The sequence below is a fragment of the Anguilla rostrata genome, chromosome 5, assembly GCF_018555375.3.
Source record: "Anguilla rostrata isolate EN2019 chromosome 5, ASM1855537v3, whole genome shotgun sequence".
In the NCBI taxonomy this organism is placed as follows: Eukaryota; Metazoa; Chordata; class Actinopteri; order Anguilliformes; family Anguillidae; genus Anguilla; species Anguilla rostrata.
Window position 1 is genome coordinate 26,232,464 of NC_057937.1, and position 72,089 is coordinate 26,304,552.

General features: G+C 38.9%; 1 protein-coding gene and 1 long non-coding RNA gene across 4 annotated transcripts; one reads left to right on the forward strand and one right to left on the reverse strand.

Moving 5' to 3' along the window:
* Positions 1 to 2,182: 2,182 nt before the first annotated feature.
* On the reverse strand, positions 2,183 to 2,410 carry LOC135255006 (uncharacterized). The gene is made up of 2 exons (XR_010330031.1): positions 2,343 to 2,410; positions 2,183 to 2,305 (listed from the first exon to the last, which is right to left on the reverse strand). It is a non-coding gene; the product is annotated as an uncharacterized LOC135255006 (long non-coding RNA).
* A 7,113-nt stretch (positions 2,411 to 9,523) lies between these two features.
* LOC135255007 (tryptophan 5-hydroxylase 1) lies at positions 9,524 to 58,123 on the forward strand. Of its 3 annotated transcripts, none has more exons than XM_064335680.1 (11): positions 9,524 to 9,651; positions 42,753 to 42,890; positions 43,366 to 43,549; positions 43,681 to 43,781; positions 43,989 to 44,056; positions 50,331 to 50,527; positions 51,302 to 51,437; positions 52,435 to 52,561; positions 52,678 to 52,773; positions 55,721 to 55,854; positions 56,255 to 58,123. In XM_064335680.1, exons 1-11 carry the CDS (start codon positions 9,562 to 9,564, stop codon positions 56,427 to 56,429), a joined length of 1,446 nt encoding a protein of 481 aa, XP_064191750.1. In that variant the 5' UTR covers positions 9,524 to 9,561; the 3' UTR covers positions 56,430 to 58,123. The 3 variants fall into 3 exon arrangements, with proteins under 3 accessions (XP_064191750.1, XP_064191751.1, XP_064191752.1); XM_064335681.1 differs by lacking the exon at positions 9,524 to 9,651 and adding an exon at positions 9,689 to 11,078; XM_064335682.1 differs by lacking the exon at positions 9,524 to 9,651 and adding an exon at positions 9,692 to 10,931.
* Positions 58,124 to 72,089: the final 13,966 nt, after the last annotated feature.

Here is a 72,089-nt window from a genome sequence, read left to right on the forward strand (position 1 = left end):
AAACACGCGAAAACACGCTGGTATAATAAAACAATGACGGTAAATATATAGCCTATATATATATAGTCCACTTCGTTCCGTTGCTACCATAATATAACAAACTTTCTTGTGTCTACAGCAGTTTATCGTTGCAATTAGGCTACTATTGAATATTGAATATAAACAAAAGACGCAATTTATGCTGTAGTCTGCCAATGTCGAAATAAATAATAAGGTAGGCTCCTCTGCGCGCAGCTCGCAGGTAGCAGGGATGGCGAGTTGATTTTTCGTTTTTTGTTTCTTATATGTGTCTGACGTAGTGTTGCACGGTATTCCGAAACTTCAGCACTTTTTCGGTACTTGAAAAAAAAAGAAACGGTTCGGTATTAGAATTTTCCGACGTTCGGTAGTTTTGTGTCAAATGTAAAAGCCAGGGAAATGTGTCTCCCACGTTACTGATTGAGAGGATGAAAAGTGTAATTTGTCAGAATCTTCGCTAGATGGCAGTAGCAGCTAAGGTTTTCAAGTGAGGTGACGTTGTGCTTGTGAACTCACTCGTTGATACAACGTAAACTTCGACTCAGTTCACTTCAGTAGCAATAGGTGTTCTAATTTGGAAATATTTTATTATAGGAAGATGCTGTATTGTTATTAAAATATGCTGTTTTTAGATCTATTTAAAAGTGAAAAACCTGTTTAAAGATTATTTAGTTTACAACTGTTTAATTTTTGAAATATATTTTTCTATTGTTTAGTGTTGTAACACTGTAGGCCTATGCTTATTAATATGTTGAACAGGCTTCAACTTAAAGGTTTTAATAAACCAGGTTTTTAATAAACCGTGAATTCGAAAATGAGGTCATCCCTTGTGGACATTACGTTTCTGATCTATTAAGGTAATTTCAGTATCGTTAGGTACCGAGTATTGAATCAGTATCGTTTCAGTATCAATTATCATGATACTAAACCTGGTATTGGTATCAAAGTCAAAATTTTGGTATTGTGACAACACTAGTGTGACACCTTTTTTAGTTGCGGCATGGAAGCGCTGCAGCTGTACATACACACCGGGCCATCTAAGTGTTACGACATGCCATCTAAGTGTTACAACATAGTAAAGGCCTTCACGGGAAGCGGCTAGGACACATCCATGGCGACGCAACTAAGTCATCCGCCAGCGTCTCTTAGCACAAAATTGACCATAAGTCATCAATATTTTATACAATCATCATGATATTCAGTAGATATGTTTGGGTGAAGGTATATGGTCATGAGGACAAAGCCATTTTAAAATTGCTCCATATGGGGCGCGATAGTGCCAATGCTTGGACCCCTCCCAACGCCGCTTGAGGCTTTAATTTTATTTATTTTCCTATTTATTTATTTTTTATATAAATTTTTATTTTGAGTATTCTCATTCTTTATTACAGTTTTTCTCAAATGTTTACACACTAAAACTGGAACTATGCACACGATGGTGAAAACTTGAAGCTCATGTGTCAACAACAAAGAATATTTCTGCAAAACTCAGTTCCTTTGTTTTCACACAAATAGCAATTCTATATCACATTTTTGCACAACTCTACACACAAAATCTCATCATTTAGCACAATTTTCATAATCAAGCCTTGTTTGTTCACACGGAAAACACTGGCCTTCAAATGCCAAACTCTAAGTACCAACTGGTCTCACTCACGTCACACCTGCTCAAACTCAATTGGCTAAACTTTTCAATTATCTGTCAGAGCATAAAAGAGACCTCAGGTGACCTCTATTGTGTTGGAAAACAATGGAGCAACATGCAGCACAGAGAGGCAGAGGTAGAGGAGGAGGACGTGTACGTGTACGAGGTGCACAAGGTGGACAAAGAAGAGGGAGACGAGCTAATATTCCAAATGAAATATGTGCAACTTTGGTTGATCACGTATTTGTTTTTTGTTTTTTACAGCAGGCCTACAAACTACGATTTTTATTTTTGCAGTCTGTTGAACAAATATTTATTTTACAGTAACAAATAAAGATTTGCTTTGTTACTTTTTTGAAATTGTTCATTGATTTCATATATAATAACAGATCATTACATCCATTGTGCAGACTGACACAGTCTAAGCATGTTCTAGTTTTGAGAAGACACAAATGTTATCTATTTTGGCAAAACTCATAATTGCACTGATAAGGAAAATGAAAAAACACTTCTAACAGCTGTAAGAGGGGAGTCAAACTGGGACCCAGAAAAGGCTAGCATTTGAACGAGCCTGCACGCTGGGACTCATCCTGTACTTCAAAGGACCCGAGAGCCTTGTGATAAAACAATAGGTTACTCGGACTTCCTCTGGATGAGCATGCCATTTGGCTCTCTGGACTGTTACCCTCTGGACAAGACTGAGATAAGGGGAACTGGACTGGTTGTTTATGGTTGTGTGAGCAAGCCGTTGGCTCTCTGGAATGTTGCCATCTGGACACAATTAAATTATAATTTCATTTGGAGTCAGATTATTACGAGGGTAAAACCTAGTAACTGTTACGCTTACTTGCTGTGGTCATGCATATATTTGCTGTGTTGTTCCGCTCATTTGTGAGTATTCTGATGCTCCCATTGGGATATTGACGGTCCGGCGACAGATCAGATATATATCTGATGACAGCATAGCCCCGTTTGCGAACGGAGAGTAACAAGAATGTTACTGGTCCGTTTCAGGCCCGTCTTACCCGTGGCGACGGAACCAGTGCATTCTTAAGTATAATTGTGCCCTGTTCTTATGAACAGAGGAAAAATAACTAACATCTCCGGTTTTGAATCACACCAGCCAAGGGAAAACACGCGGTGCCTTCCCCTCCAGTTACAAACCCTCATTGGTCTAGCTGTGAGGTGTTTACACAATGTTCAGTATGACTCATGATGGAACCTGGGTTGTGAGTGCAGCCCAGCTGGACCTCATTGGCAGGATAATACAGTAAATGTGCATTGTATCATATACAATAACAACAACAATCAAAGTGATGACAGTTCAGACACTTTGCTCTACTGTACTGAATTAGAATTAGGTTTACCTAGCAAGTGCACTATTTATATGATGATATATTTACTGTATTGTATCATGGCAACAGTCTTTATATTTACTATAAAATTGCAGCCTATTTTGGGACCCCTTGAAAAGAAAACTAAAACTTCAAAAAAGGATAAAAAATAAGCTATTTTTACACAATTTTATACACTTGAAATGTAACATGACCTCATGAGGCTAGAACATATATACAGTATTTTGATGGTTGTGTTTTTAAATTTATCGCACCAGTGTGAAATCAATGCTAATAAGACCTATTCATATGAGGCCTGTGTGAATCATTTTGATGGAAAAAGTCAGTTTTGAGAAGAGAGAACATGGATTTGAATGCATGAATGCATTTTGCAAGAGATTTGTGTAGTTTTGGCAAAAGGTTAACTGTTGCTGTGCTTTGTGTGTAGAGTTTTGAGAAACTGAGCTACAGTTTCAGAAAACGTGTTTAAACAATTGAGAAAAACTGTAAAGTTCTTATTCATTTTTAATATTATTCTTAATTCCTTATTATTTTTTCTGGACTGTTATTTTTTGTTTGTTAATCTTGCCATGGGCTGCCTTTATTTCTTGTATTTTAAACTTGGATTGTGTGCTTGGTGAAAATATTTTACTGTGGTCTGCTATAGGACTAAACCATTTTATAAATGTTAATCAGAATAATAAAACTCTTCTAGGACTAGAGTTACATACTCCTGATATAGTATAGAAACATATAATAAATATATTATTTCCCAAAAGCCACCCTATGCATCACTATTCCATACTATTTGAAGTTAAATATTGTACTCCAGATTAAGTTCCATGGAATGTGTCCCCTTATCTGTATACACATTGCAGGATCAGAACTAGCTACAACAAATAAATCAATAAACTGCTGCCCAGTAGGAAAGCCTCGGCCCAATTAGCAGAAGTGGTTGCGACTTCAGCAGTGCAGCCAGCCCTTCTGGATAAGTACCTTCAAGGACAATAAAACAAAGGCATGATTGGTGAGCCCTTTCATTGTTTTTCCAGAGTTAAAATTAGTTTACATGGGGAAAAAAGTAGAACCAACATCTACATCATTTTATTTATGCTATGTTACACAGTAGTAGGCAATATATATGGTGGTAGTATATTTACACAAATTTGCACAAGTAAGGCTAGTTCACATTGAATTGTAACTATTATTGTTTACAGTTTTTCTCATTTGCTTGAACACATTTGTCCATTCAGAAGTTACATTTTCAAAACAGTTCACACACAGGCCTAAACTGAAAGTCGCTGGCCAAAATGACACATTTTGTTTGCAAAATGCTCTAACACTCACAAAACATTAAAAACATGCAACAAAAGCAAATATTTCCATCAAACAACACAACTTGTGGTCAAATTAATATATTCTTTCAAGCAATCATTACACATTGGACAACAAAATACAAAATACAGCTATCAATATGAACCGGTTCAACCTCAATTTGTATTTACAGTTTTTCTCAATTGTTTAAACACGTTTTCTGAAACTACAGCTCAATTTCTCAAAACTCTACACAAAATTGTGTAAAAATAGCTTATTTTTTATCCTTTTTTGAAGTTTTAGTTTTCTTTTCAAGGGGTCCCAAAATAGGCAGCAATTTTACAGTAAATATAAAGACTGTTGCCATGATACACTACAGTAAATGTATCATCATATAAATAGTGCACTTGCTAGGTAAACCTAATTCTAATTCAGTAGAGTACAGCAAAGTGTGTGAACTGTTATCAGTTTGAGTGTTGTTGTTATTGTGTATGATACAATGCACATTTACTGTATTGTCCTGCCAATGAGGTACAGTTGGGCTGCACTCACAACCCAGGTTCCATCATGAGTCATACTGAACATTGTTAGAAGTGTTTTTTCATTTTCCTTATCAGTGCAATTATGAGTTTTGCCAAAATAGATAACATTTGTGCCTTCTCAAAACTAGAACATACTTAGACTGATCAATGGATGTAATAATCTGTTATCATTTATGAAGTTAATGAATAAATTCAAAAAGTAACAAAGCAAATCTTTATTTGTTACTGTAAAATAAATCTTTGTTCAGCAGACTGCAAAAATAAAAATTGTAGTTCATAGGCCTGCTGTAAAAAAAAACAAAACACAAATACATTATCAACCAAAGTTGCACGTATTTCATTTGAAATATTAGCTCGTCTCCCTCTTCTTCGTCCACCTCGTACACATACACCTCCTCCTCTACCTCTACCTCTCTGTGCTGCGTGTTGCTCCATTTTTTTCCAACACAATAGAGGTCACCTGAGGTCTCTTTTATGCTCTGACAGATAATTGAAAAGTTTAGCCAATTGAGTTTGAGCAGGTGTGACGTGAGTGAGACCAGTTGGTACTCAGAGTTTGGCATTTGAAGGCAAGTGTTTTCCATGTGAACAAACAAGGCTTGATTATGAAAATTGTGCTAAATGATGAGATTTTGTGTGTAGAGTTGTGCAAAAATGTGATATAGAATTACTATTTGAGTGAAAACAAAGGAATTGTGCTTAGAGTTTTGTAGAAATAGTCTTTGTTGTTGACACATGAGCTTCAAGTTTTCACCATCGTGTGCATAGTTCCAGTTTTAGTGTGTAAACATTTGAGAAAAACTGTATATGCCTGTGCCATTTGTTGATACTTATACTTATACTTATACATAGTTATAGTATTTGCCAAAATGATTTTACTATAGATAACAAACCCTGCTGCACTCTGCACTTTTGACATGCCCTGTTGAAATTCTGTAAAAAAAGAGACATTTTCTAAGAAGGTTTTCTTCATTCATTTTATTCTTGTGTGCAGGTCTTTCTGTGCCCATGAACTGTCGTTGACATGCAAGACCTACAGACTAGTCAAATCCGGACATTCATTATGGTACAGCTTTTGTACTGCATTCTTTCTTCACCAAAGAACCAATAAAGAATTTCACCCAAACTCAGAAATACTCAAAAACAAATTTTTTTATTGTACTGCATCAGATTTTTCCATGTCATTCTACCCTCTAGTGTTTCATACACGGTCCAGCCATATACTAGGTTTTGACCTAGTCTTGTTTCCATACTTTTCAAACTCAGAAACGTATGCAAACTCCTCTTCTTCGGGCCCCTCTGCCATGGCCTCTTACTCTCCCTATGTTCATTTGGCCTCTTCGATCCATGCTTGCAAATAGCAACACAGAGGTGGCATCTTTTATAGATGGATAAGGACTGATTGCTGATTGAAGAGTTTCACACAGGTGCATTAGGGATTCATAATTATGCAAGTAATTTCTATCAGCTGTGAATAGATGTTTTCCTTTTATTTAACACAGTTAATCCAATAGAGTTTTGGGTCTTTCTATGAGATCTGTGTTAAATGTGTGAAACCAATGAGAAGAGAAGACTTCAGCTGTGCTAAGAAGGTGATGATGAAGATCAAGGGGATCCCAGTTTCATTAAGTGTGTCTTAGCAATCAAGAAAAACTGTAAATTAGAGGTTCACAATTTTAATCCCAGATGGCTGCAGTGTCTATATGAAGTGAGCTCCATGATGTTTGGGACAAATACTTTGTTTTCTTTATTTGGCTCTGTACCCCACAATTTTGGATTTGTAACACTCACATGTGGTTAAAATGCACATTCTCAGATTTTATTTAAGGGTATTTTGGTTTCACCATGTACAAATTACAGCACTTTTACCCATGGTCCCCCCATTTCAGGGCATCATGAAGGTATAAGACAGCTTTCCATATCTAGTTTTCATTCTAGCCTTTTGATTGCCTTTGGAGTCTGTTATTGGCATTTGTCAATATGAGGACCAGAGTTTGCCAATGAAAATCAAAGAAGCCATTATGAGGCTGAGATATAAGAAAAAACAGTCAGAAACATAGACCAAACCTTAAACTTATCAAAATCAACTGTTTGGAACATCATTAAGCAGAACAACAGCACTGATAAGCTCAGAAATCAGAAAGGACCTGGTAGGCCAAGGAAAACCTCTAACAATTCTCACCATAATGAAGAAAAACCCCAAACAACTGTCCGACAGATCAGAAACACCTTTCAGGAGACAGGCATATATGTGTAACTGCCTGCTGTCAACAGAAGACTTCACAAACAGAACTGCAGGGGATATACGGCAAGATGAAGACCAATAAAAAAACAGAATGGCCAGATTTCAGTTTGCTAAGAAGCACCTAAAAGAACCCACAAAGTTCTGGAAAAGGGTCTTGTGCACAGATGAGCCCAAGATTCACTTGTGTGACAGTGGTGGCAAAAGCAACATGTGTAGTCCAAAAGGATCTGCCCAAGGTCCAAAATGACAAATTTCACTCTTCTGTTCCCATACTTTTAGATGACAGTGTATACATATATCACAAAAAATTGTAATGGTTTACTTTTGGTTGTATTTTGATTGCATACTGGTTACCTAGACAGGTCTATGTTTATGAACCCAAGAATACAAAGTACCTTCATTCCATGTCACATCCACGTTAAATCTCATCATAGGCTTTCCAATCAATATAAATTTAATTAAACTCTTCCCGGAATATTAATGCATTATTAAAACAAACTGTTGTGCATTGTAAGACATGATCCAGGTGTACTTGTTTAGCCTGTTTTCATGCATAACAAATACCCTATAAGCCTAGACAAAGTAAACATCAGATGTGATATACAAAGGATGAAGCACAATTGAACTATCATCTGGGGTATGCAGGGTAATACAGTAAGTTCCAATGAAATTAGTTGAATCACTTGAAAAGTATAATATATTGCATTTTATACTGACATAATGTTTTCCACTTATAATGGATACTTTGCCTGCCCTTCAACTGTGCTTTAATTGGAATCCAAGCCTTTGTGTTTTTTTAAAGGAAACAGTCGAGCATCATACAAAATGACAGGTGCTGACAGGCAAATGGAAAGAACACTGCTAAATTATACACAGGGATCATTGTTTTGTATGTTCCTCTTTTGTTGATTATGACACAGAGTTCGTAACATGCGGCACATGAATGTTGCAAATTCAGAGGCAGCAGTAGGTATATGTTTAGTAGCCTACATGTGAAATGCCTTTAAATAACTGCATACATTATATATATATATATATATATATATATATATATATATATATATATATATATATATATAATATATATATATGTATGTGTGTGTGTGTGTGTGTAAACTGAAGATGTTCAGTGTTAAATCAAATCTTACAGAGTACATATGGTCCAAATTGGACTCATATGCACTCCATTTGAGCTGAATCAACACTAGCCGTTTTACTGTGTAAATAGATAGTACTTGCTGGCACAAATTATGGAAACAGAGCATTTATAAACACAGGTTTTTCCACTATTAATGCAGTATTTTACAACAATTTCTCCTTTTGGCATAATAGACATTACATGTAATAAATGTAATATCAACATATAATAAAGATGAAGAAATAATTTGCATTTGTATTAGACCAGTAATAATTATTACACCCTCCTATATGTACACAGTCCAGTCCCAATTCAGTTCTTAACAGATAATGTTGGTACCTGGAATGTGGTACCAAATGTTATCTATTAAGAGTTGATTTAACACTACACATTTTACAGTGTATTAGTTCAAACTTACATAATTGAGCAGTCTAATGTACCTTATTATTTAAAATTATATAATCAGCTTGAATATATATTTCTTTGTCCGGTATTTTTCTATGTAAAATAATTATATTTATGTTAAAAATAAAAAAAAATAAAAATCCATAATTACTATTTGTCGTTAGAAGATAACTGTATACATTTTTACAGATAAAAATGGCTCTGGCAAACAACTGCTGAAGAAAAGTTCAAGAAAAGGAAGGAGTATTTTTGTTTTACACGGCAGGGGATTATTTCTGTTTTTCAGAAAATAAAAATGCTTTATTTGTATAAACTACTTGTTAGTGAATTCTGTAGTGTTCCCCTACAGTCCCCAAAAAGTAACGCAAAAAACAAAGGACAATGCACGCTACTTTATACTTTATACACGCAACTTTATACAAATGCAAACTATTTTTTAAATAGTGGGCCTGCTCCAAGTAACGAGAAATACAAGCGTTGGCCTATATCCTATCTTACTATCATGAACACAAATGTGTAGATACTCATAATCTCAGAAACATAGGCTACGCACGAGTAAATCAGTCATCATGGATCATTGCGTTCCTGTACGAAACGGAATATCGTCACGTCGGTATTTTATTGTTCCGAAGTCTTTTTATTTCAACCAGCTGTAATGAAAACCCGAGTCTTGTAGGCTATTATTCCGCTATGACGTGGATGTTCATATTTTTCCGTTTGCCCTCTTGGGTGAAATGATGAATTGTTAATGGTCTACCGGTCTCCCCCTGCCCTTCCCACTCAACCATCCCCAACCCCACCCCCTTCCTATTACCTGCGCTTCATAAATACTGAATCGAGTTGCCGTACTGTAGAATTTAGCGAACTACAGCTGAAGAGTAACAGTTAAAGTACACGAGTTACTATTTAAAGACTCTGATATGTATTCTAACAAGACTGGAGGGCCACGCAGAGGAAGATCTTTTGACTCTATGAACACGTGTTTGGAGGAGAAGCTACTAAACAATGAGGTAAAAAAATATGTAACCTGCCCTTCGCCTTTATTCGTGTTCCCATATCTAAGCAAAAAAAAAAAAAAAAAAAAATTGGAGGGGTGCGTGGGGGAGCGTTTGGGGGTATTTGATTTTATCAGTCACTGAGCAGCACTGGCTATTGTAGCAAATAGTCTACTCTGACAATGGTTTATATGTGCTCAGATACAACTGGTAAAATCGTCGATATTCAGTGTTAAACTATGATAGAGTACACTATATTGCATTCTGCTAGAGTACCTACTTTTTGCCCCATCTTTGACTGCCATAAACTCAGAACATTTTACTGTGTGCGTGTGTTTTTACAGTTTGAATGCTTTCTTCTGTATGGATATTACTGTCTGACACCAAACATGATAAAACGTTTAGACTGCCAGGTTAGGGGAAGATTTCTTGAAGTTGGACAAAAGTATAAATATTAAAATATTGCGGTTATATTTTAGATTGTTTTCAATGGGTATTGTGGTGTGACAGCACCTTTTACTATTATCTATGCGAAGGTCATGAACCATGGATATCCATATGTTTAAAATGTTTATTTTACTTCTTTAACTCACGAGCAGTTTTCTGCAGTCTTGCCTGTAGGCTACTTTGTCCAGGCATAATAGTCTTGCTTCAGTTCGACTGCGTCAAGCTTAAAGACGGTCAGGGGTAAAGAAACAAACACTTTATATAGGCTACATATAGAAAAACGGTTGTTTATACCTCTCTTAAACAGAAAGATAAATGTATGTGATTAGTCTATTGTATCATTTAGTGAACAACTTGTCATTTTCATGGATGTAAACAACGTAAAACAATGTAGGCTGTCGTAGGTTTTTACTCATGGACCTATCCAGGCAGTTACAAATGCAGTATGTCAGGTAGATCGACGTTTGTGTCGGATTGCGCGCGTCAGTTATGGGAGGCTAATTACCGTTAATACGAAGAGACGTGCCCTTTGTGACTGAACAACCGCTCGTGCTACTAGGGCAGAGATTTAATTAAGCGCGCTTCTGCTTTTTAGAACACTCCGAAGAAAAGTAATTGGATCGCATACCTGAGGAACAAAGGTGCGCGGCAACATTGGCCGTTTGTAGCGGCATCAGGGCTCCAAATTGTTAATTTTTGCAGTCTGGAAAAAATAATCCCTGTTTAGATTAAGATAAGAAGACACTAATAATAGGTCTTACTGTTCTTCAAGTGGGATTTCTTTAAGGGTTTGTCAGGACGCAGGGATAAGACCAGTTTGTCTCACCCGAGGAATCGCTCTGAACAAGGTATTTAATTGACTGCGACGAGTTGACCCATCCTGCTGAGCTTCGGTCTAAGCACCCATGCTGTCGGGAATCCTGCTCGTGGGGAGAGCCAGCCAGCGGCAACTGGTTTCCCATGGTGTATCTCTCTTGCTCGCAGGGCAGAACATGGTTGGTGATTACCTGTGAAACATGAATTAATATTCCTCCTACTTGTCTTTACAGATTATTAGGCCTAACTAACTGAATTTAATGAGGGGATGCATTTATCTTTCCTGAATTAGCATTGTTTCGCTATTGCTTTTTAATTTTGTTCATTGAAAAACATTCTGAATATTCACAAGTCAGTGCACTGAGTTTTGTTAATCTGGGCCCATCTAGTCACTGACAACTAGCTGCCGTTGTCCTATTTAGTCCCTAATTGAAATTGCATTTCACTTAATACTTAATGCCAGTTGCTAGGCTACAGGATCCATGTGTCAAATAAATTAGTATCCAGCTCAAACCTACAGCCCAAAGTCACTCATGCTGTTGCATTAACAAATCTATTCAATTTGACCTATTATATTTATCTAATGCGGACATCTTATATGTGCACACCTCAGTTTGCCAGATAAGAATACATAATTCTACTGAATTTAATGTACCAACAAACAAATCTCAAGTTTACTTCCATATGTTATTCCATAAAATAAAACAGATTTAAAAAATAGGTCACCCTAGTATAGTTTTCATTCAGTTTAAACAGTTTGGCATTTTACGGTATTAGTGTCTTTCTGCTGATTCTTTCATTTTTCGTGAGTGTTCCAGTTGTTGGTGTGCGACGTGGTGGGGCAAGGGGGAATGTATCATGAAGTTGTTTGTACCTCCCTCACTGTATTATTCACACCAATCTGATGTGGCACATGCAGTGAGCTAAACCCAGGATTAAGATTTCCGTAGAATATGAGGAGAGCTTTGTATGTTAAACGGTTTTTATTTTTATTTTTTTTTACCATACTGTAATTGCATACTTGTAGTAAACCACACTGCAATGTCATGTCATGTCATATATGTGTACCAATGTAACCCATGCTATTCTTTATTATACTCTGCTGTCATTTATACACATTTGACCTGTATAATATGGCAAGGAGCATTGGAGGGATTACAAGGTATATTGGGATTTCTCCTTTGAAAAACACTGCAGTGCCACAGTGCTTTATTATCACTGTGAAGTAAGCTGAATCATGATTTGTTATATGTTTATATACTCTGATATATGGTAGACAAATTGGTTTTGCAGAAAATGAAATAATTTTTACACTGCATATTGTGAATGTGGTAAACCTGTGACACAGAAGTGCTTGCAAAACTGTCTAAATTAATAGTGCAATATTAAAAAAACAATCATTTTCTCTTGTTATTGACATATAGATTCTTAAAGAAACTGGAGAGAATGTCAAACATTTGACTTCTGATGGTAAATTTGTTTATATAAATCATACTGTTGAAATAACAAATATTTCTTATGATGAATGTCAATAATAATGAAAATGACAACAGAAAATCGATGGCTAATTTAATCTTTTAAATAAACACAGCAGTACCAGCAAAATGTGTGTATGGGTCTTCAACCACTCCGATAACTTAAAGTCGGACTGAAATTTGAAATACTGTATCATTATTTATATTCTATACCGTTGCAAAATTGTTTCTAAATGGTTTTAAAATGTTTTTTTGAATAATAATAAAAATTTATACTTTTGGACATATCACAAAAATGTTATTATCATGTTACTATGGCGGTCGGATACTGCGTGGGCGGGGTCGAGGGCGTACCCCTTGCGTTCTGAGTGACAGCTAGTGGGCGGACCATCTGAAAATGTTGACTGTGACAGCCATCAAGATAAAATAATAGGGTGACAGGCTACATTTCAGTAGATAGGTAAAGCTAAATGAGTTGTCATATTGCACAAAGTCAACAAATCTCCATAGCTAGTTAGATAAATAATATTCGGCCTTCCTGAATTGTTTCTTTATATTTCGTGTGATAATTATTACATTACATTACAGGCATTTGGCAGACGATTATGTTATGTTGATGCTAAGATTGCTTTTCAGCTATGCCAGCTAACGTTGGCGAATGTAGCTGTTAGCCATCTTCCTAGTAAGCCGGGCGAAGGTAATTCATACACTCAGTAATTATACATCCAAAATATAATAATATAAGAAACTTACTTTGTGGTTATCCTCCGTACTGTGCTTGATCGAATTGTGGGGACTGCTCAGCGTATTTTTAAGTTGCATTGTCGTGCATTTTTTATTATACTAGCTATTTATTTGCTAAAGTTGCTATATGGTGCTAGTCAACTACAGCGTTGGCCAAAGTGATAATACCATGCCATTCTCAGAATAATATATATTTTCTTTTATTTTGTACCGCATAGGAAAAGTACATGTGCTTTACATAAATACATTAATGACGTTTTGGATATTTTTACAGACGCAGTTGCGAGCGAGCCTGTTACCAACAATATCCGTTTATTGCGCCATTGAGAGCGAAGTTGCGAGCGAACCTGTTTCCAACAATATTTTTATCGCTCTGTACAGCAATAAGTGCAGATCCCGCGCAGCAGTTGTCGTGTCATCTTTACAAGGAAACACAACTCAGAGACAACCCCGCTACAGCTGGACAGTGGGGACTGCTCCAGGGTTCAGTCGCAGTTCTTCGCAAAATCCACTCTGTTTTTGCGCCCAATTCAAAAAGTCGTCTGGTTTAAAATGCAGACTACAGACTCTTGTGTTGTTTTATGGAGTTACTTTTGTGTCTTTATTATGCAATCAAACAGAATAGATTTGAGAGCAAAACATTCCACACTGCAATCAAAAAATAGATTTGAGAGCAAAACTATCGACACTGCAATCAAAAAATGTTTTATTGCAAGTTAAATAAATTTGTGATTAAAAAGGTATTAATACGAATCAAAAACTTTTGTTTGCAAATAAAAAAGTTTTCTTTGCAAATCCAAAAGTTTTGAATGCTGTTTTTTGCGAATCCAAAAGTTTTCGTGGGCGGGACCTACGCTGAAAGATGTAAGACACGTCTCTATTGGCCAGTCTCGATCGGAGTGACAGCTTGGCAACATCCACAGTGTTGGTAAACGAGAGAGGGAGTTTTTAAGTCCATGGAGCGGAGCGGAGAAGACAGAACATCAATGCGCAGGTGTGTTTACACATAACTTCCGTCTTAGTAATAGCAAGAATGTTATGTTTGAACTGGTGCATGTAGACTGTAGACCCGGACACAACCGTAGTAATGTGTTAACATGGCGGCACAATTATATCGAGAAAGAATTGTTAAACAAAAGTAATCTACTTGCACCAGTTCAAACATATCATTCTTGCTATTAAGATGGAAGTTATGTGTAAACATACATGCGCATTGATTTTCTGTCTTCTCCATGCAGGCCCGGTGCCAGGATGAAGTGGCTGAGGGGGCAGTTAAAAATGGCAAGGGGGCAAATCTTTATATATAGTAAAACAGTAGGTTATAACAGAAAATAATAATAAATGTGATTTTATCCACGAAAATGGCTATACAAAAAGGCAAAATAAATGTTGTGGTCGCGATCGCCGTCGTAGATTTTTAAATATTTAAAAAGTTTGCTCTCTTTGCAGTGGTTTGAGCTGGAAACGAGCTGTACGAGTGGAATAAACCCCCCAAAGTGAAGCACAACACTGCCTACTGGTCATAGATGAGATCACTGTGAGGTTGCTTTCCGTAGAGGATTTCAGCTGCATGCTGCCATATTCCTGAAAATGCTGCAGCTGTAGGTTTAATGAGATTCATTGATTTAACCATGCAATATCCTCTGAAAGGCTAAATAACAACAACACAAGACTACTGTTTCAAAAACAAATAATACATTTATTTCACAGTGGTGAAGCCAGTATTAAACCTGAGTGTCCTCGAGTGTCCACTGAGTTATGACTGCTAAAATCAACAAAATAATAGCCAACAGTGTCAGGGTCATTAAGTAAAAAAAAAAAAAAAAGATCAGATTGTTTTGTCTGTCTTTCTGCTCATGCCATGCAGCTCTCTCGCTCTCTCCCTTTCTCTCTCTCCTGTTGACCAAAACTTCACTTCTCTGTCGTTTCCATTCTGTGGATTGCTACAATGGAAAAAATAAAATTAGGGCCGAAAAGTTCTATTTACAACTACAAAAAGCAAGCAAGGCTGAACCGAAGTGATGTGTTCTGTGTATCTCTCCTCCGCTCCATTCAGTTCCAGGGACAGTGCCACGCGGCCCTATGCAAATAGCCTAAACGTATCTGTCTCCGACATGCCAAACCAGCAGAAAAATAAACCATCTAAATTCTGTATTACCTTTCCTCAGTAGAGTTGCAGCCTCCTTGTTTGTTTGTTGAACTTCCTGAGTAAGCGATCCTTCCCGGCTTCTTACCGAAATCGTTCTGTAAGATCCCCTTCAAACGCCGGTTGGATCATGTGAGCTTTTCTCAGGTGTAGCATGCTTCGTCGTTGCTGACTGAAGACGTTGGTTAGCGTTAAAAATGTGTTCTCGCACGTCGCTGAGGATGCCCCAAAAGTCACTCCATGTTTCAGTGCAGTAAGCACGCGTGGCATGGCGGTGAGAGGCCCAGAGTAGCGCTGCAGGATGGCAGCAGGGGTCCATTTGTCTTGGGTAGAGCGGGCCATTTCAGACTGTAAAAAGTGTGGAGCTACAGAAAACTCAGATCCCACCAAAGCTGTGTTGGTGAGCTTCAGCAGTGGTTTCACCTTCTGTACATCCAAAGTAAGGACTGTCTGGGTCAAGGGCACACATTGCCTCAACTAGCTGCCTGTTCTGTTCACTAAATCTTGTGTTCATCTCCCCAGTGACACTATCCAGTGTGCTGAAGAAGAGCCGCTTGCACTCTGTCTCATTTCCTCTGTCCTGCTGCTGCTGGCCTAAAGTGCTCTCCACCACGTACTGCTTCAGGTGTGTAGGAACTTGGCGCATTCTCTTACTTGGCGGAGGAGCTGCTGTTTCTGATGCATCATGTGGGCCAGTGGCATGCTGTGCCCAGATGGCTTGGAACTCCAAGTCACATCTGATATTCTCCACGCAATCCAACACACTTTTCACAACCTTCACTCCAGTGTAGAGGTCTGTTTTTTATCCTGTAACACTTTGTTAGGAGGATCAAGGAGTGCAAGGATTCTGTGGACCATAACCACAGTAAACCTGAAGTAGGTGTCATTGATTGTTTTTTTGGAGCCCTGCTGCCTCTACTTTCAGTTCCATGAGCTGAAGGCCACTGCTGTCAATCTCCACGAGGAACTGCACAATAGCGTCATAACTGTTAACGATGACTGACACGGCAGCCAGGTGATCGGTCCACCTTTGGTCCAGTAGCCTTTTCAGATGTTCTCCCGTGTACACTGCGGCCACAGTTGGCTTTTTCAGAAACCGGTAAAGCATGTCACACACGTCGAAAAAGTCTTTTAGTGCATTCTCAGCTGACATGGTGTGGATAACCACCAGATGTAGTTGATGGTTGAAAAAATGCACATACGGGACTTCTCGATCACCTTTCTCCTGTAATATTTGCTGTACACCTCTTTTTTTAGATGACATCACGCTTGCACCATCATAGCATTTATCCTCATTGACTGAGGATCTTTTCTGTGCTCAGGCCTGCCTTTTCTCAGCTCAGAAAGGACCAGGTTTGTCAGACTTAACGCATCACAGTGCTCTGTAGTGGCCATTACCAGCAGCCTTTCGCGCGTTGCATTATCCATGTCTAGATAACGGAGCACAATTGACACATTCTCGCAACCAGTTGGATCCTTTGTCCCGTCCACCTTCAACGTGTACCAGCTATTCCCTATTTCTTCAACTATTTCACTGGTCACTATTTCACTCATGACCACTATTATTTCGTTCTGAATTTCGTGTGACGTGTAGGTGGAATTTTTTGGGGATGGTGCTAAATACCTGGGCTAGGGCATTGTCTTTCCTCAGCGTGTATTCCATCATAGACAAAAATAGTCCACTTCCCCCCTATGCTCTTGACTCCAAAGCGTCCAACGTCCCCCTCAGCGGTTGCTGGTGTGCCACAAGGAACTCAATGATATCTACGATCGCACTCAAATATAAGCGATTCTTTGCCAGTTGCCCCTCGTTGGCAAGTGTGGAGACCTCAGCTCCTGTGGCACTACGAGCACAGTATTCCTTCCAGATAAGGGTAGGATTGCAGGTGCACCTGGGCTGGCTCCTCTGTCCCAAGATCGACAGGAGCAGTCAGAGCTGGGTAGGGCTGTGGGCCCATTCTGACCTTGCTTTCCGCCGGGGTAACATCTTCTGCGCCTGGTTCGGGCTCGGCGATATCATTGGTGCTGCTGGGGCTACTGGCCTCGGCTGGGGTGTTCTGTTTTTTCTTACAAAGCGACGTTCTGATATCCATTCTTTCTAAACTGCTTTTTGGCTAAGCAAATGTAACAATGGCAAAAGTTTAACAACAAAACAAGCAAGCAAACTAGCAAGTTAGCAAGCAAACTAGCTTGCGTGTTAACGGTTTTAACGTTTTTTATTTTATTTTTAATAACATCGCGTGCAGCGTGCCGTGAGGTTCAAATCTAATAAATAAATCTCTTGGCAAAGCACAACAGTTCTGTCCATGGTTCCGAAATAACAACGATATGAATGTTTCAGGGGGAAAACTTCAAAGCCGGTGTTTCATTACTGTCATCTCTATGACACTTGTATCTCGGCCAACATTTTGTTGTTTTTCCTATTTTTAAATCCGCTGGAGACTTAAACACTTGTTTTACCTAAGAAAGGTGCGTTTGTTTTGCTGGTTTAATAAACTGTTCTATTCGCAAAGATACAACTGTGTGTGGACAGTATGTCTCTCCTGTGAAACGCTACATTATTATGTTGCATCGATCAGGTGCTAGCTAACCTTAGTTAGCTAGCCAGTGATTTAATGGGAATATAGCTAACGTTAGCTAACTTATTAACTAACTGTTAGCTAACATCAGTGAGAGGATGACATGAACAAGTGTCTGTGATGACATACGGTAGTATTTTTCAGTAATGTTACTTCGTAGAAAACATTATCACTGTTGACTTTATTTTAAAAGCTGGCTAGCTAGCTAACGTTAACTATCGTTGTCATAAAATTTTTCCCGATCGTGAAAACTGCCGGACTTGTTTACATTTTGGACAGATTTGGCTAGGGGGTAAATCTATTGCTGTTTCCGTTGCAGCACTTTCGACACAAGCAAAATCGGAAGCGCTATCCTAAAATTTCTTATCATCTTGAATAGTGCTGACCCGCAACCGTGTGTTAACACGGCGGCACAATTATATCGAGAAATACCATCTTTGCGAAAAAAACGCTATATTCTGTAAATGTAGCCTATTTAGACCAAACGTACCATGCATAAAAACATAAAAATGCTCGTCAATCACCCACTACATAGCGCGCAGTGTTTAAAACCATAAAGCCACCCCTTACCAAAAAATCTAATTAAATTAAAACTGTAGGCTACACGTTAACGTTAAATATAGACCCACTAGTCTGACTTTGACAGCTTTGGGACTAAACTGGGTCTTGTTTTAGTTAATAACAGTAAAAGTAACTTAAACATCCACTGAGCACTAGTGACTTACTACTAGTTAAGTATTTTAGTATTATGGGCTATCCCATGATATTGCCCAGGGCTGCGTTTCCCAGTTTCGATGTACCTTAACGTTCTACGAAAGTTTCTAATGTATACCAGAGCTTGCTTAAGGGACAGTTTCAAAGGTACATCGTAAATTGGAGCTGGCCTTCACTGTGGTGCTGAAAAATGTATCAGTCGATGCCACGCGAATCGATTGTCTTTCTTGTAAAGGCTTATGAATGACGTTTTAATATAACAAGTGTTGTCATAATCATTTTTCATCAATCTAATATTGCAGAAGAGGAAGCTATGCCTACTAAAGATCATCTGCTAATCTCTTTAAGAGTCAAGACGAGACCTTGTGATAGTTTCAATAAATACATAAACTGTAGGCTACAAAACATAAAATGAAGAGCATCAATCTGGACATATAAGCCATAGTCTGGGACTTCTTGGAAGCCCAGGAAAAAGGACATCGCTACATATGGGTGAATTATTTTGTTCTCATTGAAACAAAGGTCTAATTAGGGGTCCAAGCAGCGAAGCTGGTGGAACCCTATTGTATCTGTTAGGATTATTATTATTATTATTATTATTATTATTATTTTTCTCCGCTAAAAGTGTCTGAGGCTCAGCAACCATAATACTTACAGCAACCAAATTTGGCAGGTGGGTTCCTATGGCCCCCCACTACTCAGGCACCAAAAATCACCTATGTGGGCCAGATGGTGGCGCTATAACAAAGGGTCATGCGTAAAAGGCCATAACTCCCACACCATAAGTTAGATCAACACAAAACCTCATTGACCTATGCATCTGAACGTGTTCTACAACTTTGCCATTGGGACCACCTATGTCCACCATATTGTTTGCCCGCCATTTTGACTTTTTAGTTGGGGCGTGGAAGCTTTCTCCGCTCAAATGTCTGAGGCTCAGCAACCATAAGTTGTAGACCAACCAAATTTGGTAGGTGGGTTCCTATGGCCCCCCACTACTCAGGTACTACAAATCACCTATGTCGACCAGATGGTGGCGCTATAACAAAGGGTCATACTTTTAAATGCCATAACTGCCACACCATAAGTCCGATCAACACAAAACTTCATCGACCGATGCATCTGACCGGTGCTCTACAACTTTGCTATTGGGACCACCTATGTCCACCATATTATTTGCCCGCCATTTGGACGTTTTTATTAGTTGCGGCGCGGTAGCGCTGTAGCTCCAAATCTTAAGTGTTACAACATCTAGTAAACTTCTTTACGGCAAGCGGCTAGAAGACATCCATGGCAACGCAACTAAGTAATCACCACCTACGGTCTCGTTTTTATCAGTGAGGGGAAAGTCTGAATGTCGGGGAAGCAATGGAAGACCAGCCAGAGTGCATGCTAGGCTACTAAAAGTGTGTTAGTAAAAGCTTTTTGACAGGATGAATAATTAATTTTCTTTGGCATCTTTTGAAGACAATATCTGGTGAGTTCGTTTAGTCGTTGAATCTGTCATTATGCTGAGAAATAGCTAAACCATTTTATTGATAGTATTTGAGTTTTGTGCAATCGCGCAAAAACGCGCTGGTATAATAAAACAATGACGGTAATACATATGTAGTCCGCTTCGTTCCCTTGCTACCATAATATAAACTATCTTGTATCTACAGCTGCAGTTTCTCGCTGCAATTACTAATATTGAATATGAACAAAAGACGCAATTTATGCTGTAGTCTGCCAGTGTCTGGATAAATAATACGGTACTCCGCGCGCAGGTAGCATGGATGGCGAGTTGGTATTTCGTTTTTTGCTACTAAAAGTTTGTTAGTAAAAGCTTTTTGAGAGGATGAATCATCACTTTTCTTTGGCATGGATCCATTTGAAGACAATATCGGGTGAGTTCGTTTAGTCTTCGAATCCGTCATTAAGCTGAGCGAAATCGTATTCCGTAGCAACAAGAAAAACCCAACATTAGCCCTAAAATATGCCAATACACCAGTGAAAACTGGATAACAAAATAAACAAGACAAAGTTTTTAAAAAATTAGGCTATGCCATGTCATTCTACAGTCAATATCTGGGACTAAACATTGAATAAATATACAATCTACCATTGGTTTTACGCATAGAGATGTCCCTTTTGAGACTGAGTGGTCATATATTGTCTTGGACAATCTGTTTGTGAAATATACGCGCATTTGTGATGCCTGGGTAGGCTACCTTCAAAAATAGCTGTGCGTAATACCACACCTGTTGCTTACGGCGTTGTCGCACTTTTTAGTACAATTTGGCTTGATTGACAATTCATTTATTCAGTAGGTGAGAGTATAAGCTTTCTAACGATGTATAACATGTCTGATTTTGCTTTTGGAATAGCGTTTTATAGGTCAGCGTGACCGAAAATTTTCTTATCTGCCAATGTCTAAATAAATAATACGGTAGGCTACTTTGCGCGCAGCACGCAGGTGGCGAGTTGATATTTCGTCTTTTGTTTCATTTTTTCTCAATGTCATATTTATTATTTGAAATTAATATTTATGTGTTATTATTATATATGTCTCTGAGGCGCTCTGAAATGTGCATTCTCTGCTAAGGTGAGCAATGGATTGGAATAGGTATGTGTCTGACGTAATGTTGCACGGTGTACCGAAACTTAAGCACTTTCTTGGTACTTAAAAAAAAAATAAAAAGAAATGGTTCGGTATTAGAATTTTCCGACGTTCGGTAGTTTTGCGTCAAATGTAAAAGCCAGGGAAATGTGTCTTCCGCATTACCGAATGAGAGGATGAAAAGTGTAATTTGTGACAGGTGCTGGTGTTTTGGTCCGCAAGTAGGGCAAGGTCATTTTTCAGTTTTTTACAGATTACGAAAGTGCAGATTATAAACTTTCAAATGATGTGTCATACATTGAAATCTGAAAATAGTTGAAGAAGATATGCTTATTTGAATGTTGGTACTCCTAAAATCAAGTAGCTGAGAAAATCCCCTTGAAAGATCTTGAACTTTTCACACTTCTCACAGGGAGATAATGGGTGGGAACAATAGCTAGTTAACTCCACCCCAACCACTCCCCCACTAGAGTACCTGTAAATCTTTGCCCATTTAGGGGTTACCCTATTTAAAGCTTTATAACTTCAGATGTGAATACCACAGAGACTAGAAAAATGTCTTAAATGAAGCAATACATTTGTACCATTTATAATACTAGCTTAGATTACTTTATATTCATAATTTTGTAAGAAATAAAGTGCCACTAATGCAATGGTCAAGGCAAAAAATCTAAAATGAATTTGCTCCTTTTTTAGTTCGCAATGAAATACTGGGAGATTGCGGGTTAAAGTATACATGTCCTGGATCAAAAACTTCTTGACCACAAGTTCATAAAATCTAAGGGTGGATATGTAGAACTACTAAAGATCTATGAAGCAAAAACTAAGCAGTGTACCCAGCATCTCCAAATCTACCCACAATGTCTAAATTATTAACACTGGTCTAAAATAGCTAAGGGTCCAGAAACAAATCCAAAATCTCTCCAAAAAGGAATATAATGCGTTTTGTCCATTGTAAAGCATATGAGCCCCTTATGAAGGTTTAAGATGAAACATAGATACAATTTAAACATAATGCAAACATATAGTCACACAATGCTGCACAGTTCCTAAATGTGTAATAATTAACTCTTGTATGTAGCCTATTTCTATACTCCTATGTTTTCTTGTATGGGAATGGGACGATATAAAAACATTTTTCAGCCGTCCACCACGTTTTGGCAATGCTTCAACACTCTCCTCATCACTGTTGTATGCGTCACAAAAACCATTACACTACTAACTAACGCTTACATTACAGTGTGAAATATCCACATTACATAATACCACTAACCTATTTAAAGACACTCAATTTCTAAAATAACGTAATAACCGAAATATTTTGAGCAGTAATACTTACATAGCAATGATGAAATCTTATCTATGTTCAGTAGATGGAGACAGAGACAGTAAATCAATGACGATCAAAGTTATATCCGCTTCTGTTTTGCTCCAGAAAACGATGTCAGATAGGTCTATCAGCAAACATATGGCTTAGCTATGCCCAGAAGTCTTCAATAATAATGGTATTTTCCAAGGAATTACGAAAAATCATTGACAACTTTTCGTTAGGTGCAACGTCTTTTAATGCTACCATATAGAGCGAATGCCATGGTAAGAAAATGTTCGGTTACGCTAACCTATAAAACGCTATTCCAAAAGAAAAATTAGACATGTTATACATCATTAGAAAGGATTATAAAGCTTATACTCTCACCTACTGATTGAGCGTCCGCCATTTTAGCAACCTCACACAGTAAACAAACATAGGCTACTACCACACGGCTTTATTTATGGGCGGTGGCTTGACCGAAACAAAGTGACAATAGCCAATGAAATCAAACATGCTAATTAAACTGCACCCCCATCACGCCTCCAAAACCCGGCTGTAAGAATCACTAAAACAAGCCGACTTTGCTGACAAATTATAAGTATTTAGTGACCCTAAAAATGTTGTTTATTCTATTGAGTGACTTCTTCAACACTTTAACTTTTCTCCAGCACCCGTCACATTTGTCAGAATCTTCGCTAGATGGCAGTAGCAACTAAGGTTGGCAAGTGAGGTGACGTGCGCTTGTGCATTTCTCGTAGCTGATACAGCGCAAGCTTAGACTCAGTTCACTTCAGTAGCAATAGCTGTTCTAATTTGTAAATATTTTATTATAGGAAGATGCTGTATTGTTATTGAAATATGCTGTTTTTAGATCTATTTTAAAGTGAAAGACCTGTTTAAAGATAATTTACTTTACAATTGTTTAATTTTTTAAATATATTTAATATAGTTTTCTATAGTTTAGTGTTGTACCACTATAGGCCTATGCTTATTGATGTGTTGAACAGGCTTTAACTTAAAGGTTGTTAATAAACCAGGTTTTTAATAAACCGTGAATTCGAAAATGAGGTCAACCCCATTATGTTTCTGATCTATTAAGGTAATTTCAGTATCGTTAGGTACCGAGTATTGAATCAGTATCGTTTCAGTATCCAGTATCGTGATACTAAACCTGGTATCGGTATCAAAGTCAAAATTTTGGTATCGTGACAACACTAGTGTGACACCTTTTGACAACACTAGTGTGACACCTTTTTTAGTTGCAGCATGGAAGCGCTGCAGCTGTACATACACACCGGGCCATCTAAGTGTTACGGCATGCCATCTAAGTGTTACAACCTAGTAAAGGCCTTTACGGGAAGTGGCCAGGACACATCTATGGCGACGCAACTAAGTAATCCGATAGCGTCTCTTAGCACAAAATTGGCCATAAGTCATCAATATTTTATACAATTATCATGATATTCAGTAGATATGTTGGGTGAAGGTATATGGTCATGAGGACAAAGCCATTTTAAAATCGTTACATAGGGGGCACGATAGTGCCAATACTTGGACCCCTCCCAATGCCGCTTGCGGCTTTAATGTTCATTTGTTTTTGTCACACAATATACAGGCAACTGTAGCAGCATATCCACTGATTCCCGCTGACTTTTCTCTGCAATGCAAAAATGATCGTAGATGAAAGGCAAAAGCGCGTCTGTGGAAATTGATCATGATTAATTCTATACCAGGTATGCCTTATGAATAGGCCTACCTGTTAAAGTGATATGTTCATGATTTGCTGTTGGATAGTCTTAACCAAGAGTTTAACCAAGAATATCATTATTGGATTGTTTACTGAAAATCGTGAAACAACATGGTAAGAAAGAAATGTTCTGTAATGTTGATATTTACCCACTGCTATTCTGTTTTATATAGGAGGTATGAGCTAAAGGAAAGGGGTGTAGATCATCTGTCCTGTTTGTTCATTGTGAGCCACCGTACCTGTATGTGTGTTCATGGCTAGGCCAATCAACGTGCTTTAGTTCCGTCTAGTTCGGTCATGAAAGTATACTCACTCAATGTCGGCTTTGCTCACACGGTTTTATATTCTTAAACCGGCGGTTTGTTCCAAGTCAGTGTAGTCATTGACTCACACACAAACAAACTATTTTCTACGGGTATTTTTTTTTTTCACAAATTGGATTAGTATTGTGGATAGGCCCTATACTTTATGCTTTATACATCATGATGGCAATAGACAGGTAAAACAACAACATTCTCATGATGTGCTACGCACAGAAACGTTGTTTGGATAATTAATTTTCATAAAGTTAATATTAAACTATCTATGTCATTTGAGCATGCAGATGTAGCCTACTAGATGCGCACTGTAGTACAACTGTCGATTTGAAAAGCAAAATGTTGGCCTAATAAGGCTAAAACTGTGACAGGATGAGCGGAGCGCATTGCTAAGGGACAGCTACGAGTGCCTCAGACCACCCTTCTACCTTTCAAAAGGTATACCTTAGCTAAGGAGGCATTCGGAAACAGCTTGACAACTAAAGGAAGACCTTAAGCTATAAACTTTTGGATTCGCAAAAAACAGCATTCAAAACTTTTGGATTTGCAAAAAACAGCATTCAAAACTTTTGGATTCGCAAACAAAAGTTTTTGATTCACATGAATACATTTTTAATTACAAATTTATTTTGCTTGCAGTAAAACATTTTTGATTGCAGTGTCGATAGTTTTTCTCTGAAAACTATTTTTTGATTGCAGTGTGGAAAGTTTTGCTCTCAAATCTATTCTGTTTGATTGCATAATAAAGACACAAAAGTAACTCCATACTGTTTGACACTAATGAACCTGATAAAAATTCTACCCACTTGTTTTTTACATGTGTGTCCTTCGGGATTGCATGTAGTGAGTCAGTATTTGTGCATCCTTCAACACAACAATGCTGCTTGCAAGGTGCCATGTTTGCCAGACTTGACAGTGGCAAATGCAGCCTAGCCCTCAATGTCAATCATAAGCAAATACATGCTGTGATTGGCTGGATGCAAATGAAACCGCTTCCTGACGTCAAGAAGCGGCAATTTTAAAAATGTGGAAAAAAGAGCACAGTAGGCACAGTGATTTTTAAAACATCAATTTCTATAATTCGAAACAAAAAATTATAAATTGTAAATGATTTGATAATACAGCTGACACTGCCTATTTTACCACCAAGGGTAGTACAAAACATAAGCGAAGCAATTTCAGTCCGACTTTAAAACAACCTAATTGGCACAGCTTCTAAACTGATTACATTATTTTAGAAACATATGTACCTAGGTTCACTCAACATGTATTCTTAACCTGTTAAAAGAAAATTTTCCCCATGCAATTTTATGTATGTTCTCCTTTGTGTTTTTTGAGTGCAATGGGATAAACTTTTTTTTGCAGATACGTCAAGCTATATCAAATGAAAATACAATCCTCACTGCAGCTTTGTGTTTGCCTTACTGAAACTCCCATAATTACATGTCACTTCTCTCAATTTAATCAAGTTTTTGTCATTATAATGTGAGCTTAATACATCCAGGGTAACCACACATACATGAGACCACATACACATAAATGAGAATAAAGCAACAACAAAAGTGACGCTTGAGCCACACTTCACAGTCATGTGTATGTTGCGCACCTGTTTCCTATGAAGCTAGAATGTCACCAACATTTTTCTTATAGTGGACTATTGTTTTATTGTAATTTTATTGTATATCATTTGTGGTATTGGTATCTCCATAGGTTGTACGTTCCACTTAGGGCATTGCAAATACAAATTAATATTTACAGTGCTGATATGTGCTGGATGAATGTAAAATTTCCCTTGGAGTCACAGTGTTTTTGCATTATTTTTCAATGTGATATCAATGTTTCATTTTAAACCATCATAAGGGGAAAACTTATATGCTTCTTTATTTTTTTCATTTTCAGAGAGGTTTTTGGACCCCTAGATATTTTAGACCAGTACATGATGAAAAGATAGTAATTCCCACTTGAAAATTATACAAACGTGAGTCACAACAGTTGATTTGTTGTGAAATATATGATTATGTTATGATTTATAGCAATACACAATATAGCCATTTTGGATTTGGAGACACTAAAGGACACTGCTTACTTTTTGTAGATTTTTAGTAGTTCCGCATATCACCCTAGGATTTTGCTCGTTTGTGGTCAAGCAATTTATGATCCAGGAAATGTATAGTTTTAGCTGTTTTGGCTCTCAGTAATTAATTTAAAATGAAACAAACTAAACAACCTAATTTTTGAATTTTTGCCAAGATAACTGCATTTGTGGCACTATTCTCCCTAAACTAGGAATATAAATGATTAATGTTCTCTGTAAAGCTCAAATCTTGAATTATAAAGCTTTAAATAGCACACTACCTAAATGGTGATTTGGTATCTGTGCAAAGGGGTTAAGCAATTCCTTAATAAATATACATATTGTGAATATTGTGACTTATATATATATGCTGCCACTTCAAAGATCTGCACTTTGGGCAAGGTTTTAGTAAAGGATGGGTGTAGCATCTATGTTTTATTACAAGCAGTTGTTATTAGTTATTAGAGGTCCAAGCAGCAAAGCTTCTGGAACCTATTGTTTTGTGCTGTTTTTTATCTGGGGCCAAGCACCATATGTGCATAGGCACAAATTGTATTTGTTGGATTTTTTCACTATTATAATTTTTCTCCCACGGGAGTCTATGGTGGCCCCTAGAACCACTTGGTGGATTTTTGTGGATAGAAAACTGAGCACAGTCCAAGGTATCACCTCACCAAATTTGTGGTCATTACATTAGCCCCTCTTGAGCCACCAACAGGCCAAATTTGTACTTAACTTTTGGCTGTAAGTTTTGAAGCGTTTGACCAGGAGTCTTGATTCTTTCCCCCCCTAGATTCCTTTGGTCCTGTTGAGTTCACCCACCCCCATCAATTTCCACCATATTGCATTTACCATAATTTAGAATTTCCCAAAAAACACATTTTAAATATCTCCTCCTAGACCACTGACTGGATGACCATGAAATTGGCATGCATCATTTTCAGAAGTACGTTTATCAAGTTACCATAAAATCTATATATTTTATATAATTGCGTATATAACATTTTCTGTAAGTCAACTTTTCAATCATAACCCATCACCCTGAAAAGTCAAACTTTTATAGCATGCCCCACCAAGTCGTGACTTGACAGATGGCATACGTGCTATAACGTTATAAGGTTTTTAATCTATACAGTAAGTCAAGCTGCTCTTGCAAGCAATCCTCTTATGAACTTAATCAAGACTGTGCTAAGTTATGTTTGAAATCAACTAATGCTATTTGGAACAAACACAAAACTGATATTCTTCCCAAAAATATCATATAACTTTCATACATTTCATGTTGAAAAACCAGCGTTAATGTTACTACAGTTCTTACACTTGTAAGTTCACTTGTCTAACATTCAACCGATAAAGACGGATGGTCTCAATTAAAACAGAAGTCAGAAGAGTGAAGGGAGCATCACATTGCATTTTGGGTAATATCGCCACTCGGAGGGATGTCTTTTGGTGGTTCCGTTGGAGGGAGGAAAATGGGGCGATTGAGGGAGTGTGGATGCTCCCTTCACTTACTTAATTTAGATTGGAATGCCCTTGGTAGTAGCAGCTATATTACAGCCTGGTCATTTTGGAGATTTCCATCTCAAATTGAGGGCAAGTGTGCATGAAGAAGCAAGCATTTTTTCAGATTGGAATGGGGCCCTGGTCATTTCCCAGACTACGCTTACTGTAAAACAAAGGATGACAAGACCTTCACTGTTTGGGAAACCCTAGCCTTTGGAACAATCTCCCTGTGCAAGCTGGCTAGTTCTTTAACCTCTTTTATAACTCTTTTAAAAGCATATTTTTTTTAAGGCTTGCTTTACTGAATTTGTGGGAGGAAATTTTTATTTAACTTTATTGTGCATGTGAAATATTTTATTGCTTTTTATCATTTTTTTTTAACTAGCCGCTTCCCTCTTCCTGTGTAATCACTCTAGTTGCAGATGGAGGTGACACTTTCTGCCCACAATGTATTCACACGCATTCTGCATACAAACATTAAAACAAAATTGGCATCTAGACTCACTTAACCCCTTAGTGCACATGCCAGAACTGGCAAATCATTGCCCATTTAGCGGGTACCCTATTTAAAGCTTTATAACTCCAGATGTGAACACCACAGAGACTTGAAAAATGACTTAAATGAAGCAAGACATACTAATGCAGATTCGTTTATATTCATAATTTTGGAAGAAATAAAGTGCCACAAATACAGTTATCTAGACAAAAAATCAAAAATGAATTTGCAAAATGAATTTGAAGTTGGCAATGCTGTTTGGGAGCTGCTATGGGCCATGTAATACATTCGTAGTGTGTAGTACCATAGTATAATTATTTATAGGCATGTTAGACTTTCTTTTGGCAATGGGATTGGGTTTCTTCATTAAGCACTTATCCTTATCATTAGGGCACACGTATCTTGTGTTTTATTACAAATAAAGTTTGCAATGAAATACTGAGAGATTGCATATATACATCAGATTAAACTATACATATGCTGGATCAAAAATTTCTTGACCACAAGTTCATAAAATCTAAGGGTGGATATGTAGAACTCCTAAAGGTACAGTACTGTGCAAAAGTCTTAGGCACCCTAGATTTTTAAATATAATATATAGTATATATTTGGTCTTTTTTGTTTTCTGCATTAGTGTGTCAGTAGAAAAGAGCAACTTTGAGATTTCCAAACATGAATTTTCCAAAAAATGAAATTTTACAGATACATATTTGTATTTTGTTAAATAAAGTAATATTTTAAGTAATAGACTACTTTTAAGATAAAAACTTGATTAAGGGTCTCTGGGATTACCTGGAGAGCCAGAAGCAAGCGAAACACCCAAAATCTGCAGAAGAACTGTGGCAAGTTCTCCAAAATGCTTGGAACAACCTACCAGCCGATTTTCTTATAAAACTGCAGGACAATGTACCTAAGGGCCTTTTCACACCTGAAAGTCCGCACCAAGGTCCAAACCGAAGTTTTTGTTACATTGTATACATTTTATCCGGTTAGTTAGGGTTTCACATTGCAATTATGCGAGCGCACTAAATTACTTTACGTGACATACTTGCGTCCTGTCGTCATCACCTACGTGAGCTGCGTCTCCCTATACTTGACATTGATTGGTTTGTAAATGGGCACGCGTCTGACGTCAGCGTGTTGTAAATTCGGCGGGTAGCCTTGAAAAACTTGAGAAAAATGAATCAACAAATTTGTATCGTTGCCATTATACTATTATTATGGCAATACTACCAGCAGCACCAACTTCAAGCACAGTACTCGAGGCTTGTTCATATTCGAAAAACGAACGTCCTCGTCTCGCAAAGATTGCATCGTCGCCGGCAGGAAAGGAGGAGAAGACTGCAAGCAATCCTGCGAGCCCTGGAAACTCAGTTTCGGGAGAGACCAATAAGGTGAGTGGCAAATACTTATGTCTCTTATTTGCTTCCATAGTGGCAGTCTATTTCAAAAGATGAGCTGTCACGGGCGATTTATTATTGTGTCCTTATTGCAATGCATTTCTCCGTGCAGTAGCATGAAGAAGACGCTTCCAGTTCAAAACTGTAGCAGGCAAGGCTACAGCATTTGGCTGGTGGCTGATGCTAATTTCCAACCCTGCCTATGTTACTACAACGACTGAAATAAAACAACAAAATTTAAAATTAAATGTTCATGACAGCCTACTGACAGCCGTAGGCCTACAGTATGTCAACATATATATGCTAATAGACTATGTTCATTGCAGATTAATAGTGTGTTTCATAATGTGTTTTATTTAGATCCTCATTTTTAAATTATTAATAGGGCCTGATATTTTTTGAATATTATGGTATTTATATTTATGTGGGGTTTTTTTTCTTATCTGGGTCAAACCACAGTGTCGTGCTTGGTGGCAGCATGTATGTGACATTTGGACAGAGAGAGATTGGCTGCTCAATGTCCGAATGAGAAGAACCACCTTCCATCATCTCTGTGACAGTCTTCGTCAAAGGCTGACTCGACAGGATACAAGATACCGCCAGGCAGTGCCAGTGGAGGTGCGCGTGGCAATATGCTTATGGAGGCTGGCCACCAATCTTGACCTCCAATCTATCTCTCACCTCTTTGGTGTGGGAATGTTGAGTGCTTGTGTCTTCACCCAACAAGTTGTCGCTGCCATCAACGACACCCTAAAGCCACAATACCGACACACACCTTCAGCTGCAGAAGTCGGAGAAATAGTCAGAGGATTCCGTGACAGATGGGGGTTCCCACAGTGTGCAGGAGCTGTGGATGGCAGTCATATCCTGGCACCACCTCACAAGCCAGCTGACTACTACAACCGCAAAGGTTTCTACTCAGTAATCCTGCAAGGTGTTGTGGACCACAATATGTTTTGGGATGTCAACATTGGCTGGCCTGGGAGGGTTCATGATGCCCGCGTATTCTCAAACTCGTCCCTTTATGAACGAGGGCAGAATGGAACACTCTTGTCAGGATGGCAAGAAACCATTCAGGATGTGGATGTACCTCTCGTGATACTAGGAGATGCCACGTATCCACTGCTGCCATGGCTAATGAAGCCATACCCGGAGGGCAGAGGGATAACACCGGAACAATCTGCTTTCAATCACTGCTTGAGTCAAGCCAGAATGACTGTGGAGAGGGCTTTTGGATGCTTGAAAGGAAGATGGAGGTGCCTATTAAAATGATGTGATTGTCATGTTACCTTAATCAGTGACATCATCTCCGCCTGCTGTGTCCTCCACAATTTTTGTGAGAGTCACAATGAAGAATACATTGGCAATGAAGATGAAGATCATGATGCAAGACCAGATCCTGCAGACCGTGTCATTGGTGGCGAGAGTGGGGGAAATATTAGGAATGCATTGTGTACTCATTTTTCAACTCTGTTTTAGCACTTGCAGCCTTTGTTGTGAAACATAATCATTATTGCTTGTTATGTTCTGAAACCGTCTATAATAAATTCATCATTATTTTACTGAAGTTTATTGGTAAAATAGTTGTGTTGATCTATTCGTAATTACATCTCACTTCAGTATGTTGTTTGATTGTAAGGGAGAGATGACATACTGTCACATTTGGTCAACATTTATTATAGAAAAATAAAATATAATTTTCACAATGTTGAATAACATTTAAAGAATAAACTTTAGCACCAAAGACATATGGCAGACTCAAACAACAGAGCCAAACAAAAATTAACTAGGAGAATATGGCTCGTGACATACATTTTCTGCATAACTCTGTCTTTCTTTTTCAGCTCCTAACAGACTTAGCCATAAAAAATATAACTCGATGCAGTTAGACTGCATAGAAGGTAAAAACACAGCATCACAAATACAGCATACAATTAAAAGTGCTGGGTGTTGCTGTTCAATAAAACAAATTAGAGCTGCATAACTGTCTTTCTTTTTCAGCTCTTGACTTGGCCATAAAAATAACTTTATACAGCTAAACTGTATTGAAGGTAAAATGAAAAGTAAAAACACAGCATCACAAATACAGCATACAAATTAAAAGTGCTGGGTGCTATTCAGTAAAACAATTTAGAACTGCATAACTGAAAAGAAATTACAACTGAAAAAAATGCTTCTCACTTGGTTCACCAATATAATTTTGATGCAGGACACGTGGGGTCAGATCAATGGGGTTTGTAGGTTGGGCCTGGGTAGTTGGTAGTTGTGGAGACAGTTGTGCAAACCAGTCACCGCGAGCTGGAGGAGGTGGATGATATAGGGGACCCCAGGATGCTGCACGGTGTGGAGCTTGGCTTTGGTGAGACATGCTTTGAGTTTGCATTAATGTCTGCATAACGTTCATAAACATAGCATTTGTGGCTGCCTGCCCCTCCAGCATCATCCTGAAGCCTCCTCAGTCTCCTGCTGCATTTTCATCCACCTTTCCAGAGTGGCATCCTCCCTCTCCTGCCTACTGTCTTCTGCATGGTTGAACGATTCCTGCAACCTCTTGTATTCCTGAATTCTTCCAGCATCCTTGGCCCTCCTCTTTCTGCTACGGGAAGGAGTTGCAGTGCCTGGCCCATCTTCCTCTTTGTTGCTGGTAGCTGCATTTCCTCCTGTAAAATGAAATTGAGTTATGTTGAATTAAAAATGTATGCACAAGTGTGATAGCCAATAGCTTACTACTGCCACTAATCTACAATAGAATACAAGACATCATGATGAATAATTCATTCACTGTTTTCAACATTTCATTATTCATTGTACCCTAGTTTATATCAGTGCAAGCTATGCTAGTGTTTTTGGTGGGATAAGCTGTAGGCTACTCTGTTGAAATAATAAGGACTGCTGAAAAAAATATCATTGCAGTATGACAGTAGAAATGAGAGGCACAGGCAAAAAAAAAAAAATGTGGCTACGTTGGAGTAGTGAGCAAATGTTAGGCTACTCACAAATTTCGGAAGTGTTTTCTGTGGCACTGGGAACATCGGTAGACGCACTTGAAGTTGAAGTTGGGGAAGACTCCACCAACATAATGAGTGAGCTTGTCGGGCGAGTGCCCAGAATGATATCCAGGTCGTCGTAAAAAGGACATTTTTCCTTCTCATTTGTCGACGAACCGCTTTTTCTCATGGCATCGCGCACTTTTGTATACTGCTGCCGCAGTTTCTTTATCTGCAGGTGGCATTGTTCTCCTGTCCTCTCATACCCTCTCTGTCTCATCCTCTCCGAAAATACATGGAAAGTGTCGGAATTTTTGTGAGTTTTTTCTAGTAGACTTTTTATATTGTCGTCCGGGGGAGGTTTCACACCTGTAAATTTGTTTCGGATCAAACTGAAAACTCCAAAAGTCCAGACCAAACGACGTAGGTGTGAAAGGGCCCTAATAGAGGGCGGTCACACCAAACATTGATTTTATTTAGTTTTTAACTATTTACTGCTCTTTATATTATTTTTTCGATATTTATAACCTTTCATTTCATTATTTTTGAAAGCATCTTAGCTGTACAGCATTATTTTTTTACAGGTGCCTAAGACTTTTGCACAGTACTGTACATGAAGCAAAAACTAAGCAGTGTACCCAGCGTCTCCAAATCTATCCAAAATGTCTAAATTATGCATTGCTGCAAATCAACATATTCAGGTATTTCACTGCAAATGAACTGTTTTGACGCAAGAAACTCACTGTTGCTCCTTTTTCAAGTGAGAATTACAAGCTTTCCGTCAGTACAGTGGTCTAAAATATCTAGGGGTCCAGAAACATATCCAAAATCTCTCCAAAAAATATATATATATATATATATATATATATATATATATATATATATATAAATGAGCCCCTTATGAAGGTTTAAGATTAAACATTGCTATCAGATTAAAACATAATGCAAAAATATTGTCACACAATGCGGTACAGTACCTAAATGTGTAATAATTAACTCATGTATGTATTTCTATACTCTGTACTCTCGTATGTTTTCTTGTATGGGGATGGGATCACATGAAAACAATTTTCAACTGTCCACCACGTTTTGGCAATGTTAGAACTCTCACGTCATCACTGTTGCATGCTTCACAAAAACTATTATACTACTAACTAACGCTTACATTATAGTGTGAAATATCCACATTATATAATACCACTAACCTATTTAAAAACACTCAATTTCAAAAATAACGTATATAACCGAAATATTTTGAGCAGTAATAAGTTTACATAGCAATGATGAAATCTTATCTGTGTTCAATAGATGGACACAGAGACAGTAAATCTACGATACTGTTCTATCCGCTTCTGTTTTGCTCCAGAAAATGATGTCAGCTAGGTCTATCAGCAAACATATGGCTTAGGTATGCTCAGAAGTCCTCAATAGTACAAGCATTTTCCAAGACATTACAAAATCGTTGACAATGTTTCATCAGGTGCAGTGTCTTTTAGTGCTACCACAGAGTGGATATGTAAGTGAATGCGATGATGAGAAAAAAATTGGTTACACTGACCTATAAAACGCTATTCCAAAAGCAAAATTAGACTTGTTATACATCGTTAGAAAGCTTATACTCTCACCTACTGAATAAATGAATTGTCAATTAAGCCAGACTGTACTAAAAAGGGCCAAGTGACTTGAAATAATTGAGGAAATATTGGGTAGCATTGCTTTGTAATACATCTTATTTAATTTCGGTGAGGCAAGATAGCCTATATTGTTTGTAGTACCGTAACTTGGCGTCATTTTGATATCAATACTTTTAATGGCAGGCCTGGATTTTGGCAGTCTGAATGAATGGGTTATAGACGGTGTATGTCTTGTATGTGTGAGTAACTTGGCATTTTTGTACGTTGAAAACGTTTTTTATGAGAGATCATTTCTTTTTGCAAAGTGTTTTATTATGAGAGTGAGAAATGCGAAGTGACCCTGTAAGAAACGGTTGTGGATTATGGCTATCCTTGTGTGAATTTGTACAGTGTGATGAGCGTGTCCCGTTTAGCAGTTTCGGTTTGCTATATATGTAAGGGTGTGATGGCGTAAGTGTAAACGCATCAGAAACGCAGGTGAAATATGGCCAGTGTATGTACTCACGGAGTTGACGGCCATCCAACGAGCCTTGATTGACAAAAGAATCAGCAAGCCCATAGAATTAGAACTCCCTAGGTCGCAACTTGTGTACTCTTCTGTCCTGCTCCGTTGTCTGTTATTTCATGGAGATGCACTTTTAGTGTTTGTAAGGTTTATAAGGCATTTTGTTAGGCTTATCTGCAGGTAGGAATCCTCTTCGCTGTTTTGCTAAGCTAGAACCGGAAAACTTGATAGTGGAGAATAGGAGCAGATGCATATGTCCCAGCAGGCTTTGCATATGAGAAAATAACAACAGTGTGAGACAAATTAGGAGAAATGATGAAATTGTGTAGTTGAAACAATATGTTTTTAGCAGAATGGGCATGTAGGTGAAGGTTGACATGATCACAGACTACAGTGCGAAGTAAATGAAGTGACCATGAGCGCGCTTAGTTTCCTTATCGAATGGTATATATAACAGTTTGTATAAAGCATTAGTCGTTAAAGTGGAGGGTTAAGTAACGTGTGAAATCTACTGCACTGATGTGCTTTTCTCATGTTCAGTAGTAGTAGTTATAATTATGAGTGAGTCATGATTTTAAATGTATTGTTTTAATGGTAAGTTGCACAAACAGAAAGGGAGGTGTAATTCCTGAATGCTTGTTAGTAATCACAATGAAATTTCTAATACATTTTTGGCTAACGGCCATGGGGATGCATAAACAGAACTGGGCAAACTCAGTAGTGTCATCTAGTTGCTAAAACCCAATTAGCCGTGTATCTGGCTCTATCAATCCTGCATCAGTGATGCACTATCCTGCACTATCAGTCCATCATAGTGCTTGGCCCCTCATTTCTGCTTCTAGATGCTGTTGTTATTATTATAATAATAATTATTATTATTAATTTTTTCCCCAGGGAAAAGGCTTATATCTAGAGTTTTCACAGTATGGTGAAAACTCTTAAAACTTGATTGGCATGTTAGTGATTCATGAATTTGCAATCTGTTAGGACATGGCAGCAATTGACCTAGTGGTGGCACTTTTGAACATGTTCAAAAATGTCCAACTTTTGAAAAGTCATAACTTTTAAATGAGTCAACTTAGAAACATGCTACCAAGATTCTTAGATGCTCCTGTTCACAAGGAAGAAATACAATTGTTGGGTCAATAAAATGTGTCTCACTAGATGTTCTGCTATTTAGAATATTTTGAAAAACACAAAATTAAATATCCTCTCATGAACCATACATCTGGTTGATATCAGATTCGGTGTGAACCATTGTTTCCCTAACCAAATTACGAAGCAATAGTTAATACATAAAAAAATGGCTGAATGGAAAGAAAATGAAACTGACCCATATGGGCATGTCCATTAAAATCTCTGTAATTAATTCCAGACATGGTCATCAGCCTTGAAACATATTCTGAATCCAAGGGCAGGAGGGGATAGAGGAACTAAATGGACAGAAATGGAAGCCATAGAATTATAAATATAAGATGGGAAAGCTACATTATTAAACAAATTGAGAGTACAGTCTGTGATTACAATGTTTATCAAAAAATTGAAAAACTGAAAGCAAGGGAAAAAAGATGGAAAAAAACTGCTAGTTAGTCAAAAATACAAATGAAGAGGACATTTATAATCTATACTATAGGATAATTTTTGAAACAATGCCGGTTCTTTGGAGCAGTGTAAAGAGCAAATACCGAGTAGAAGGCAATAAAAGAACGTCCGTGAAAATTAGTCATTGTTTCATTTTTTCCAGCTCTGATCTGGCATTCTTAACCGGTATAGCAGTACAAAGACGGCCTTAGACTATACCAGATTTTACTAACATAAACTTTCCCTGACCTATTGTGTTGCTTGAGCTTTGATAAGCTAGACTTTGATAAGCAAGCTATGTATACTTCTACAACAAAGCTGTACATAACTTTTTTAAGTCTCAACTGATTTATCATCACTGGAACTCTCTGCTGGCTTCAGAATTCCAAGCTGGAAGTCAACTCAAATGGCAAAAATGAATTGTTACCAAGCTATTTAGTATTCTCCTGTCTTTACCTTCTTGATGACCTACTACATTTATCATTACATTAATACTGCCTGAATATGTAGTTGTAAGTGTTACTATTTGCTACAAAGTTTATTTGTTTATAGAATGAGCTTGTGAAATCACTCCTAAAGTTACAGAAAAAATAGTCATCTAGCTAGCATGGAATGACCATAGTCTTTTGGCATTCAAAAGTTTGCAATAACAAATAACTCTGCAATCGTTGATGTTAATACTACTTGTGACCAAATATGTGGTTTTTGCTGAAAATGTCACTTAAAATCCTCCACTTTAGGTAAACAAAGAAAAACAAATGAAAGCATAGCTGCAAGCAGTGATGTGAGGAGCCAAGCTCAAAGGGTGAACCTGTTGCGCATCAAGTGCAGTTATGTACAATGTATCCTTCTGTATCTGTGTATCTGTCTGCAAATATGCAAAGTAAATGTTGCTACAATTTAGTTGTCTACACACCACAGTTGTGTTGCTGGGGGGCAGTGCATGGGAGAGGGAGACAAGCAGTGTGAAAGCTTCAGTCCTTTCTTCTTCCCAGCTTGGCACATGCACACATAAAGCCCTCGTGTTGGTGGAGAAATATAGGCTATGGATTATAAATTATAAGTTCTCCGGGTTTTTACAAAGTTGGTTACGCAATACGGACCACTTAATGTGTGCACAGTGACAGCCAGTAGTGCAGAATCCTGCGTGCACTTGATTACAGTCTTTGTGCATGCACTGTAGCTGTAACCTGCATTTAATCCGGCAGTGTAGTATAATGGCTAAGGAGTTGGTCTTGTAACCTAAAGGTCGCAGGTTTGATTCCCTGGTAGGACACTGCCGTTGTACCCTTGAGCAAGGTACTTAACCTGCATTGCTCCAGTATATATCCAGCTGTATAGTTGGATACAATGTAAGTCGCTCTGGATAAGAGCGTCTGCTAAATGCCTGTAACGTAATGTAATGTAATCCAATTTATGGCAATGGTGATTATTAACCCCTTAGCGCACATGCCAAATCTTGCCCATTTAGGGTTACCCTATTTAAACCTTTATAATTCCAGATGTGAACATCACAGAGACTTGAAAAATGGCTTAAATGAAGCAAGACATTTGTACAATTTACAATACTAATGCAGATTAGTTTATATTCATAATTTTGGAAAAAAAAGTGCCGCAAATGCAATTGTCTTGACAAAAAATCAAAAATTAATTTGCACTTTTTTAGTTTGCAATGAAATACTGAGAGATTGCATATATACAGCAGGTTAAACTATACATGTGCTGGATCAAAAACTTCTTGACCACAAGTTCATAAAATCTAAGGGTGGATATGTAGAACTACTATAGATGTATGAAGCAAAAACTAAGCAGTGTACCCAGCGTCTCCAAATCTATCCAAAATGTCTAAATTATGCATTGCTCTGAATCATAACATATTCACGTATTACACTACAAATCAACTGTTTTGACTCAAGAAAATCACTGTTGCATCATTTTCAAGTCGGAATTACAAGCTTTCAGTCAGTATAGTGGTCTAAAATATCTAGGGGTCCAGAAACATATCCAAAATCTCTCCAACATTAAATAAAATGCTTTTTGTCCATTATAAAGCATATAAATGAGCCCCTTATGAAGGTTTAAGATGGAACATTGCTATCATGTTAAAAAATAATGCAAAAATATTGTCACACAATGCGGTACAGTACCTAAATGTGTAATTAACTCTTGTATGTATTTATATACTTTGTACTCTCGTATGTTTTCTTGTATGGGGATGGGACGACGACATGGAAACAATTTTCAACCGTCCACCACGTTTTGGCAATGCTCCAACTCTCACGTCATCACTGTTGCATGCTTCACAAAAACTATTACACTACTAATGCTTACATTACAGTGTGAAATATACACATTATATAATACTGCTAACCAATTTAAAGACACTCAATTTCAAAAATAATGTATGTAACCGAAATATTTTGAGCAGTAATACTTACATAGAAATGATGAAATCTTATCTGTTTTCAGTAGATGGAAATAGAGACAGGAAATCAACGATATAGTTCTATCCGCTCCTGTCTTACACCAGAAAACTATGTCAGCTAGGTCTATCAGCAAACATATGGCTTAGCTATGCTCAGAAGCCCTCAATAATAATAGTATTTTCAGAGAAATTTAGAAAAATCGCTGACAAGTTCGTTAGCAGCGTCTTTGTTTTATTGCTACCACGTGAATGCGTAATTGAATGCGATGATAAGAAAATTTCTGGTTACGCTGACCTATAAAACGCTATTGAAAAAGCAATATTAGACATGTTATACATCGTTAGAAAGCTCGTTAGAAAGCTTATACTCTCACCTACTGAATAAATGAATTGTCAATCAAGCCAGACTGTACTAAAAAGGGCGACAACGCTGTAAACAACAGGTGTGGTATTATCCACAGCTATTTTGGAAGGTACCCAGGCATCACAAATGTGCGTATATTTCACAAACAGATTGTCCAAGACAATATATGACCACTCAGTCTCAAAAGGGACATCTATATGCGTAAAACCAATGGTAAGGTTGTATATTTATTCAATATTTAGTCCCAGATATTGACTGTAGAATGACATGGTATCAATTTTTAAAACTTTGTCCCGTTTATTTTGTTATTCAGTGAGCAGTGTTTTCACTGCTGTATTGGCATATGTTAGGGCTATTGTCGGGTTTATCTTGATTTTTGATTGGCATTTTTATTTATATTAGCTTCTCCACCGACCTACCTTACGGAAGAGGACGTGAAGAGACCGTATGCGGAGTCACAAAACTGATGTAATGTGAAACCAATCAGTGAATACGTCATTAAGCCCGCCTACCTGAATGGTTCTGCTGCACTGTCTAACTGTGCTGAAAATATTGTGCTGGGCACGGTTTGTAAACCTTCCGCGCCAGGTGGAAACACCATTGGAACCGTTCCTCTCTGTGCTCAGAACCGTTCAGCCCTGCGGTGGAAAAGGGGCTTATATGTAAAGTAAGAACACTTATTATGGCAGGGTTTCAAGGGCAAAGAGTACTATTAACATCCTTACAAAGACCAACACAAAGACTCTGAGGAGGGGTATCCAATCCCATACCCTACCTCCATTGATAAGCTCCCGTATAAAGCTCCCTCCTTGCATTCTGGGGTGTTCATGCTATACAATATATGCAGGAGTTTAGGTCCATAGGAATTGCTGAATATTACTAAAAAATGAATTAATCCGAAGGAAAAAATCTCAGTGTCATCCAAAACCAATTGATGAATAATGTATATACCCAGACCTTTCGTGAAAAAAAAAGAAAAAAGGCGGGTGAGATTAACCCTGAAAGACCTAGGGTGATTTTGAATATTTTTCACCATCCTCAGTTTTTTACGTATTTAACAGGTCTATCTAATAGATAACCCCTGCAGGAAATGTCAAATTTGGACTGTATATGATATTCATTACTTGGTAGGCCCTATTATTTGAGAGAAGAAAAATATATTTTTCACTTGCTAAAACATTAATTCACTTGACTATATCACCTATGCCAAATGTGTGAGCTGGATTATATCATTTTACATAGAATAGGTTGCATGGAGAAACAATATCATACAGTCATGTCAATAGAACACACCATTGCATTATAATGAGTAATCACCTATGCCAAATGTGTGAGCTGGGTTATATCATCTTACATAGAATAGGTTGCATGGACAAACAATATCATACAGTCATGTCAATAGAACACACCATTGCATTATAATAGGTAAAAACATGAATAGAGTACATGGCGGAAATATGTTCAGAGAACTGAAATGGTGAAATAAAACTTTTATTTTAATGATGCTGCAACCAATTCAAACAATAATTATGTTTAACAATCATAAATTATAAAATAAAAATAAATTAACATGATATATAACTTTGTGATGAAAAAAAAAAACTTTATAAATAACTACCCAAGTACTTTTTTTTTTTTTTTTTTTTGCCATAAACTGAACAATTAGTTTACAGGCTATTGAAGCAGTTGGCAGTCTGCTTCAAAAGTGAAAGTGACATGAAACCTCAATGTAATGAACACAGTGTGAGAATAACTGCAGGTTTTGTATTGCCTGTAAAACAATGATTCAATAGCTGTAATAGTAAATAGCGGTAGCATATATAAGTAGATAAGTAGCTAGTAACGTTCATATTTTATTACACAAGCAGTAAAGACACCTAACCTATTAGAATAGTGGTATTCATGACGGATTTACGTCATCCTCGATTGAGTCCATTGCATGTAAACATCGCATGGAAATAAAAATCCACATCCCAGAAAGTGCACTTTCACTTTTACCTCCTGAACCAATAGAATGAAATATGGCTTGAACTGCCTTTGCTAAAGATAACGTTTTTTTGAAGGCACGTTCTGAAACATTACAGCTAAAAGGAAGTGACTTACTATTAGCATTGATTGAGGTCGATTGATTAAAGTTTTTGTCAAATACTCCCCCCCATCAACATGTCAAACATTCCACAATTTCACATGCCATATTTATTACTCAAAATCAGGCCTACACTTTATTTATAAGCATACTGGGTAATAATAAATATATTTTGGCAATGTAATTCGATGCTCACTAATATAAATTGGGATCAAGTTCTTCATTGCACCTGTGCTATGGAGTCAAAGCTGTTTTCACTATCCCCCTCAGAAATATTCACTCAGATGAGTTATTTCTTCCAAGGCCTCCAAATTTCAAGTCTTCTGTTTAGACTTAGACATTGCACAATATATTTTGTCATAAACAACAACCTTTACTGGCATAAAGTTTCAAGAACGTTTTCAGAACATTTTCAGCATGCACACTGTCACCACAGACTGGCTTTGTGCTGGGCAGAACTTATGCTGTCCAGCTCGAGTTATTGCTGTGCTGGTGGGTCCCATCGGCTATACTGAGAGACTGCTTGGCGAGTACTCATCAGAGAAGCTTGTAGGTGGACTCATCTTGTTACCAGAGTAATAATAACATTATGTGTAAATGGGTGACAAATTAAAGGAGAAACCAACATCAAGTGTCTTAGTAAGGTGTTTGGCCACCACAAGCCGCCAGAACAGCTTCAATGCACCTTGGCATAGATTATACAAATCTCTGGAACTCTACTGGAGGGATGGAACACCATTCTTCAAAAAGGTATTTCCTCATTTGGTGTTTTGATAATGGTGGTGGAGAGCACTGTCTAACACCTTGGTACAAAATCTCCCATAGGTGTTCAATTGGGTTGAGATCAAACCATTCAGTGACCCGTCATGCCATGTGAATGGGGGCATTGTCATCCTGCAAGACACCACTCCCAACAGTATAGAAAGACCGAAACCATGCCAGGAAAATTCTCACTGTCAGGGGGGTCAGGCCTGTACCATTCTCTTGGTGTACACCACACATGCACTCACCCTTTTGTCGAGAGCAAACTTAATTCATCATCAGTTTGTGTGGACAATATCTCATGTAAGACCATTCATTTTACCCGGAGAAAGCCCTGTTAATTTTTAACAATGGACCATTGTTACCTAACTAACACTAACATACTTATTTTACATGAGTGCAGATGAACAAATCTACTTTCAGCAAGATTGAAGAAAACAGAGACAACAAGACACTGTCAACAGAGAAAGGACGTGCCGCTATCGTTTTCTCCTTGAAAAATGAAGTTGGTGGGCTGGTTAAAGCTCTGAAACTTTTTCAGGTATAAACACAAACATGGTATGCATAATAATAATTAAAAATAATAAAATAAAGTGTTTTACAGTGAAGGGGAAGTCTCACCCACCTGGGTTATAAGATATAGAAAAGATTCAGAAAATGAATTATTTCCTTGACATGTATTTTTGCTGGTTTGTAGTGAATTTAATGTTTTTCAGAGCTGACATTAGCTGCTGCATCACTGTTGGAATAAATTTTTTCTTATTAAGACAGATTCAATATAACTGCAATGTGGTTTGTCTACTGCGTGAACTAACAAATATAAGTTTTTTATTTCTCTCTTATTTCAGAGCTGAGTTTGGTAATCACTAGATGTTGTGTACAAACACAAGTATGCATTCTTTAGTCAGATTGTGACAAAGCACATGTTAATATATCTAATCTGACCAAAATCTAATTATGTTAGATTATGATGGTGATACATTTAAAGCCAGCAAATTCCTTTATCTACCTGACAGGAGAATCACGTCAATCTTGTTCACATTGAGTCCCGGAAATCAAAGAGGCGTAACTCAGAATTTGAGATCTTTGTGGACTGCGACAGCAACCACGAGCAGCTGAACGAAATCATTCAGCTGCTTCAGAAGCACGTGAACATAGTTGACATGGATCCACCTGACAACTCCTGTCTGTCTGAGGAAGGTAAATTCCTATTCTGACTAATAAATGGTCAATTCTCATTTCTTATAAGAGACATGTTGTTGCTTGAAAGAAACATGTGCCAGTTGGTTCACTTGGTAATGCATAGATGTAAAAACTGCTCCATGTTTCAGATATGGACAATGTGCCCTGGTTCCCAAAGAAGATTTCTGATTTGGACAAGTGTGCCAATCGTGTCCTGATGTATGGGTCGGACTTGGATGCTGATCACCCGGTAGGTATGCACTGTACATTGGTTCACTCTAAGTGGTACTCAGTAAGTACACTCAGTGCACTGCTTCCCCCTTGGTGGAGTCTAGTGGGTACAATAAATATGTTACTTCATTCCCTGTGTTGTCCTGATTCACCAGTAGCCACATGCTTTGCCTCAGCTATGAGTCCATACACTACATGATTATCATATCTCTGTGTTTCTTGGCAGGGTTTTAAGGACAATGTATACCGCAAGAGGAGAAAGCATTTCGCTGATCTGGCCATGAGCTACAAACAGTAAGTATATAATAAAGTGATATCATATGCTAAATGATAATAAGACAATGACAAATCTCTCTCCTTCATGGAAAGAGAAAGCCATAGTGCTGTCATCTTTAGTGTTCATTTCATTTGTCTTGTTTGTTTGTTATGAATCGCTAGTCTTTAGCACCTGAACTCAAATCCATTCTGAACAGTTGGATTTGGTGTACGTGGGCATGGGAATTTCCCCTTGAGCCTTTGGTCCCTCTCTTGTTAGGGGTCCAAGCAGCAAAGCTGGTGGAACCCTCTTGTATCCATTAGGATTATTATTAGGGGTCCAAGCAGCGAAGCTGGTGGAACCCTATTGTATCTGTTAGGATTATTATTATTATTATTATTATTATTCTTATTATTTTTCTCCGCTAAAAGTGTCTGAGGCTCAGCAACCATACGTCCTAGAGCAACCAAATTTGGCAGGTGGGTTCCTATGGCCCCCCACTACTCAGGCACTAAAAATCACCTATGTCGGCCAGATGGTGGTGCTATAACAAAGGGTCATGCGTAAAAGGCCATAACTCCCACACCATAAGTCAAATCAACACAAAATGTCATTGACCTATGCATTTGGATGTGCTCTACAACTTTGCAGTTGGGACCACCTGTGTCCGCCATATTGTTTGCCCGCCATTTAGACTTTTTAGTTGCGGCGCGGAAGCTTTCTCCGCTAAAAGCGTCTGAGGCTCAGCAACCATAAGTCGTAGACCAACCAAATGTAGTAGGCGGGTTCCTATGGCCCCCCACTATTCAGGCACTACAAATCAGCTATGTCGGCCAGATGGTGGCGCTATAATAAAGGGTCGTGCTGAAAAGGCCATAACACCCACACCATAAGTCAGATCAAGAGATCAGATCAGAGTCATAACTAATGATTGGTTAGGGCATCTAATTTGTGCACACTTGAATTTTCAATCTTGTTACTGCTGCTACAAACTGTGTTATGGCTCAAACCATAATGCAATCAACATTGCTGAAGTTGAAGTTTGAGGTTCAGCAACAGCTCATGTACACAAACTCCACTGAGATTCTAACTGTTTTCAAAGAACTGCTTTCTGATCATAATAATAGTAATAATAATAGTAATAATAATAATAATACATTTTATTAATATAGCACCTTTCTCAGACCCTAGGGAAAAAATAAAACAGGTAAAATGCATAGATATACAGAGAGAAAACATAAAACCAAAAATAAAACAATAGAAAAACAAAATACATGTGCAGACAATAAGATTCCATGGAATCACAGAGCATCAAAACACTAAAGAGATAAGAGGCAGAAGAAGGAGTACATTTTAAAGGTTTGTTAAGAGGGGGTATGCGTATGGTAGTGCTGGTGGAATAGGTACATTTTGAGTTTGGTTTTGAAGGAGGAGACACTACTGTATTCACAGAGGTGTTGGGGTAAGGTGTTCCAAAGTCTCGGGGCAGTCACACTAAATGATCTAGCTCCCATGTTAAACAGTCGTGTGTGGAATGGAGAGTAAACTGGTTCCAGAAGATCTGATTGGGTGGATTGGTGTGTAGGGAAAATACGTTCAGAGAGGCAGGAAGGGCAAGTCAATTTAGTGCTTTGTATGTAATGATGAGGAGTCTTAATTAAATGCAGGCAGATATGGGAAGCCAGTGTAGCTGGTGGAGAACAGGGGTGATATGAGCAGATTTGTTTTAGATGTATGCTGTGTTTTAGATGTATGGTGGTTTATTGAGGGATTTTCCAGGGAGACCAGAGAGCAGTAGAGTGAGTTACAGTAAACCAGATGAGAGGTGATGAATGCATGAACTACAGTTTCAGCATCATGACGGCAGAGGCAGGAGCAAAGACGGGCAATGTTGCATAGGTTGAAGAATGCTGTTATGGTTATGGAGTTAATTTGTGTCTGAAAGGAGAGTGTGGGGTCGAATGTAACTCCAAGGTTATGGACTGCAGCAGAGGGGGCAACTGTGTTGCCATGAATGATAAGATGCAAGGCAGCATCTTATCAAGGCAGCTACAGAAACGTCTAGGCTGCCACGTTTTGGCAAGGCTACCGCCTGTTGGCATATGAGGCGTGTCTTCTCATTCGCTGACGTGAAAAGAAATTCATGCTCCCATTCCGGATGGAAATAATACGTTTTTGATTTCTTTTTTGCCGGACCCTCAGCCATATCGATGTTGTCATGTCAGTTAAGGTTTGCATTGCTCGCAACTCCTGCTGTACAAACTGTTAGCGTTAACGTTATTACTTCCTCGACCCTCGTTACGTGATTTTTTTTTACCCCCACACACAATTGCTTGCAGCCATTCATAGACCTCAGCGTATCAAATAACCAATTAGTGATTGTAAGATAACATATGACCTATGTGTTATTCAAATCAACGAGCCAGAGCTAGGTCTAAAAAGTTTGTTAAAACAACCAACCAACCAACCAGAGCATGAAAAAACTTTTTATTTATTTATTTATTTATTTATTTATTTATTTATTTAGAAAATGCGAAAATTCTAGGGCTCGACAGTGAAGGATTTGAAGATCGACCAGTTGATCGTGATCAACCTGTTGGTTACCCTTGCCTTAGACAACAGCTTTGGACACAACCAGCATGATTTCTGTCTTGTCAGAGTTTAGCTTGACGAGATTTGATGCCATCCAGCGTTGAATGTCCTGTAAACAGTTTATCAGGGAGGAGAGATCAGTAGGTTTGGTACTGAGGTAAATCTGACTGTAATCAGCATAAAAATAAAATTGTAAAGCATGTTGATGAATGATAGATCCGAGAGGGGCACATAGATAATAAACAAAAGAGGGCCTAGGACAGAGCCCTGTGGGATACCTCGAGAGACTGGAGCAGTTGGTGATTTGTGTTTGGCAGTGTAGATAAAATTCTGCCTGTCAGTGAAGTAGGATCTGAAACAGGCTGGAGCACTTTTGCAAGTATTTAGATGAGATTGGAGTTGAGAAAGTAGGATGTTGTGATTGACTGTATCAAATGAGTTAATGAGATCAAGGAGGGGTATAATTGTATTGAAACCAGAATCAGCAGAGTGGAGGAGGTTATTCATTCTCAGAGGAGGGAGGTTTCTGTGCTGTGGTGAGAGTGAAAACGTAACTGGAAAGGCTCATACAGGTCATTACTGCACTTGTGTGCCTGTATTTGGGAGGCCACTACCTTTTCCATGACCTTTGAAAGAAAGGGATGGTTGTAGATAGGCCTGTAAATATTAAGGACAGTGGATTCAAGACAGGGATTATTAAGTAAGGGTGTGGCAGTAGCAGTTTTCAGAGAGAGGGGAACGAGTGAGGAGATATGAGCTGAAAGGACAGGGGGGACAGGCTTTAAGAAGTTGGTGCTAGATCAAGTTGGGAAGTGGAGGAATTGGATTTCAGAATTAGTTTGTGAATGTATTCTTGGTCTGTGGGAGTGAAACAGTTGTGCCTTAAAATCTATTGCTGAACACACTTGGTTAGTGTTATAAAATGTACTACACAGTATGATGGTACTGGCCAAGTATCATCCCCAACTACTAAAAAGCAACAAAATATCTTTTCATATAACAGGCAGTTTTCAGTGTGTTTAACACACATTTCAGTGGGTCAGATACACTACATTTCCAAAAGTATGTGGACACCTGAACATCACCCATATGTACTTGTTGAACATCTCATTCCAAAACCATGAGCATAAATATTGAGTTGGACCCTTCTTTGCTGCTGTAACCTTCTGAGAAGGCTGTCCAGTAGATTTTGGAACATGGCTGCAGGTATTTGCTTCCATTCAGCCACAAGAGCATTAGTGAGATTGGGCGCTGATGCTCTGCATAAGGCTTACATCGCAGTTGGAATTCCAGTTCATTCCAAAGGTGTTTGATTGGGTAAGAGGTCAGTGCTCTGTGTAGGCCAGTCAAGTTCTTCACCACCAAACTTCAAACTTCACCACCATTTTTTGTGGACCTTATTTTGTCCACAGGGGCATTGTCCTGATGAAACAAGAAAGGGCCTTCCCCAAACTGTTGCCACAAAGTTGGAAGTGCACAATTCTCTAGAATGTTATTGTATGCTGTCGCATTAAGATCTCCCATCACTGGAACTAAGGGGCCTAGCCCAAATAATGAAAAACAACCCCAGACCATTATTCTTCCTCCACCAAACTTTACAGTTGGCACTATTCGGGCCAGTACAGTTGGCACTATGCATTCTCCCAAACCCAGATTTGTCTGTCAGACTGCCAGATAGTGAACCGTAATTCATCACTTTAGAGAATGTTTCCTCTGTTCCAGAGTCCAATGGCAGTGTGCTTTACACCACTCCATCCGATGCTTGGCATTGCATATGGTGATCTTAGGCTTGGGTACGGCTGCTCAGCCATGGAAACCCATTTCGTGAAGCTCTTTATGAATAGTTCTTGTGCTGACGTTGTTTCCAGAGGTAGTTCGGAACTCTGTAGTGAGTGTTGCAACTAGGACAGATGGTTTATATGCACTACACTCTTCAGCGCATAAAAATCTCCATGTGTGCCAATGGAGATTGCATGGCTGTCAGCTTGATTTTATGCACCTGTTAGCAATGGGTGTGGCTGAAATAACCACAACCACTAATTGGAAGGATGGCCACATACTTTCGGAAATGTAGTGTATCAAATTCATGTACAGCTTGAAGCAAACAAACAAGCACAGTCTCAAACTTAACTGCTGTGTTGTCAAACCACTTTGTCTGTCCTGTAGAGCAGTCCGCCTCTGTCGTTTTGGAGGAAATGCCTCAGGCTGCATCATCATGCTGCAGTTCACTTCCCAGAGTAGTTTTGTGTTCAGCCATGCTTATGTGTTTGGGTGATGCATGTGTGACCTTCATTTTAACATAAGGTGAAGCTTCAGCTGTGGGGACAATATCCACAAACTACTGGACTATGACTACTAATCCCTTGAACCAATATATAGCACAGTGAGCAATGATTTGTTTTGCGGTGCTTAGCAATCAACATTACTGGCTGTAAGGCTAATGGGGCATGGTTTATAAAACATTGTAAATATCAAAATATATTTGTTAATATTGAGACTATGGGCTTACACCCGGTGCAAAGCGACGCCAAGCGCAACGCCAGTGTCTTTGCTAGTTTCAGACCAACGCAGTTGTCATTTTCCCGTGCAGCGCCCACGTTGTTTAAATAGCAAATGTACTTGCACCCATCTGAACGCCCATGGTCTTAAAATGAGGTGTGGTCAGGCGCATTGTTGGCGCATTGCTATCTTGAGGCAGCGGAAAGCAATTGCGTGATTGATCAACATAAACCTGGTCTTAAGTCAATGGCGCAGTATTTTGGTGTTATTTTAAGGGCGCATTATTAAGATAGTAATATGCGCCTACTTAGGAGGGTGCACAACGCGCGATATTTAAAAAAAATACATGTCATAATGGTTAGTCATAATATTTATCAGAATTAGCTAATCACAGTAATGACAAATCCGCCATTATAATAGCAATCCGCCAAGGTGCAAGCGCACCCGGCTTTTAAAGGGAATGGGAGATGACATGATTTATTTCATGTTACACCCAAAACACACCTATGATTAATTAAGAGACAAATTAAGTACAACCCCTTTGAAACATGCGCCTTACTTTGCGCTCAGATTATCTGCCGTTAAACTAGCAAAAGTGGATTTGGACACGCCCTAAATTCACTTGCGCCATGCGCCTTAGACCGTGCTCTTAGATTGTTAAAATATAGCCATATATATATTTATATATATATACAAAGAATTGATTGTCTGTTCTTGAATCAACTGTTTGTAACAGAAGAGATAATTTAGTTTTATACAGGGTAAATCATTTGAATTTGGAACCACTGATACTACAGTCCTATACCATATTATTATGGATTTAACAAAACCGTAATTATGAACATCTCAAAACACTGTTGCAACTTGGCTTGTGACAGTACTGTTTGTTTCATCAGGATCATCAGACCATAATGCAATTTGTTTCATCAACCATCTCATTGATGTGTTTTAAGAATGAAAATCATTAATCATTTACCATTTAAAAAATGAAAATAATTTAAAACATGAAAATCCAGTGATTAGTTTTAAACGGAACAAAGATAATTGCAGTTCTCCCTAGTTAGCTGTTCTGATGCAGTGCAAAAACAGACTGCTAATCCAGTGTGTCTTAAGTAATAAATATGAAAGTAAATTCAATCAGAAATGTTCTAAATTATCTAATTGAGTTATGTCTCTCATGCAGGGCTTAATTTCTTGCATTTATTTCTATTTCTCTTGCAGTGGGGACCCCATCCCTCGCATTGAGTTCACCGAGGAGGAGGTGAAGACATGGGGTGTGGTGTTCAGGGAGCTAAACAAGCTTTACCCCACCCATGCCTGTCGAGAGTACCTGAAGAACTTGCCGTTACTTACCCAATATTGTGACTGCCGTGAGGATAACATTCCTCAACTGGAAGATGTTTCACGTTTCCTCAGGGGTGAGACACTGAACCTCTCTTTGCCAACTGTCTTTGAGTTTTTAGGACGGAGTGTGGCGCAGTGGGTAAGGAACTGCGCTTGTAACCGAAAGGTCGTAGGTTCGAATCCCGGGTAAGGACACTGCCGTTGTACCCTTGAGCAAGGTACTTAACCTGCATTGCTTCAGTATATATCCAGCTGTATAAATGTAAAAGTATAAGTAAAAGTTGTGTAAGTCGCTCTGGATAAGAGCGTCTGCTAAATGCCTGTAATGTAATGTTAATTCAAACAGTAATAAGCATCACAATTACAGAAACACAATTTATGTGTGGTTTTTAAAACAATGTTGTTCTTCACTGAAAATCTAAAAGTTATTTATTGCCAAATCATTAAACCAAATAGTAACTTCTAAATAAGCTGGGATCAATTGAAACTGCCTCTTAGAAACATAGAGTGTATCAGTCTCACTTTCCATCGAGGCTGTTATGTTCGGGAACATGTTTTCTAAGCATCAGGGTTGTATTTTTCTCAGCCTGCTTCAGCATCAGTCAGTGTGTCAAGATCAATCTAAGCCTGGGGCTGTTTCAGTGTCTATGTGTCAAACTCAGCGTAAGTGTCTATGGGCTTCAAAGAAATGGTCAAAACGCAGGACTGATCATCATAGTAATCGATGATATGAGTCTGTCTGATCATCAAGTGTAAGTGTATTATGCCTGGATTAGTTCTCTGCCTGCCATGCATTAAGAAGATATACATTTTATTTTCAGTATGTGACTTGTGTGTCAATGTTTCAGAGCGTACAGGTTTTACCATCCGGCCAGTGGCAGGCTATCTTTCCCCTCGTGACTTCCTTGCAGGCCTGGCATTTCGGGTTTTCCACTGTACCCAGTATGTTCGTCACAGCTCAGACCCCCTCTACACACCCGAGCCGTAAGTGTGCTCATACTGCTTAAGGGTACTTTAGCCTTGCTCTTAGAGTGATGATTTTCTCTTTATCTTTGAGACTTTAGTCTGACACATTTCACATTACTATGGCATTCCAAAGACAGCAAGCCCTGTTCCAAAAAAAGCATAGTTCTGTACTTGCAAGTCAGGCCTTGTATATGTTTTGCAGCGCTCACACCAACCAAACTACAGTAATCGTATCGAGGGCCTGAAGAAATGATCAGATGACTATTTCACATTTGTTTCAGTCCCCTACCACCACCACAAAAGCAAACAAGACACTATCACTTTGCAGCTTCATATTTGTCATATCAATTTTTAATTTTGAACGTGCACTTAGAAATCTGGTTGACGTGTCGTAATGCATTAAGACAGCATCAAGACACAATTTGGCTAGTTCAAATAAAGTGACAAATTACTTTGTCATTACAACTTTATTACTTTTTAAGACAAAGACTGTAATTCTACTGTGTACATAACTGTCATGAAATCATATTACTGTGACAATGACCAATGTTAAAATCCCGTGTGACAGTTTATGACACATAATGACACGTAACAAAGCATTATGAAGTTCTTTTGACACTGTCATGAAGCCATTAGCTAAGTGAAGTATCAAATAAAGTGTTACTAGAAAATGTTAAATAAGTCATACTTTACATGATGTCACCTTTGCTCATTTACAAGTTTCTGTGTACCCCAAGGATATTACTTTATTCGCCCATCGGTCTTTACAAAGTTTTTCTGTGCATTTCTTATTTACTTCCCACTTTCCTGTAACAGCATCATTTTATGGTTTTATACTAATTTATAACTCATTATTAGTCACTAATTGTAGGCAAATGTCTAACTGTTCTAAAATTCAAGTTGTCAATTCAGATTATCATATGCTTGATTATTTTTCCCGAACCTAATCTTAACCAAACCTAATGCCCACCCCAACCGTTGCACGTCCGTAAATGTCTATGTCTGTGGGTGTCAGGGATACTTGTCATGAGCTGCTGGGCCATGTTCCTCTGCTGGCGGAGCCCAGCTTTGCCCAGTTCTCCCAGGAGATCGGCCTGGCTTCACTTGGGGCATCTGATGACTCCGTACAGAAGCTGGCCACGGTGAGTGCCATGCTACGCCTCCTTCAGTGCTTCTCAGGTTGGGCATCAAGCTGCCTCAGTGTTATGCCAGTTCTTGTGTTGACATGGTATTGAAATCACTCTTTTCTGCCTTTCAGTGCTACTTTTTTACAGTGGAGTTTGGACTGTGTAAACAGGAAGGGAAGCTGCGTGCATACGGAGCCGGTTTGCTGTCCTCTATCAGTGAACTCAAGGTCACACATCCTTTAACAAAGTCTTATTTTTTATACAATGTGTTTATGGTCATCTTACTATAAAATACGCTTCTGTACTTTTCAAGTGGGCCTTGTGAACCTTTGGTTCTTATAGATATCAATAGATTGTGAAATACAAGTACATATTTCAGAGAAGTTACACACAGAAACAGCTCATATATATGACACAGTGACAAAAGTTTTGCTGTTTTGGCTCTGTAGTTCTGCAAAAAACTGGATTTAAAAAAAAACTATGAATACAAGGTTAAACTGCAGGCTGTCAGCTTTATTTCAGGGTATTTACATCCATTATTTTGAGGGTGTTTACATCCATTGGGTGGTTGGATGGGTGATTGGATGCAAAACTGAGTTTCATAAGTCAAAACAGTTGATTTGTAGTGAAATGATTGATGATGATATGATTATGCTACAATTTTCAACAATGCACATTTTAGACATTTTGGATAGATTTGGAGAAATTAAAGGATACCAGAGTACACTTTACATTTGGCTTCATAGAGCTTTAATAGTTCTACACATCACCCTCAGATTTTGCTCCCTCATGGTCAAGAAGTGTATGATCCAGGACATAAATAGTTACCTGGTTTATATATGTGGCTCTTCAGTATTTCATTTCAAACTAAAGGGGAACAACTTAATTTTTGCCTTTTTGCCAAGATGATTTTGTTAATTACCCATTTGTTTTGACCAATCACAGATTAGCAGTGAACATTTTTTATTAGATTGATAATAGAAAACCTGCACTAAGGGAGTACAGTGAGATTTTTCCTCCCAGTCCTCCCTACCGTACCATCACTTGACCGTTTTTAGGTTTTGTTGTAGGTTTACACTTCTGTGTAAGGTTTTTAACAAGAGTTTCAATAGTGGATTTTTTCTAAGAGAAAAAAAAGATTTTATATGACGCTGAGATTTTGTAATGGTTTATTAATTTAAACCATTTAGAGCATCCTCCTCTGCCTGTGCATCAGTAAGACCACCCTTTCCAGTGAAGCAGCCATTAAGCATAAGTTATTTATTTTTCAATGTCCGAAAAAAATGCAGTAAACATTTATTTAACCTCTTAGCGATATCCCCCTAGTAGTCGGCACGCCGGTGTGATTGCTAAACTCAGACATTCATTGCTCCTGCAACCAAAGTATGAGTTAAAAAGAGAAACGTTTTGCTTTATTTTCATTACGGTCCACGACAACAATGCCGAATACAGAGTTTTGCAGCGCCACCATTGTCGCTTTGGTTGTTCATTTAACAAGCACCCCCTCCCTGCAGTCTCATTTGCAACTACATCCCCACCCATGACATAATGGACTATTTTGTCTATCTAGGCAATGGGCATTCATAAATATATTCTTTCACCGCTCAAACATCGTATTTCATCATAGCAACAAGATAAACCCGATAATAGCCCTAAGATATGCCAATACAGCAGTGAAAACGCTGCTCAGTGAATAACAAAATAAACAAGACAATTAAAAAAAAGATTATACCATGTCATTCTACAGTTAATATCTGGGATTAAATATTGAAGGAATATACAATCTTACCATTGGTTTTACATAGAGATGTCCCTTTTGAGACTGAGTGGTCAAATATTGTCTTGGATAATCCGTTTGTGAAATATACGTGCATTGGTGACATCTGGGTACCTTCCAATATAGCTGTGCGTAATACCACACATGTTGTTTACGGTTTTGTCGCCCTTTTTGGTACAGTCTGGCTTGATTGACAATTCATTTATTCAGTAGGTGGGAGTATAAGCTTTCTAACGACACATAACATGTCTAATTTTGCTTTTGGAATAGCGTTTTATAATTCAGCGTAACTGAACGTTTTCTCATCATTGCATTCACTCTGTGGTAGCAGTAAAAGACACTGCACCTGATGAAACGTTGTCAACGATTTTTCATAATTTCTTGGAAAATACTATTATTATTGAGGACTTCTGAGCATAACTAAGCCACATGTTTTCTGATAGACCTAGCTGACATTGTTTTCTGGAGTAAGACAGAAGCGGAGAGGACTGTATCATTGATTTACTGTCGCTGTCTCTATCTACTGAACACAGATATGATTTCACTATGATTTCATCATCGCTATGTAAATATTACTGCTCAACATATTTTGGTTATATACGTTATTTTTTAAATTGAGTGTCTTTAAATAGGTGTTCGTTGGTGGTTTAGTAGTTTTTGTGATGCATGCAACAGTGCTGACGTGTGAGAGTTGGAACATTGCCAAAACGTGGTGGACGGTTGAAAATTGTTTTCATGTCGTCCCATCCCCATACAAGAGTACAGAGTATACAGACATACATACAAGAGTTAATTATTACACATGTAGGTACTGTACCACATTTTGTGGCAATATTTTTGCATTATTTTTTAAATCTGATATCAATGTTTCTCTTTAAACCTTTATAAGAGGCACATGTATATGCTTTATAATGGACAAAAAGCATCATATTCATTTTTGGAGAGATTTGGATATGTTTCAGGACCCCTAGATATTTTAAGCCACTGTACTGACGGAATGCTTGTAATTCCCACTTTAAAATGAAAAAAAGAGTTTTCTTTGACTTTATACTCTATATCTATTCTCATCACAAATATTTCCTTTAGGTTTTTCTGTAATTTCAGGTTAAATATATTTTTCCTGCATTATTGTCTGACACTGACACCATTGTTTTGCATCAAATGGCTGACTTAACTGGAAATTGAATAAACAAACAGTACTCTATACACTATATTACCAACGTATCAGGACACTCCTTAGTTTGGGTTGTTTTCCATGGTTTGAGCTAGGTCCCTTAGTTCCAGTGAAGGCAAATGATGCCCATAATTTTGGATGAGATGTTGGATGTCAGGTGTCCACACATATAACCGTAACCTCAAACTGTTGTCCTAAGGGAAATCATTTCATCTACTTACAGCATGCCCTCTCTGGGAACGCCAAAATCTTGCCCTTTGATCCCACGATCACATCTAAACAGGAGTGTATAATCACCACCTTCCAGGATGTCTATTTTGTGTCAGACAGCTTTGAAGAGGCCAAAGTCAAGATGAGGTTTGTGGTCATTTTGTATTATTGGCAAGCAAAAGTATTTCCACTTAACTTTCCTGTTATTGTCTTCAGAATCAAAAAGGACCCTATCCTAAGTTTAACTGCAGTGAAAACCCCTGAAATGTATACCCCTGAAAAGGAAAAGCAGAAAGAGTCAAAAGTAGCAATGTAGAATACTAAAAAATCAACTCAAGTAAAAGTACCTTGACTTAATTGTACTCAAAGTACCACAGTACTTAAATACTGTAACGAGAGTAGTTGGAAATCATTACTTTCCACCTTTGCAACTGAAACTCCTGAAGCTGTCTTAAAATCCGCGTGGGAAGTTGAGAAGTTAAATGATTTTTCTCAAATTTTGCAGTCTCATCTGTGGTGTTATATTTTCATTATTTTTGCCAATTAGGGAGTTTGCCAAGACCATCAAAAGGCCATTTACCGTGCGCTACAACCCTTACACCCAGAGTGTGGATGTTCTGAAGGACACACCCAGCATTAACAGTGTGGTGGAAGAGCTGCGTCATGAGCTGGACATTGTGGGTGATGCACTCAACCGACTTAACAAGCAGCTTGGTGTCTAAGTCTGCTCACCTTACCCTATAACCCATTAACTGCACTCTCTATCAGTCACAAAAGTATAGTACTAAAAACCATAGGTTTAAGATTATTTAGTTATGACAAAACATTCAGCCTAATGTGCTTTTCAAGTTTCTGTTAAAGACTTGAGCCTGAATGAACAGTATATTGAAGTTGTTAATATTACTGCTTTAACTCATGAACCTATTTAAAAATGCTTATTTTAAGATAAAACCAGTCACAATTGCCTGTTGTTAACCTCATGTTCTGTTGTAATTAACTTCTGCTGAAACAGTTTTATTCTGGCATAATTGTGGGAGTTAAAAATAGTGATTATAAGCTTACCATAAGAAGGAGAAACCTATGAATTCACATCCAGCATATTCACATATTTTCAATATATGACCCAGTAGTGCCTTGCTATTGTCTCTCTCTGTGGTCGCATGATAAAGGGGAAGGTGCCAACAGTATCTGCTAAAGACCTAAATAATGTTGTTTCAGAATGGATATTAAACGGTAATATCTCAGGATTGACAGAAAAAGTGTAATATTTGGTGTGCCAGTACCTCAGAGAGGCTAATGCAAGGCTGTGCTGGTTTGTACAGTTTGTGAAATTATTCATCAATCATTTAATAGAAGAAATGATATTAGATTCAGTGGTCTTTGGGCTTCACATGCATGTACAAAATGTAATGTAAATTAGCTTTGACAGTCAACAATTTGGAATTTGTATGCCAATTGTTAACATATTTCCTATTTTTCTACATTGAAAATGATTTGATTTACACTCTCGGCATCAACTTAAATGTTCTTTTTTGTTTTAAAGTAAAAACATTAAAAAGGAGAATATCCTACTTGTGCCTCTACTTAGAGGTTGTTTTCCTTTCATTGGTGTTGACAGACCTTTCTATAGTGTAACCACTGTACCGTTCAATGCACATATTATTTTAGAAATGAACAGCTGTCAACTTGATTGTCATATTAAAGTGTTGATAGCTGGATGAAAGGGGGCTCATTTGTATTTATCTTACTTTCAGCAAGCAGTTTCATTACAGTCTGTATTTCCATATTGCACATTAAAGGGATGTTATCGCTTTCTAAAGCTTGAACATGAAAAAATACTTCAGATGGCTTGTATTGTATTGTAATGTGCAAATTTTTTGTGGAAGAGTTTTTTTTTTTTGTTCATTCTCAGTTTACCTTTTGTCTTTTTAGCTCTGGACAAAGGTGTGCAACTAAAATTGTAACTTTGGACAAAAGCATTACAATTGCACTGCATAATCATTATTGGGAAATGGTGATATTTACTATATGTGCTGAAAAATGTTGTTCTTCACTCTCATAATAGACTTAAGCTAGAAAAAAATCCAAATTCAGGAGCACTGACCATTGTTATTGAACATTTATTTACATCAGTTATGTAATTTCTTTATGCTTATCTGCTATTCCCTATTCTAAAAACATTCAGGTAGCTTTTTCATTTTTACTTGGAAAAGTCCTCAGAAATGTAGTTCTAGTCCTATTTAAAATATTTAAATTGTGCTTTGTTGAAAATAATATGTCGTTGGATGGTAGTCCTAATATTTCTGCATTTGTTTGGATTACTGAGTTGCAGTGTATTTTTTATTTTAGTTTTCCTTCCAAATGTTATGTATAATCTTATTATATAGTTTTTAAATAAAGTCTGTATAATGTCCAATACTGTGTTTTATTCAAGTCAGTTGACAAAAATGTGAAAATTGTTTTGCCGATGGGTGCTGACATTTAAAAAAAAAAAAGAAGACGTTTTTTCTGTTCCCATTATTGAAAATAATTGTACTCCAAATTGATTTACAAAAGTGTTTAAGGCCCTGCAGATGTGTTCAAGGTGTTGATAATTTAAAAAAATATATACAATATTTATGTTCCCATTATTGAAAATAATTGTACTCTAAATGGATTTATGGAAGTGTTTAAGGTCCTTCAGATGTATTTAAGGTGTTTATATTTTTAAAATATAAAATTTATATGTTCATATTATTGAAAATAATTGTACTCCAAATAGAGTTATAGAAAAGTTTAAGGTCCTGGAGATTTGCCAAACCTCAACGAGCTATCTCAGCTGCTTGCCCAGATCATTATCTGTAACATATTTGTAAATATCAAAACTTTATACCCGGGCTATTCAGAAGGACCTAAAGTAGACACTGGAGCACTCATACAAAATGAAGCACATTTATTTAAATAAGACTAATGTTTCAACTGACGATAGCAGGTGAACTTGACAAAGGGGAAGTACATACACTGAACAGAAATATAAATGCAACACTTATCAATTTCGAAGATTTCATTGAATTCAAAGGTAATAAACTAAAATCAGTCAACTGAAATAGATTCATTAAGCATTTATCTATTGATTTCATGTGATTGGGGATACAGATATGCATTTCTTAGTCACAGAGTCCTCAAAAAAGAAGATACCATGAAATGAACAGAATACCGATCAGTATCTTGTGTGACCACCATTTGCCTCATGCAACGCAACACATCTCCTTCGCATTGAATTGATCAAATTATTGATTGTAGCCTGTGGAATATTGTCCCACTCCTCTTCAGTAACTGTACAAAGTTGTTGGATATTGGTGAGAACTGGAACACGCTGTCGTATGCGCCTGTCCAGAGCATCCCAAGCATGCTCAATGGGTGACATGTCTGGTGAGTATGCAGGCAATGGAAGAACTGGGACATTTTCAGCTTTGAGGAATTGTGTGCAGATCCTTGCAACATGGGGCCATGCATTGTCATGCTGGAACATGAGGTGATGGCAGTGGATGAATAGCACAGCCATGGGCCTCAGGATCTCATCACAATATCTCTGTGCATTCAAATTGCCATGGATAAAATGCACTTGAGTTCTCTGCCTATAGGATATGCCTGCCCATACCAACACCCCACCACCACCATGGGCCACTCTGTTCACAACGTTGACATCAGCAAACAGCTCACCCACCCAACACCATACACGCTGCCTGCCATCTGCCCTGTATAGCTGAAACCGCGATTCATCAGTGAAGAGGACCATTCTCCAATTTGTACATACCTGTGTAATAATACTAGGTGCAGAATGCACCTAGTATTATTACACAGGTATGTACAAACTAATCAGGTTATCACCAGCAGTTATTGAACACAAAACAAGGCATATGGGAATTACAGAAAACGTGACAAACTGGGTGGATCGTTCACACCCCGAATGGTTGCACTAAGAGTGAAGATACAAAATGCTTCTCGGCGAAGAAACGTTTAAAATATCATCCCCTCTTAGAAGCAGTGAACTTTTCTATGCCCCAGAACTTTAAACTGCCTACAGATCCATGGTTTGCCTCCAGGTAATGTCGTGCAGTGGCATAATCCATGCTTTTATTGCATATTACATAACATAAAATAATCATGAGAACAGCTCATTCGGCCCAACAATCCCCAGAGTTTCTGCTTCTACTATGTGACCTGGCAGGCTATTCTACACATTGAGTATTCTCTGTGTGAAAAAATTCTCCGTAATGTCTGTATGGAATCTGCCTTTTGTTCATTTCCATTTATGTCCCCTTTTTCTACTAACAGAACTCAACCTGAAGAATCTCGTTGTTCACTTTGTTGAACCACTTTATGAATTTAAAAGCTTCAATCAAATCACCCCTGAGTCTCCTTTTACTAAGCTTGAAGAGGTTAAGCATCTTAAGTCTTTCCTCATAGCTTTTATCTTTCATACTAGAAATCAATTGTGTTGCTATTTTTTAAACATTTTCCAGAGCCTTTATATCTTTCTTGTAGTATGTTTCCTCAAGGCTGCACACAATACACTAAGTGTGGTCTAACAAATGTATTATATAAGATAAGTATAACTTCCTTGGATTTATACTCAATACTTTTGGCTATATATCCCAGCATTCTGTTGGCTTTTTTTTTTTTTTTACTGCTACAGCACAGTGCCTAGAACCAGAAAGGCTTTGATACACTATGTTACAACCCCTGGCTCTCAGGTTGCAACAAAGAATGGGGGACACATGAAACCATTAAATAATCAAATAATTTATTAACAAAGGTAATGAAATGAACTACATCAAATATGTTATGTATATGACCGTCAGTAGAATCAGTGGTGTGAGTGTGTGTGTGTGTAGAATGTTGTGTGTGTCGTTGGGAGTGAACCAAACAATAACCAAACTAATTAAGTGTGCAGCGGACTGGAGAGAGGCCGCACTGGGAACTGGCAGCAGCCTTTATGCTGGAGGACATGCCCAGATCCAGGTGTACGCCCTCAGCTCTTATGAGCCGCCTCCCAACCTAGAACGACAATGTAGAACAGAAGTGAACAGAAACAACCCAAAAGGGGGCGGGTCGTCACACCCCCTCCCATAAGACGGAATTTCTTCCAGAAATCCAAAAAAACAAATAACCTAATAAAATATAAATATAAAATGCACATAAATTAACACCTGATTCCGCTGTCCATCCTCTGGCTGCCACTCTCCCTCCACCTTCAGCAACCCAGTAGGCCTTCCTAGGAAGCAATTTACGGGAATAGAAGGAGAGGGCAACAAGAGGAGGACAAAAGAAGAAAAAAAACATGTTACTAGGGGCAAGGAGCCCGAGACAGGGCGTCAGCGACGGTATTTACTGAGCCCTTGATGTGGCGAATATCCAGGCAATAACATTGCAGAAACAGTGACCAACGGATTAGCCGTTGATTTGGGCACTGTAGAGTGTTCAGAAATGTCAAGGGGTTGCGGTCTGTATAAACCACTATGGGCACACTTGAACCCACATAAACATCAAAATGTTGCAAGGCCCAAACAAGCGCAAGTGCCTCCTTTTCAACTACGGAGTACTGATACGAGTTGAACTTGCGAGAGAAGAAGCTGACAGGATGATCAATCCCATGCGCATCTGTCTGCAGGAGGACAGTACCAGCACCCACGTTGCTGGCGTCCACCTGCAGTGTGAAAGGCTGATGAAGCTGAGGAGCAGCTAACACAGGCTCTGAACACAGAATTGACTTGACATTCTCAAAAGCTGATTGACAGCTAGGCGACCAAACAAACTGAGCTTTGCCTTTAAGCAGGTCTGTGAGCGGGGCAACGACAGTGGAGAAATTGCGGCAAAAACTACGATAGTAGCCCACAAGGCCAAGGAAACGCATCAACTCCTTCTTCGTGGTAGGAGGAGGGTAACTGCTGGATGGCCCATATTTTACCAAGGTACGTCACAGTCGCTTTGGCGAACTCACACTTCGCCAAATTGACTGTGAGGCGCGCCAACCTGTCAAATAGCGCACGGATTCGTTTGAGGTGTGAGTCCCACGAGTCACTGTGGACCACTGCATCGTCCAAATATACCGTGCAACCCTCGAGACCAGAAATGACACGGTTCATGAGGCGCTGAAAGGTCGCTGGCGCATTTCGCAAGCCAAAACGCATAACTGTATATGAATACAGACCAGAGGGGGTGATGAAGGACTCTTGCGCTCTTGCTGTCAAGGGCACCAGCCAGTAACCTTTTAGCAGATCGAATTTGCTAACAAGCTTAGCGGAGCCAACTTAGTCTACACAGTCCTCCATTCGAGGAAGAGGGTACGAGTCAGGTTTGGTGACATTGTTAACCTTTCGGAGGTCAGTACAAAATCTATGCGTTTTATCCACTTTATCCACCAACAAACACGGTGAGGCCCAGCTGGACGACGATGGAACTGCAATATTGTTATCCAACATATACTTCATCTCGGAGTCTAACGTTTTACGTCTCTCTGATGAAACAAGATAAAAACGCTGCCTGATCGGTTGAGCGTCTCCCACATCTATATCGTGCTCGATCCAATGTGTGCGTGATGGCGTATCTCCAAACAAAACAGGATAACACCTGATTAATTTAGCCAACTCGACGCACTTCGGTTCAGGTAAATGACTGCGCAAGCTTTCCAACTTACCCAGGGACTCTGAGTTTTTCAACCGGCCATGCAGAACACAGTCATCAGGTTCGATACTCCCCTCCCCTCCACCCACTCCCATCACATGAGCGGAGGTGACAGAAGTGGTACCCACTGTGAGAGCCGGACGGGCATTGTATGGGAATGCCTTAATCTCTGGTGGCGTCAGGGCAGAAGAGTGCGCATAATAGGGCTTTAACCGATTGACGTGATAAAGCTGATTTGACTTTTTGCGATGGGGAGTGGCAATCAGGTAATTTTCCTCTGAAACCTGCTGGACCACAGTGTATGGACCAACAAATTTAGCCTCAAAAGGTGAACCCACTATAGGCCGAAGAGCGAGGACCTGGTCCCCCTCCGAAAAGTGACGTCTCTCAACCCTGCGGTCATAAAGACGCTTCATCTTAACCTGTGAGGTTGCCAATTTATGTTTAGCTAATTCCCCAGCCGCATAGAGTCGGTGTCTAAAACCATTGACATAACCGATGAGGTTTGTAGGAGGGTCCTCAGCCCTCCAGTCAAACTGCAGCACAGCCAGCGGCCCTCGCACAGTATGACCAAACACGAGGTCGTTCGGACTGAACCCAGTACTCCCCTGTACAACCTCCCTGGCTGCTAGGAGTAACCAAGGCAGCCCCTCTTCCCAGTCTCGATCCAATTCCACACAGTATGCACGCATTAGCGATTTTAACGACTGGTGGAACTGTTCCAAAGCGCCCTGACTGCGCATGATAAGCTGTAGACTGCTTATGCTTAACACGAAGTTGCTTCAAAATTTGTGCGAACATGTGAGAAGAAAAATTACTGCCGCGATCGCTTTGAATGGTCCTAGGGATACCAAAGAATGAAATGAATTGTGACAATGCCTTCGCTACAGCCTTAGTTGTAATGTTGCGTAATGGGTACGCAGCGGGATAGTGAGTGCTTTGACACATGACTGTAAGCAAGTAGCTACTACCAGATTTAGAACGCGGAAGGGGACCAACACGGTCAATAATAAGATTTTCAAATGGTTTACCAATGGCTGGAATGGGATGCAAGGGTGCAGGTTTGATGCTTTGATTTGGTTTCCCTGTCAGCTGACATGTGTTACATGTTTTGACATGAGTGGCAACCTCCCGCTTCAAACAAGGCCAAAAAAAATAGCTCAGAATACGGTCGTATGTTTTCCTCACCCCCAAATGTCCCGACTGATCATGAGAGCTCCAACACCAAGCTACAAAATTTCCCTGGTACTACAATTTGCACCATGGCGTCGCCAACAAAACTCTCCCCATGGGGCACCCATTTTCTCACCAACAGCCCATTCTGGATGAAATAACCACGCGCAAGGCTGATCCCCTTGCCAGCAGGGAGGGCACTGTCACAGAGCTCTTTCAAGGTGGGATCCACCTGCTGTTCCCTAGCCACGTCCTATAAAGAAACAGGAAAAGGTAAGACAGACAAATCTGGCAAGGGTAGCAATGGCATTGTACAGTCCTCTTTTTTACCGCTAGGCTCAAGCTCTGGTTCAGGTGTAGCACGGCTCATAGTGCGCGTCACAGCACAGGCCGTGAAAACCTCTGGCAACCTCTGAGCACTGTCCTCTGACTCCCCCGGGAGAATCGGTGAAGGGGTAACAACTGGAGATGGCGGCCCATCAGCCCAAACACGTCCCCCAGCCAGTCCGTTACCTAAGATGAGATGAACCCCCTCAACTGGTAGCGCTGGGCAGACGCCGGCCACAACTTCCCCCTGCACCAGATCAGACATGAGCACCATCTGATGAAGTGGAACAGACAATGTGGTTAAGCCCATGCCCCGTACTAAGACGCTGTCACCTGTATCATTACATTACATTACAGGCATTTGGCAGACGCTCTTATCCAGAGCGACGTACAACAAAGTGTATAACCATAACCAGGAACAAGTATGACGAAACCCCTAGAGAGAAGTACCGGTCCAAGTGCAGGGAACAACCGCATAGTTCAACTTGGACCCTGAAGGTTAAACTGATTAACACTAAACAACGAGAACGGCAACAACGCAGTCTATGGAAAAAATACAAGCAGTAGTTAAGACAGTTAATGCACCTAAGTCACCTACGAAACAGCTGCCTAGTTACAACCCTAAGCTTACAGTCATTTACAGGGGGGTAGGGAGGGATAGGGAAGAGGTGCAGCCTGAAGAGGTGAGTCTTCAGTCGTCGTTTGAAATGGGTCAGTGTCTCAGCTGTTCTGACCTCCACAGGGAGGTCATTCCACCATCGTGGGGCCAGAACAGACAGGAGACGTGTTCTGGAAGTGCAGGTGCGAAGAGGGGGAGGTGCTAGGCGTCCTGAGGTAGCAGAACGGAGGGATCTGGCTGGCATGTAGGGTTTGAATATCTTGTGGAGGTATGCTGGGGCTGATCCCTTGATCCCTTATCAGACTTGTGAAAAAAAGTAAGCACTGATTCCAAAATGAAAGAATCCATAGCTCCAGTGTCTCGCAATATCTTCACTGGGACTTTCACATTACTTCCCACAAGTGAGACATAACCCTCTGTAATAAATGGTGAGTAGTCAGAATAATAGTCAGGACTATCAGGGCGGCACAAGGATGTTAGCGGTTGCAACTGCTCTGGGCACTGTGCAAAAGGACTACCAATTTGGATGGGGCAGCCAACGCCATAGGCTTCACCTGCCCCCTACCTCCTGAGAGCATAGCCTTATTTTTAAGAACAGGACATTCTGCCTTCCAATGGCCTTTCCCTTGGCAGTAATTACAAACTCTGTTGGGATCAAACTTCCCACTTGACCCACGATCATTATTGAATTAACTGAATTCTGGTTTTGACACATTTTGCCTCGCGGAATGTGAACCATTTGCCCTAGGCCAACACAACTCGCAAGTGTGCGCATCTCCAAAAGTACTTTTGTGCGTTAAAACATACTCCTCGGCTAGGACAGCAGCCTCTGCAGCAGTCTTAACTTTATGCTCATTTATGTATGTGGCTATGTAGCCAGGGACTGAATCTTTGAACTGTTCAAGCACAATAAGATCAGCCAGGTCCTCAAACGTTTCCACCTCCAAAGCGGCGCACCACCGATTAAAATGAGTAGCCAGGTCCCTAGCAAACTCACCATGTGTCTGCTTTTCTACCTTTCTCCACGACCTGAACCGCTGTCGGTAAGCCTCTGGTACCAGTTCATACGCCCTTAACACAGCAGACTTCACCTTCAAATAGCTATGACTATCAGCTGAACTGACAGCAGCATATGCCTCCTGCGCCTTACCCGTCAAGACGCACTGCAGTAACAAAGTGCAATCAGCGTCAGGCCACCCCCTTGAGTCCGCAACACGCTCAAACAGAGAGAAGAAAGGGTCTGGATCTCGTTCACTGAACTGCGGCAGAAGACGCAAGTTACGAACATCAAACAGGTGTGGAGAAGCAGAATCAGAACTCCCCCACTAACTGCCTAACCATGAAGCTAACTAACTCTTCCCTAGTCTTCATGTGGCTACCGGTGACGGGTACTTATGCACCTAAAGCCCGATGGGGCGAGGGAGCGACTGGCAATCGGCAACCCTCTCAACACCACGGAAGTGCCCCCGAGACAACTGCTACTAATCACTTTCACCACAGCACTACAGGTTTTTAATCCAACGTACCCCAAAGGAGACACAACGCTATTCCTAACAGGGAAAGAATTCTGAAACTTAATTGCACACAGGTAGCAGCCCCTACCTACCTTGGTCAATTTTGCATATTACACAATACCCCTAGCAACAGGCTCTCCCCACTACACACACAGCGCACAAACAATAATCCAATTTAGGACATGCAGACCTTAACAAAATCAGTGTCCCCCAAACAAATAGCACAACTTAACCCAAAATGACTATACAGCCAAACAAATGAAAAGCCAATACACTTACCAGCCTACGCTTCCAATAGAACTCATATGAGGCTGAAAGTGACCAAACAGCGCTATCAATTAAACCAATACAACAAATTAACAAATTACAAAGAAATTCTTACCCAAATTTAGAAATTAATTTAAACCACGAGCCCCCATTTTGTTACAACCCCTGGCTCTCAGGTTGCAACAAAGACAAATGGGGGACACATGAAACCATTAAATAATCAAATAATTTATTAACAGAGGTAATGAAATGAACTACATCAAATATGTTATGTATATGAGCGTCAGTAGAATCAGTGGTGTAAGTGAGTGAGTGTGTGTGTGTGTGTGTGTGTGTGTGTGTGTGTGACAACGTAGAACAGAAGTGAACAGAAACAACCCAAAAGGGGGCGGGTCATCACAACTATTACCCCAAAGTCTTTTTCAAACTGAGCACATTTCAATCTTGTTCCTCCCATAAAGTAATCCTGCCTAATGTTTTTATTTCCCACATGCATAACTTTACATTTGGCTATATTAAATTTCATTTGCCAGGTTTCCGCCCACTTCTGGATTTTTTACTGTCTTAATTTTACTAACAAGTCTCTCATGCAGTACCTTATCAAATGCCTTTTGGAAATCTAAGTAGATAATACCATATGCCTTGTTATAATTAAAACACTTTGTAGCTTCTTCAAAGAATACCAGAAAGTTTGTCAGACATGACCTTCCCTTACAAAAACAATTCTGGCTATCCCTTAGGATATTGCTATTTTCAAGAAATACTTCCTACTTGTCTCTAATGATAGATTCCAGTATTTGACATGATGCAATTTAAACTTACAGGCCCGTAGTTTCCTGGATCAGTACGGTCCCCTGTCTTATACATTGGTATTATATTCCCTCGCTGCCAGTCCTCAGATATTTCTCCAGTTTCTAAGGACTGTCTAAAAATACCTGCCAGTGGTTTAAAAGCTGACTCTTTGAGTACTTTTGGGTATATGCCATCAGGACCTGCTGCCTCGTTTGTCTTTAGGGTAATTCATGCAGCACTTCTTTATCTTCTATTTCAATATCTGATTTCAAAGACTTTCTGAGTACTGAATATGCCTTCCAGTCTATTATTAGACTTCTCTAGTAAAACTCTCAACAGAATAACTATTTAAGGCATCAGCAATAGCTTTATTCTTAGAAAGCAATGCTTATTCATTCCTGGTGAACCTGATATCCTCTTTGACTTTTCTTTTCCAACTACAGTATTGAAAGGAACATGTAGGACTACTTTTTGCATCTTGGGCTATTTGCATCTCTTGGCTTCCCGTAGTTCTTTTTTAACCTTAGCATGCATATGACAATATTCAGCCTTATTACTCTCAGTGCTGTCATTTTATATATACAGTATATTATATAGTTTATTTTTTTCTTTTCCTTACCTTTGGAATAAATTGACATTGTGCCTCAAGAATAACGCTTTCGAATCACCCACTTTTCAGTCACAGTCTTGCAGTTCAGAAGTTTCACTAAGTCAATATTACTTACATTTTCTCATCTCATTGAAATTGGCTTGTCTAAAATTCTAAAAATTCTGGCCACAGAGGAGGCCTTGTTAATTTTCCATAATACATCAAATCTAACTGCAGAATGATCACTAGTCCCAAGTGGCTCAATTACCTCTATGCTGTCCTCACTAGGCAAAAGCTGGTCAATTTATGGAATTTTCTGCACATTAAAATTTTCTTTTACATTGAGCTACACCCCCACCTTACTGGATCTATCCTTCCTAATGAGTTTGTACCCTTCTATATTATATTCATCCCCATCCTCATCTCCAAGCCATGTATCTGTAATCCCAACTATGTCATAACCCCCCCCCCCCCCATTTATAGCAGCCTCAAGTTCCAAAAATGTATTATTTTCTTGTACTTCTAGCATGTAAGCAAAGACGGTTCAGATTATTACTTCTACACATCCTCTCTTGTTCCCTCACCCCCTGCCGTCCCAAGCCACCCTTACTACAACTTTGCTTTAACACTATTACACTATAACAACTTTTTGGTCACACTATTATAGGAAGCCCTGAAAGCTTCCATCCTGGCAGTCTGCACTTCCCTACCCTTTTTACTTTCTGACCTCCCTGCCCCCCAAGTCCCCAGTTTAACCCCTTAGCGCACATGCCAAATCTGACCAATCCTTGCCCATTGAGGGGGTACCCTATTTAAAGCTTTATAACTCCAGACGTGAGCATTAGAGAGACTTGGAAAATGGCTTAAATGAAGCAAGACATTCGTACCATTTACAATACTAACTTAGATTATTTCTTCCTAAATTATGAACGTAAACTAAAGTGCCACAAATGAAAATGTCTAGGAAAAAAATCAAAAATCAATTTGCAATGAAATACTGAGAGATTGCAAATATACAGCAGGTTAAACTATACATGTCCTAGATCAAAAACTCCTTGACCACAAGTGTGTCAAATCGAAGGGTGGATACGCATAACTACTAAGGATCTATGAATCGAAAAGTAAGCAGTGTAACCAGTGTCTCCAAATCTATCCAAAATGTCTAAATTATGCATTGCTGTAAATCACAACATAATCATGTATTTCACTACAAATCAACTGTTTGAATGAAGAAACTCATTGTTGCATCATTTTCAAGTGTGAATTACAAGCTTTCTGTCAGTACAGTGGTCTAAAATAGCTAGGGGTCCAGAAACATATCCAAAATCTCTCCAAAAATGAATAGCATACTAATATGGTACTTCCGGTTCCGGTAGCATGCTGTGACACGCTTGGTTGCTTCTCTCCTAGTCCTGCTTATTTAACTTAAAATGTATTTGATGGATTCTTATTACTAAATAACCTAACGCTTTTTATTTATGAAAAAGACCGCTAATTCGTGAGAATTTATGCTGTGATTGAACGCCGAACTATTTCGAGAGAGAAAGACTGAGGAAGACGAGGTCATCGGGATTGCTCTCACCTGTTCGCTTAACAAGGTTTAACAAGCCTCTTATACACTTGTTCAACATGGCTCAAGGCACGCGCGGGAGTAAAACGTTTACTGCCGAAATGGCTACTGTAATGAGAGAAATAGTTTGAGAAGAGATTACTACAGCTTTGGACACCAAGTTACAACCAGTTAATCAATGCTTGGAAGAGCTGAAATCCCAGTTGGCTGTCTGCAACGTTAAAGTTACCGACTTAGAGCGGGCCACTGTTGAAGCTGACGTCTGCCTCTCTGAACTGGAATGAGAACAACATAAGATAAAGAACTAAAACAAATATCTGAGACAGAAGATCGACCAGCTTGAGAATCATAGCCGAAAATTTATCGGCCTTCCTGAGGGTGCAGAAGCCGGTAACCCCACTGCTTTTACAATCAAGCTTCTGTATGATCTGTTTGGTCAAGAGACCATTGGTCCCGTACCACTGATAAGTGTAGCGCATCGCACCGGCCCTGTCAGGAACGACTCTCGTTGCATGATTGCAAGGCTTTACAGTTTTGAGGTAAAAAGAAAGATCATCCGATTGGCAGCAGAATCCCGTTCTCTGTCCTATAACGGGAAAAAGATCAGCATTTACCCTGATCTCAGTGCTGAAATTCTGAAGCAAAGAGCGTCTTTCAATCAGGTGAGATCGTGGCTGTGGAGGCTTAACCTGAGATCTGGATTTATCCACCCCGCGACACTCATCTTGACCTTCCGTAATGCAACACACAAGTTTTCCACTGCGGAAGACGCACAGGACTTTTTCGATCATTACATAAATCGTGGAGAAGATGAAGACGATGCTACTCCGATCAACGGCTGATTGATCTATTCATCCATACAACGACTTCCTAAATCAGGTACTTTTTCATTAAGCCTTGGATAACCTATGCTGAAATGAAGGGACAGGATCTACACATAGGACGATCTAATTTTCTCTATAATGTACAGGTCATTCTGATTTGGCCTATTTTTTTTTCTGTTTGTTGTTGTTGTTATTATGAAATGTGATACTATGTTGGTTACATTGCCTACTGTATGTGTTCGAGGCGTGATAATTTTGTTTTTCTCTATTTTTAGGGGTCCAAGCAGTGAAGCTGGTGGAACCCTATTGTATCTGTTAGGATTATTATTATTTTTTTTTTTTTCCGCTAAAAGTGTCTGAGGCTCAGCAACCATAGGTCCTGGAGCAACCAAATTAGGCCGGTGGGTTCCTATGGGCCCCCACTACGCAGGCACTAAAAATCACGTACGTCGGCCAGATGGTGGCGCTATAACAAAGGGTTTCGCGTAAAAGGCCATAACTCCCACACCATAAGTTAGATGAACACACAACGTCATCGACCTATGCATCTGCACATGCTCTACAACTTTGCCATTGGCACTACCTATGTCCGCCATATTGTTTTCCCGCCATTTTAACTTTATCGTTGGGGCGTGGCAGCTTTCTCCGCTAAAATGTCTGAGGCTCAGCAACCATAAGTCCTAGAGCAACCAAATTTGGTAGGTGGGTTCCTATGGCCCCCCACTACTCAAGCACTAAAAATCATCCATGTCGGCCAGATGGTGGCGCTATAACAAAGGGTCATACTTTTAAAGGCCATAACTGCCACACCGTAAGTCCGATCAACACAAAACTTCATCGACTGATGCATCTGAATGTGCTATACAACTTTCCTATTGGGAGCACCTATGTCCGCCATATGGTTTGCACACCATTTGGACTTTTTCATTAGGTGGGGTGCGGAAAAGCTGGAGCTCCAAATCCAAACGATTACGACATCGAGTAAACTTCTTTACGGCAAGCGACAACCATGGCGACGCAAGTAATCCGACACAGTAGGGTCTAGTTTTTATCAGTGAAAGGACGGTCTGACACTGCCACCTAGCGTGCATGCTAGGATAGGCTACCAAAAGTAAAAGCTTTCTGAGAGGATGAATAATTACTTTTCTGTGGCATGGATCCATTTGAAGACAGTATCGGGTGAGTTCGTTAAGTCTTTAAATCTGTCATTATGGTGAGAAAAAGCTAAACAATTTTATTGGTAGGTTTTGAGTTTCTGTGCAAACGCGCGAAAACATGCTGGTATAATAAAACAATGACGGAAATACATACATAGTCCGCTTCGTTCCGTTGCTACCATAACATAACAGACTATCTTGTGTCTACAGCTGCAGTTTCTCGCTGCAATTTCTAACATTGATTATTCACAAAAGACGCAATTTATACTGTACTCTGCCAATGTCTACATAAATAATACGCTACGGTAAAGCTTTGAGAGGATGAATCATTACTTTTCTTTGACATGGATCCATTTGAAGACAATAACAGGTGAGTTCGTTTACTCTTTCAATCCGTCATTATGCTGAGAAACAGCTAAACCATTTTATTTATGGGTTCTGAGTTTCTGTGCAAACGCGCGAAAACACGCTGGTATAATGAAACAATGACGGTAGCCTAATACATATATAGTCCGCTTCGTTCCGTTGCTACCATAACATAACGACCTAGAGCTGCAGTTTCTCCCTGCAATTACTAATATTGAATATAAACAAAAGACGCAATTTATGCTGTAGTCTGCCAATGTCTAGATAAATAATACGGTCCGTTTGAAGACAATATCGGGTGAGTTCGTTTAGTCTTTAAATCCGTCATTATGCTGAGGGAAATCGTATTCTCAATTTAATCTCTAAATTGACTGTACACTTAGGGTTGTAACTATGTAGTTGTTTCGTAGGTGACTTAACTCGTCTTAACTATTGCTTGTATTTGTGCATGGACTGCGTTGTTGCTGTTCTTGTCTGTGTTAGTGTTAATCAGTGTAACCTACAGGGTTTAAGTTGAA

What these genes read in the sequence shown, in the direction of transcription:
- LOC135255007 (XM_064335680.1), top strand. Translation starts at nt 9,562, where the DNA reads ATGTATTCTAACAAGACTGGAGGGCCACGCAGAGGAAGATCTTTTGAC. An exon ending in CCTCTATCAGTGAACTCAAG is followed by an intron (nt 52,774 to 55,720) that starts GTCACACATCCT and finishes ATCTACTTACAG; the next exon opens with CATGCCCTCTCTGGGAACGC. An exon ending in GAGGCCAAAGTCAAGATGAG is followed by an intron (nt 55,855 to 56,254) that starts GTTTGTGGTCAT and finishes TTTGCCAATTAG; the next exon opens with GGAGTTTGCCAAGACCATCA.